Source organism: Sciurus vulgaris, assembly GCF_902686455.1.
Source record: "Sciurus vulgaris genome assembly, chromosome: 2".
Taxonomy (NCBI): domain Eukaryota; kingdom Metazoa; phylum Chordata; class Mammalia; order Rodentia; family Sciuridae; genus Sciurus; species Sciurus vulgaris.
Window position 1 is genome coordinate 90,380,059 of NC_136462.1, and position 54,886 is coordinate 90,434,944.

A 54,886-nucleotide genomic window follows, 5' to 3' on the forward strand; every position below is an offset into this window, starting at 1 on the left:
GGCTCTGGGGCCAAGGCTTCCTCTTTCATTCAGAATCTCAGCCCTATGATGGTGGCAGAGGGGGAGGATGAAGGCGGGCTCAACCTCTAACTCCCCTCCCCCCTCACTGACAGCTGTAATCTGCTTGGGAAAATCTCTCTCTCTTTTTTTTTTTTTCCGCACAGGAAAAAATATTAGTTGTCCCGATAACAAGGAAAACAAAATCCAGTGCAGGGCATCAGAGACTTCCTGAGGCGGGAAACAATGTCCAGAGAGCTTAGTGGAGAAGGTCCTAACTGGGAGACTGAGGGGGAGCTGAGAGAGGACACTGGTCCAGTCCTATCCGGCCAGTGGGGGAGGGGGATGACAGATCGAGGAACTTGGAAAAAAGATTTCCCCCCCAAAACCTTGAAGTCTGAACTGTTGAGCTACATCCGGGAAATGATTCAGGACAGGATCACGTCCCCACATGGGCCAGGCCCCTTTGCTCAGGTGCTCTGAGCCCACCTCTCCTTCCTCCCAGTCCCTAGGTCCTGGGGTCTGGGGTAAGATAGGAGGGTCCTTCCCAGGGACTGCCTGGCTGAGACCAAGGGCAACCATTAGGCACCCCTCGCCCAGGCTTCTTGCCTTGTCTGCCACTGCTGCTTCCCTGGGTAACTTTCCACTGGGGCCAGGGGAGTCGGTCAAGGAGGGAGGACTTCTCCAAAGACCTCATCCCTGGGCCAAGAGATTCTGTTGCCCTTTCCCTCTGGGACACTGAGCTGCTCCTTCCAGTGGGTGAGTGGGTGTGCCTTCTGAGCACCAAGAACCTGGTGAGAGGAGGGCAGGGAAAGAGGAAGGGAAGCCCCACTGATGGCCCTGTACTTTCAATTAGTGCTACCTCTCAACCCTGGCTACTCACTGCATCACCTGGAAGTTTTTAGAACATACCAGTGCCTCATTCAAACCAATTACATCAGGAAACTCCAGAGAACTGCTCCGGTGATTCTTGTGTTTGGCCAGAGCTAAGAAGTCCTGCTCCGTGGCTCTGAAACACTTCAGTCGCTTTCTAGCCCTCAGTTTCAGTTGGGAGCCCCTCACAAGTGATCGCCTAAGCCGTTGACTTCCTGAGGTGCCTGCAGAATTCCCCACCTAACAAAAAAACAACAACAAAAATCCAGCGGCCCAACCTAACAGCAGGTTCTATGTTACCTCTCCCTGTGCTCCCTCTCCTTCCCCAGGTAATGCTGCCTGGGGCCTTTGTTCTCAGCCAACTGGGAGTGTGACCTGAGACCTATCCACAGTGTAATTACATCCCCATAGGCTGGCCACTGTCTCACTCAACTTGCTCAGTTCTGCGGCTCAGCATCTACCCACAGACTATAGCCCAGCCCAGTGCAGTTCCCTCTGCATTCCAGGGTCACATTGCTTTGTTTCAAAAGGATCTGGGGTACCTTCCCTATAGCACCCTCAGCCGACCCTTGTCTCTATATAAGACACAGTGCCCTTGGGGACTTGGGGAGCTCTGGGTTCTAGCACAGCAGTGATAACTTCCCTAAGCATCCAGGACTCCGCCAGGGTGCTGCTGCTATGTATGCCAGATCCTGAGCTTCTATGGTAAACTCAAAGTCAGAGATGATTTCTGGTTCTTTTTTTAGTTACTGCAGGGGATTGAGCCCAGGGGAGCTCTACCACTGAGCCACATCCCCAGACATTTTTTAATTTTTATTTCAAGACAGGATCTCATTAAGTTGCCTAGGCTGATCTGGAACTTAAGATCCTCCTGCCTCAGCTTCCACATTAACCATTACAGGCATGTACCGCTGTGTCCAGCTCTGGTTCATTTATTTTTAATTTCTTTTTTAGTTGTAGATCAACACAATACCTTTATTTATTTATTTTTATGTTGTGCTGATGATCGAACCCAGTGCCTCACATGTGCTAGGTGAGCACTCTACCACTGAGCCACAACTCCAGCCCTCTGGTTCATTTTCGATTGTTCATAACATGCACCAGTCATTGGTGGGTGCTATGATCACCTGCTAAGTTTGTGAGAGATAAGCACATGAAGAAAGTCACAGTTCCTGCTCTCAAAGGCCTTCTCAGAAGAAAAGGAAAGGACACAAGGTAGTGTTATTTGCATTCCCCAAAACCTTCCCAGGAACTCCACACCAGCATGGTGTAGGAATGTAGGAATATTGCAACTACTCCATAAATGTTTTTTGAATGAATATTTGCAGAAGTGCAGCATAGAATGTTCCTTCCCTGGTATTACAGATAAAAAGCAACATCTCAGGAGTCAGAGAGAGAAAGTTTCCAATTGTAGCAAATGTTGGAGGGCAAGGAGGATAAAACTATCCAGGGTCAACAGCCAGGCCAAGGAGAACTCATTAAGGTCCCTTTTGGCTCTCAGTCAGGCTTTTGGCTTCTGAGGGGGCCTGCAAGTGCCCAGGGTTTGTCCAGAGGGCCTGCAGGTTACTGCACCCTCTGCCCACCTGGAGGATAACTGGACAGCCAGAGAGGCAGGACCACAGAGCAGCTTTTTTGTTTTCTCCCTAGAGGGCCTGCATGGCCTGGGATTACCAGGGGTCTCCCCTGTCTCTCTGGAGGAGCCTAACCCAGACCCAGACCCCATCACAGTATTTTCCAAACAGGTGAAAGATGCTCTGGACAAGTGGCCACCTGGCTGTGGGAGAGGGGAAGCCCCAGTGCATGTCTCTGGGGCTTCTGTGTCCCCAGGGAGATATGACTGGTGGAAAAGGCACAGCCTGCTCCCCATAAGCTTGAGCTCTGACCCTTGGCCTGGACAGTGGGGAACAAGCCTCAGGAGCTTGGAGAAGGGGGCCTTTGAGGGAGGGGGCCCAATCCCAGCTGCCTAGCAGTAGGTACTAACAGGCCACGCCGGGGGGGCAGCAGAGATTGGGGGGGGGCACCACCACCTGCTTTTCCTTGTTTTGTTTTCAGGGCACTAATTACTGTGCTGAGCTCCGAGCTGCCTAATGAGGCCGTTTGGATTTCCTGTTGTTCTGGCTTCCCAAGACCCTTAAAGGGCCAGCATCACTCTGGGAGCATGCCCTGAGTGGGACACCAACCGCTCTGGCAGGGATGAGCACAGAGATGCTATCCCTGGGCTCGGCCTGCCGACCTGGGGCAGTGAGTGAAGGAGGGGCTGGTCCAGTTCACGACTCCCACACCCTCACGAATGCCCACTCAGAAGTGCCCACTCCGGAAGCAGGAACTTCAGAACCCGGTGGCCTGGCCAGAGTGCAGGGTGGGGAGGAGGAGGCAAGGAGGCCAGGGTTAAGGAGGAAAGGCTGGTGATGTCACCAGTGCCCAGACTGTGAGAACCACTGCAGCACCAGGCAGGAGGGAAACGCTGTGACGTCCTGTCCCACCCCCTGCTGGAAAATAAACACTTGTTGTCTGAGTAGCCAGCGCCATTTCCGAAGGGGCAGGCTGGCATGGAAAGAGGCCCAGATACAGGTCTGACCCTGGTAAAGTCTTATGGGTCAGCCTGCCCCTAATTCAGCCCTTCTATTGCATACTACCCAACAAGGCTGGTAGGATGCATGCGCTCTTGCTACACCTTCTTAGCTCATATATTTGCTGAGCATGACTGGGGATGCCAGGGAGCCTGCTTCCATGCTTGCTGCAGGCTGCAGATGAACTGGCAGGGCAGGTGAGGAGGGCACCATATGCCTGCCTATGATTTGAGGCACAGCCTCAGCCCCAGGACCTATCCCAAGTACCTCTCAGGCTATAAACACCCAGGCTGTGGTTCTCTTGGATCCCTAGGAGGTCTGGCTTGCAGTGCCCTCCCCCACAGACAGGGTGACGACATTGTTGTTCTTATACGGGGCCTTCCGCCTGGAGTTCCGGCTCCACTAAATGGTGGGAATGAGGGTCCACAGGACAAAGCCAGCCTGGTTCCCGCAGCCACCTCAGAATGGACGGAATCCCCATTGTGTGCGGGCGCCCCGTGCCCGCCCTCCCTTACCCTCTCCGGACATGCCAACAAACAGCTCATTGAGCCTGGGGAGGGGCCCGAGGGACAACAATGTCCCCCAGCAGGCCAGGGCAGTGAGCTCAGCTGGGGGCGGGGGCTGCCATGGAAGCTGGAGGGCGATGATCTCAGCCTGGGAGGGTTGGTCCATGAGACGGGCTGACCTGAGCCTGGCCTTCCCCATGAGGCTAAGAAGGGCTGACCTGGGCAGCCTCACCTTGGCTGCCCCACACCAACCAAGCTGGAAATGGATCAGCATTTCTCACGCTTACACTGCCCGGACCCTGGGCACCAGGCAGGTGCAGCAGCAGGCCCAAGAGGCTGGTGAATCCTTCTTCTGAATGTGCTATTCCAGAAGCCCTCAATGATGTCCACACTGACCACAACAGGACTCAAAATAAGAGGATGCATTTTCTATGACCAGAACCATCTAAAGCTCATGGGGCAGCCTGGGGAGAAGGTGAGAAATTCTATACCTGGAAGAGTTTAAGTCCTTAGTTACAGTGTAGAGAATTGATTTACATGCCCCTGAGAGTTTGCTCACCTTGAGCTTGTATCTAGAAGCTTCTAGATATTGGGCCCCAGGTCATTCCCCCAAGATACCTCTGGACTCCCTTTGTGAATTCCTGGCCTGATCCAAGTCTGGGCTGCCAGGCAGGACCTCAGGCCCCTGAGAGCAGGAGGAGGAAGTGGGGCGGGCTGGCCAGGAGAGTGACATGGTCTAAGCTGCCCCCACTCACACAGTACCGGAGCTAGGGAAGTCTGATGCCAATCTCATGTTCACAAGGGTCTATCTGGAAAGTAGGTGGTTAAAGGAGGAGCAGCTGCTGACAAGGAAAGTATGGGACCTGTCCCAGCAGGTTGTCAAGACTTTGGCATTCTCAGGTACCCAGCCATCCACTTGTGGAAGCTGCCAACTCAGAGCCAAGACCTGGGCATCAGTGCAAACTTGGACACCAGCCACGAATGCAGAAAGACTCTTCACTGCCCCTGGCCTTCTCTCTGTGCCTCCCCAATCCAGACCCTGTGTGCCACTGCCAGATGGTTGCTATACACCCTCCCCTAACGCCTTGGTCAAAACCAAATTCACCTGCTGAATTCATGGTGGGCTTCCATACCCTCGTTACCTAAACTCACATCCAACCCTCTGCATGTGAAGACTCTGCCCTAGTTATACCTACTTCATTTGTACGTTGATCCTAGGGCTCTCTCCATGCTCCTTGCCAGGAATGTTCTCCTCTTTATGGCAGTTCTGCTCTTTTCCCCTCCTCTCCCATGAAGCCTCCTATGACCCTTGGGGCTCCAGTCCCTCTCGGAGTCTTGATTCTGCATATTGTCACACTCCTTTCCATGTGCTCAATCTTAATCTTTACAGCCCACAGGCAATAGGAACTAAAACATATGTCCTTCTGTGACCTCACTAACCAGAGCCCAGTGCAAGGTTCATGGTAGACCTCATCTGAAACCATATGGCTATTGGATCCAAACTCTTGAGTGCACCTGTGTTGCACATGAATGTGTGTGCATACATACACAGGCCCCAGCAAAACTAACCATGGGACCTACAGCTCCATGCCCCAGGTGCAACATGAACTTTGCTTGCCTTCTTTTCTATTGTAGCAGTTTTTGTTTTTTTGTATGTGGGGGGTGAGTTTGGTTTTGTGGGCTAGGGATCTAAGCTAAGGCCTTGTACACGCTAAGCACATATTCTGCCACTGAGCTTCAACCCTAGCCCTTGGCAAAAGGGCTTTTTGTTTTGTTTTTTGTTTTTGTTTTGTTTTGTTTTGGTACCAAGGATTGAACCCAGAGGCACTTACCCATTGAGCCACATCTCCAGCCCTTTAACCCATTTTATTTTTTATCTTGAGACGACTCTCAAAAAATTGTCCATGGGAGGGGGCGGGGGAAAATAAAGATAATAGAATGAGATAAACATCATTACCCCTATGTATATGTATGATTACGCAAATGGTGTGACTCTACTTCATGTACAACCAGAGAAACAATAGTTGTTCCCCATTTGTGTACAATGAATCAAAATTAAAAAAAAATAAAAATTTTTTAAAAAGTTGTCCAGGCTGTCCTCCAACCTTTGATCCTCCTGCCTCAGCCTCCCTGGCAGCTGGTATTACAGGTGTACAGCACCACACCTGGCTGAAGCTTGTCTGCTTCTAAATGTACAGATTTTTCTCAAGCTGTTAATGAAATCTCGATGCTGTAGATCCTATTTACTATTACCCTGGAATTGCCAATGAGTTCCCAGACCTCACACTCAGTCTGTCCCTTTGTTGCAAAGTTCATGTGCCTGGACAGCTCCATCAGGCTTTGTTTTCTAAGAATGGCACTCAGAGATCTAGATGCCAGAGAGACAATGTTGGACTGGCTCATAGTGGCCTAACTCTTTGGGACAAAGAGGGAACCCAGTTCTTGGTGTCTCCAGACCTCTCTGGATTTCTTTCTGTGGACAGTCTAGACACCAGGAGAATTCTCTGGGCTGGAGGTTCTCTGCTTATCAGAAGCAAGGCTAGTTATTCATTAGCAAGCATCGGCATGCAATTCTCATCAACTCCAGGGGAGAGTTCAACCTGGACTAACAACTCAGACACACAGCATAGACACTCTGTCACAGGAAGTTCTCCCATATGTCTAACCTAAATCCTTCCTGCCACCATTGAAGCCAGTTTCCTCTCATTCTGACCATGGTAGGAGAAGGAGATGGTCAGTCACTATTCTCAGCTTAAGACCCATTACCTACTTGACCATGGCAGTCAGATTCCTCCTTTGCCTTCTCAGTGACCTGTGTGCTCAAGTAGCTGTTCAGAATTGGCACCTGTCCCCAGTTCCTTTCCCCCAGTTTCTTTCTCTGTGTATGAGAGTATTTGAAACACTACTTCTTAGTTCAGACCTAACCTTCCTTCCAGGGAGACTACTGGGGACTAAGGCCAGTCTGAGTAAGCCCCACTCCCAGGTTCCTGTTGCTGGAGAGAGTCAGAGGTATGGTCCCATCCCCCCTCTCTTTGAGGCTTCCTTCAAGGGCCTGGGTGGCAGCTAGGATCAGAGATCAGAGATCAGAGGTTGTGTGGGCAAATGAGGAAAGGTCAGAGTTGCTTCCAGGAGATAAGTTGTCCCTCAGTGAGGGAAGGGAAAGGACACACAAGGATCAGGGACTCCAAGCGATGGGACAACAATGGGTTTGCACTCATGGAAGGCCAATGGCAGAAGAGGGGAGCGAGGGTTGAGGGCAAGGTAGGAAGGCTTCCCACCTGGTAAAGGTCACAAAGAAGTTACAGTGATGGGTGATCTGTATGCTGAGGAAGGGGCAGGGGAAAAGACCATGAAGGTTGGCCAGGCCAGGGCAGGGAATGGGCCGGTAGGAAGGCCTCTCTAGGTTAGAAAAACCTCAGGATAGGGAAATTGGTCCAAGAAGTGGCTGAGCCTTTGCTTCAAACTCAGATTCTGCTCCCCCAGCCTACTGTGTTCTTTGGCACAGGTTCTCTTGGCCCAATGACCCCAGCAGCACCTTTTCCCTGTGCCCTCTGTTCTCCCACCCTGTAAGACCCTTCTGAGTCCTCTGAGCCCTTAGGGACCCGTCAGGAGGCAAGGGCAGAATGGGGCAAGCCTCTAGCCTAGGGGTCTCTACACAGAGGTCTAAACCTTCTCTTCCTCCCCCTGAGCCTCCCTGCTCACTGGCTAGGGTGGGGACAGGAAGGAGCTAGGGAAGGGGAAGCCAGGGACTCTGGGAAAGTTGCCGTGGAGGCTGCCCTAAACCCCAGCCTCCTCCATGGCTGGAAATACCCGCTCATGGCTCCTGGCCCTAGCTTTCCAGGCATCCCCTGAGTTTGGCAGATGAAGCTGGGGCAGCTGCTGGGTCACCATCAAGTGAGCCCTTGCAGCCAGACCTATCTCAGCCTCTGCAGCTGCCAAGTCTTTACACTGCCCCGCCTCTCTCCCCTTCTCTCATCCAGACCAGTGCCCAGGAGACCTGGGGAGAGCTTCCTATCCACCATGAGTCACAGGAAAAAAGAAGCTTTCAGGACCCTCAGCTTCTCTCTTGGGCCTACTGTCTCTGCAGGCCAAAGCTGTTCTTATTAAGGAGAGGGCAGGTCTGCACCAGTTACCGAGTTTCAGATACCACACACTGGGTCTTTAGAGAAGGTCCAGGAGACAGGATGAAACTAGCCCTAGCCCTCACGCTCCTGGGACTCTGGGAGAGATTAGGTGGGAGGCACTCCTGGTCTCATAAGAAGCCAGAGCACCACTCCGACTCATGTCCAGTGGTCCCACTTACTTGGACATCCTTTATTTGGCACATCCAGGTCATTGGTCATGAGCCATCAGCCAGTGGACAGTCTAGCCCAGTTGGTGTCCCCTCTTGGTGACATGGGGAGGACTAGGCCTCCCTAAGCAGCCAGTAGCCTCTTCTCTCCTGTGGCTACTGCTCTGAAATACCACCCTGCTAGAGAAGGGGTATCAACTTGAGATTTATACTTGACCTTGGTGGGAGGGTCATCTCTAGAAGGCTAAGGGAATGGGCAATTGGTTTACCTTTCACATCTTCTCCAGTCCATTCTCAAAACTCCAGTCTCCTCCCTCCAGTGAAGAACTTTGCCACACCCTCTTCCCACCAAAGGTTCTCCAATGGTTGACCTTTTCACACTTTCCACCCCCACCCTTTGTTCCTTGTGTCTCATCCCTTATGAAAGTTTGTCTTTGGCTCTTCTTTCTTCCCTTTCTCCTGGAACTCATTTGCTGTCAGAGATTACCCCTCTAATCCAAGACTGCCCCTGGCTAGCTACATGTCACCTGAGGGAAAGGAAGTAAATTATTGTTTGTTAGGTCTTACAAATGGGTAATCTGATATAGTCACTTGGTCACCCACACAGATCACTATTATTATTATCCCCATTGCACAGAAGAGAAAACTGAGGTGTGGAGTTGAGGTAAAATTACAAAGCCAAGAACACATGGCTAGGAAATGCTGGTGACCAGGTTGCTATCATGTTTATTTACCAGATTGACAAGAGAGGGAGGGCAGAACCCTCATCCCACCTCAGAGCGCTACCCAGCTCAGCCCTCATGGAAATTCTTCAGAACTCAGTGTCCCTCAGTGCCATGCCCCTTCCCTTCCTTCTCACAGGAGCCCTCACATTTTATCTTCAGTCACTGCATCCTGTTCCTTCTTTAAACAGCACCCCCCCCCGCCCCCTTCCCAAGAGAATCCTCAAGGCCACAGCCAAGTCATTATCTTGGTCTCCTTGGCCAGCTTCAGGCCTGACCTATGGGGGAACCCACTCTGTTCGCGGGAAAATCCCGGAGCGGGCAGTTCCTTGCAGAGGTTCCCGAGAGAGGTGCACTAGGCCCAACAGGGCGCCGCCAGCTGAGCGGGAATCCAGTCTCTAACCGCTGGCGCCCCTCTAGGGGAGGGGCGAGGGCGGAGGTGGTTCTGCGGCGGCATCTGTCCCAGGCGGGCGGGAAGCTGCTGCATTAAATTGTAAAATCGATTTATTGACCGGCAGGTGCGAGCAGCGGCAGATGGAGAGTAGCGCTGTCTGGGCGCATCTGCGGGGAGCGGCGGCATCGATCCTGGCCCCCTTCTGAAACCGTCGGTCCTGGTCCTTTCTGCCCGCTGAATCGCAATTGCAGGGGCAAGGTCCGAGAAACTGCGGCGCCTGAGTGGCTAGCTCGACGCCCTTCCCCTACCCCCTCCTGGCTGCAGGGCCTGGGCTGCGCCCCCACGGCTGGCAGGCTTTGCCAGCCCCACTGCCCCAGTTGGCACGCGGCGGGGTCGGGCTGACGCGTGGCAGCGCCCTGTGGCAGATGAGGCACGCGCCGGCCTCATTTCAATGTGAATGGATCGAATGGAGCAGCCATGTGGCAGCAACAGTTTGCAAATCTCCCCGCCTTCTGTGCAGCTCTCCGGCCGCCGCTCCCTGCACGTGGCCCCTTCTCCGCAACGACCGCAGCAGCGCCCCTCAAGGCTTAAGCGCCCCGCCCCAGCCAGGCCTGCTTCCCCGCCCCCAACCTGCCCAGCGGGCTTTGTGGCCCGGACCCCACTGTGTTTCTACCCTTTTGCAGTGTGCCAGGTCGAGAGCGCTGTCCCCTGGGAAGGATGGCGGGGGAGAGGAGGGGTAAAATAGGTGAGCTGCGCCCACGACGACTCTGCGCAAGGCACGTAGGCCACACCGCCGGGAAGAAGTGCAGAGGCTCTATATGGCTCCTGTCGCACCCCAGTCACCTGGGGTCAGTCTGAGTGCACTGTGGAAAGCAATCTTGGTGTTTCCTGGCCCCAGGTGCTAGTTCTGCCTGTTGCAAGAATGATGTGTAGTGGTAGCCCAGTAGCAAACTGAGAGGACCCCGCAGAGTAGAAGACCTCTGGGGGCTTAGGTGTGGGCCTCGTGTGAAGCCAAGCCTCTACCCTACTCTGGCTTCCACCACTGGGCAGTGTTGAGGGAACAGTCGAATTGAGAAACTGTGGATCCAAGAAAGACTCGCAGTCAGTGGGAGCCCAGATTGGTTCCCACGATGTCTATGTCCACTCTCCAGTGTGTGATCAAGCATCTACACCAGCCATAGGATCAATAGACTCTGACAGAGTCCCCAGACCAAGTGATCTTCTCACCTCCTTCTCGCCTCACTGCCTCATTCTCATTTTTTGAGCCCCAAGGATACATATTTGTCCTTATGCCTGCATGTGGAAGTGAGGCATCCCAGATGCAGGTGTCTGTCCAGAAACATTAAGGCCCTTTTACTTGGATTCCCTGTCTGCAGCCCGACCCTCTCAGGCTCAGCAAATGTGAGCAAAAATCTACTCCAGCAGAATGGAGCAATAGTAGGTACCCAGGGATAAAGATGGGGTCCAGCCAGGTAGTGAGTTTTTGGACAGCGCCCCAAGCAAATAGGTACATCCGGTAAGGAGGAGAATTTATTGTTTTCCTCCTGGTTCAGAGACTTATCTAGAACTCTAGAATCCCTTGCATTGCCTGTTTCTGAGGATAACAATGATCCCAACTTTTGTTTGGTCCTTGACCATTTGCAAAGCATTTTGGGGGACCTTAGTCCATGTGCATATGAGGGTAGAGAATGTTCCAGACCTGCCAGTATTGATAGACATGTCTCCTGTGAGGGTCAGGGAAGTGCCAGCTCCAGAAAAAAATGATCATGTTTTTATGAACTCCCAGGCCAGGATTTAGGAATGGAAGCGAACAGAGCTAGATGGGGCTGGATGCCAGCTCGGAGAAGAGCGAAGAGCACCTTCTGGCATCCTAGGCAGGTCTAGAGATCCATAGAGTACTGGCGGAGAGGGGATCTGGAAGCTCACTTGCCAGGATTGCCGGGAGGCACACTCCGGGCTCCCCCTCCCTCGGGCCTGGGACTCCGCCTGCCCATAACCTACATTAACTCTCCGAGCAGCCTGGGCCCATCTGCCGGCCCCCGCCCCACCTCGGTTCCCCACGCCAACCCGCTCGCGCCAGATGGTGGCTGGGAGGGGTGGCCGTGCGTGGGGGACCCCGGAGCCCGTCGCCTCACCTCACCCCTCCCCCAACCCACGCTCCAAACCTCTTGTATCTCATCCTCCCGCCCCCCAATCCTCCACCACCACCACCCGAGTCAAAAAATCAGACCATGCTTGGCATTGGCAGCTGTTGGGCTCCGCGGCGCGCCCCCTCCCCGCCCGCGGCCTCCCCCGGGCCCGCGACGCGTCCCCGCTCCCCCCGCACTGATCTTATCGTCGGGCGACAGCCATCACTGCGCGGGCGGGCTGACAGCTGAAGCCACAGGGCCCCCGCTGCCTTCAGCGTCGCAGAGAGAGAGAGACCTCCCCGGCACCCTCGAGACTGGAAGAAGCCGGCCCTCGCGGTCTGCGGCCTCCAGGGATCACGCCGGGTTCCGGGAAAGCAGCTGCGCCGCTGCCTCTCGGAGAAGTGAGGCCACCCGGGAGAGTCGCGCGGGCGAGACGAGTGAAGCCGCCCCAAACTCAAACAACTGGTGCGACTCCAGTTCCACCTCACATCCTGCCCTATGAGGAGAGTACTCGGGCCTGCCTGGTCTCAGTCCCTCACCTTGACTCTTCAGTGGCCCGAGTCAACTCTGGAGTCAGGAGAGTTCCTCCCTGCCCCAGCGGAGCTACAGGACGCGGGCGGGGGCTTGGAGCTGCTGGGGTGGGGGGACAGGGTGGGCAGTAGGCGATGGAGCTGAAGTTGGACCCAGGTGAGAGAGGCACTGAAGGAGGAGCCAGAACTTCATTAGCATACAGCTGAGGACGCGCCCCCTCCTACCTCGGGGACCACGCCCCACCTTCCCCCACCTCCGGGACCTAGCGTCTGGGCATTGGCACGAGCCAAGCCCAGGCTGGGGTCAGAAGTGAGTAGGCACGCGCTGGGCACACCCCCGCAGATAGAGAGGGAGACGCCCACCAGGTGTACGATGGAGGACCAGAATAATCTTAGACACTTGGTCCCCTCGCCGTGCTCCAAGTGGCCACTGAGAGGTTAATACGTCTGCTGGCTTCTCTGCTGAGTTGGGGACGCTAGGTGGGTGGGCGCTGATAGGTTGGAGGCCGATGAGGCGAGGATTCCCGAAGCTCCGGGAAAGCAAAGGAGGAAATAGGGGTTCTCCGATTCTGGTTTTCGCTTTCTGGGCTTAAGTTCTTTTTACCTGCTGCAAGACTGCAGGTAAAGAGCGCCCGCTGCCGATGTACCGCCTGCGGGGACTCCCTAGTGTCTCCGCCTCCTGGACCATCCGGGAACCACCCGCTGACCTCCCTTCGTATCCCTCGGCCATCCTCTTGTCCTCCCGCAGCAAGGGTCTCAGCCCTTAGCCGGGCGATGGTCTCCGCACTCGCAGAGCTGGGGGTTGGGGGGTCCAGGGTTTCGGAGAGGAACCGAGGGGCGGGGACCTGAGCGCGACTGGTTAGCTGGGGGGAGGGGGTAGCGGGGGCGGAGGCCCCCTCCGGTCGGCTCTGGGACTGTAGCAACTAGAGGCTCGAAGGGGAGGGGAGAGTGACCATGAGTCTGTCTTGAGTGACAGGCGGTGAGCAGAGGAGCCAATATATATAAGGAAGGCTCCGGAGCTCGCAGGTTTCAGTAGCGGCGCTGTGCGCAGGCCAGGAACACGAGGCCAAGAGCCGAAGCTCAAGCCGCTTCGGTGCAGTGTACCCCGGCACCAGCCCGCTTGCAGCCTTAGGATTAGCCCGAGGACACGTCCTTAGCGCGGCCGCCGCCCAGTCGCCCTCACCTGGATTACCTATCGAAGCAGCTGCAGCGGAGCTAGGGAGAGGGCGACGGGGGAGCAGCGTCCCGAGAGAAGCCAGTTTTTCAGGAACCCCACTGGCTGGAGGACGCGCGGGAAAGCGGCATCCCCAACAGAACCAGGTTCAGGGCCAGCGAGTGGAGAAAGCGACGCCCCAGGGGATGGAAGCCGCGTCCCGGAGCGCCTCTGGCTGGGCGCTACTGCTGCTGGTGGCACTTTGGCAGCAGGTAACGTCCCGCGCCCTCTTCGCCCCCTCCCGCCACGCTCCGGGCCTGAGCCCCGGCGCTCGCTGAGCTGACCGCTCCCCTTCCTCCTTCCCTCGGTCCCTGTGCAATAGCGCGCGGCGGGCTCAGGCGTCTTCCAGCTGCAGCTGCAGGAGTTCGCCAACGAGCGCGGCTTATTGGCCAGTGGGCGGCCGTGTGAGGCCGGTTGCCGGACTTTCTTCCGCGTCTGCCTTAAGCATTACCAAGCTGTCGTCTCGCCCGGGCCCTGCACCTTCGGCAGCGTCTCCACGCCGGTATTGGGCACCAACTCCTTTGCGGTCAAGGATGACAGTAGCGGCGGGGGCCGAAACCCTCTCCAACTGCCCTTCAATTTCACCTGGCCGGTGAGCACAGCCTGGGCGCACTGGGAGGTCACAGAAGCCGAAAGGAGGGACCGCCCTAGGACCAAAACCCTCTCCCTAGATTTCCTCTCCGCTTCCTCAAAAAACGCTCAGGGACGCATTCTCTCCTGGTCCTTTCTTTTCGATTCTCTCCTGGGACCTCATCCTTGGAGAAGGCTTTCACCAGTCTCCGTCTTTCCAGTTTTACGCCCTCCCTTTCCCCAGCTTTTGGGACACGATTTGCATTATCTGCCACCCTGGCTCAGCACGTCACCGCCTACATACCATGGCTTTCACTTACACTCACCTAACCTTCATCCCTTCCCCTACTCTTGGGTTCTCTTCTCGTTTTCCCAGCTTCCGCGCTACGCTATGGGCAGACCCGTTATGTTGACCCGGGCGCAGTAACTGTATCCTGCAATTAGATTAATTAAATCGGCTGCTGCAAGGCATCCCCTTCTCTCCCTCCCTACTCATCTCTCTCTCCGTCTCTTATCCACTTTCGCTTCCCAGGGTACCTTCTCACTCATCATAGAAGCTTGGCACGCGCCAGGAGACGACCTGCGTCCAGGTGAGTAGCTCTTCCTCAGCCACAGGGGGGCGACACCGCTCAGCGCCGAAAGAGTTAACATGTTATAGGCGGGGGAAGTGCGGGGTTGGGAGTGGGGGGCAGGACGCTTAGCTTGGCCTGGAGCTACGCGCCGCGCTGGACGCTCGGATTCCGCTTGCTGCCTGGACTCAGAGCACAATTGCGTTTCCTGAGGGTTATTTTTGGCGTGGGAACGCGGGGAGCACGGCGGTGAGAAAGGCTGAAGCTGCCAGCACCGCTGACGGGCCCCTTCCTGTATTTTACACCTTTCGTGAATTCCGCTCCTTTGGAAAGGGAATAATGGCTTTGGGATGTTGTTCTGACACAGAGGAAAAGGATATTTCAGCAGCACAACAATTCTCACTTTGAAAAGGAAAAAGAAAACCATTACCTACCTCTGGGGGCAGAACCCCTGAATGGACACCAAAGGACCCCCTGCTCCCAGCCCTCCTTACCCTGGAAAGCTTTTCTTCCCCCCACCCCCACCCCGTTTTTTCCATTCTGTCTGCTTTCCTCTTTCTCTTCCCTATCTGCCTCCAGAACACTGGGATAACTTAACATCCTTCTATTGTCCCCTTTTTGAATGATATCAGGTTCCCTGCACATGCATACACATAGGGCAGCTGAACAGTGGGACCTGGGTCTCTGGGTCCCTCTGGCCTTGCTTGCTGGCAAGTGGGGGTCATGTCGTCAACTAGGTTGATTCGTTGACTGACCATTAAATTACAGCAGGGTTCGGGTATTAGCCAGTAAGTTACCTGCCCTCTTGAGAACAGGCTGCCTTTCCTTGACCTGATCCTCTGTCCTTTCAGAGGCCTTGCCACCAAATGCGCTTATCAGCAATATTGCCATCCATGGTTCCCTAGCTGTGGGTCAGAACTGGTTACCGGATGAGCAAACCAGCAACCTGACAAGGCTGCACTACTCCTACCGGGTTATCTGCAGTGACAACTACTATGGAGAAAGCTGCTCTCGCCTATGCAAGAAGCGCAATGATCACTTCGGCCACTACGTGTGCCAGCCAGATGGCAGCCTATCCTGCCTGCCCGGTTGGACTGGGGAGTACTGTGAACAGCGTAAGCAGCCAAAGCCCCACTGGTGCAGAGAGGAGGTCCCCCAGGAAGCATGGTGAACTCTTCTTGGGTTCTGTGTGCCTCCCTCACAGAGCAAGGCTGGGCTGCCTACTACTGGGCCTCAGGGCCACCTAGAGATGCTGAGCAGAGCTTGTGCTCAGACCTCCCCTCTCTTCCTAATCCTCCTCCCCATCATGCCATGGCACACAAAGGACCCCCACATTGAATTCCATCCAGCATGGATTCTTCTTTCCTGTGTCATTGTTTCCCTTTAAGAAGCCATGGCTTCTTTGGGAGGTTGAGAGTAGGAAGTGTGCCCAGGACAGCAGGGACACCCCCAGGCCTGGAAGGGAGAGTAGAGTTTCAGAGTCCTTGGTACCCCATCCTCATCCAGCTCTGTCTTCTTTCCTTAGCTATCTGTCTTTCTGGCTGCCATGAACAGAATGGTTACTGTAGCAAGCCAGCAGAGTGCCTGTGAGTAAGGGACAGGAAGTGGGGCAGGGAACCCTGCCTTTGCCAGGTCTCTCACTCATTCTCAGCCTCCTTTTGTCCCACAGCTGTCGCCCAGGTTGGCAGGGTCGTCTGTGCAATGAATGTATCCCCCACAATGGCTGTCGCCACGGCACCTGCAGCATCCCTTGGCAGTGTACCTGTGATGAAGGTTGGGGAGGCCTGTTCTGTGACCAAGGTGAGTCTGGGAGGGAGCGATGGGGCAAGGGCTGGAAATGAGACACAGTGACTGGACCCTTCATTCTTGGCAGCTGCTAACTTGGCTTTGCCATTGTCCTTCAAGAACTTTGGGACTTTTTAAAGAATATTTACAACTGGTCTTGAATGATTTGGTGGGTCCTTCCCTAGTGCTGGGGAACCAGGGTGGTTAAAGAAGCCAGGAGGATGACAGATTGGCAGCCTGGAAGTTGCACTCATAAATTCAAGCAAAGCCAAAGGGAAAGGATGCCAGGCTAGTTCCTCTTTCTGCCTTGTAGTTACCTATTAACCCCCTGAGTGTTTGCTTACCTTGCAAGGCTGTTTGAGCAGCTCTCCCCTAAACAGCTGTCTGGTGGGGTGTGCCCACCAGCCGCTCAGGGCTGTGGCTGAGGTGGGCCTCTGGGTGGAGGGAGCCTCATCCAACCGACTTTTCAGTGTGGGCACAAACAACTTTCTCTTCTCCAGTGGCACCTGCCAGGCAGCTGCCTAGGTCCATATCGCCTCCACCTGGCATTTGGGGCTAGTCATTCTTCTGGTTGCACATGAATCTTTAGCCTCGACTTTGGGGAAGGGCCTTTCTTTCTGCATTCTAGGCCAACTATAGCATGTGCCTTCCATTTTCAGGGTCCTGTGGTGTGTCTGCTGCCTCAGAGATACTACACAAGCCTGGTTAGAGTAGGGAGGGATTTGCCAGACGTAAAGAACTTGCCTAGGCCCTGACTTGCTATTGACAAGGGAGTGAAATTCAGTCCCTGTACTGTGTGTGTGTGTGTATTCCTCTCCTCTGTCTCCCCCGACGCCAACACACATACACCTGGTTTCTACTCATTCTCTCTCCTCTGTCCACATTTGATCCCAGGTGACACATTCATCCTATGCAAACACAGCCCTCACAGTTTCTATATTTGCTCTGTCTGGTTCTCCCTCCCTGTCCTTCCCCGATGAGAAAACAAATGCTTACACTTCAAAATACCCTTTTAACACCTTCTCCTTTAAAAAATGCTTGGTCTCTGGGGTTGAGCTGTTGCTCAGTGGCAGAGTGCTTACCTAGCATGTGTAAGGCATTGAGTTCAATCCTTAGCACCACATAAAAATAAACATATAAGTGGGCTGGGTTTGTAGCTCAGTGGTAGAACACTAGCCTCGCATATGTGAGGAACTGGGTTTGATTCTCAGCATTGTATATAAGTAAATAAATAGTATTTTAAAAATAAATAAGTAAACACATAAAATCATGCAATCCATCTACAGCTACAAAAAAAATTTTTTTATTGAAAAAAAAATGCTTGGTCACCACCTACCTATGGTAGCTCTCATCTCCCCTCTACCATTTCTAGCTGTTGAAATTTTACCCCTTTCCAGGTTTCTCTCGCTTCTCTTTCTCCGTGGAGATTTTTCTGGCTTCTTCCCTGACCCATGGCCTTGCTCTCCCTTCCTCCTTCTCTTTCTAGCACCATCATCCTCTGGCTGGAAGTGTTTGTGAGCTTACCTGGCAGGAAGTTATCCAATTGTTTTATCAACCTTGATTGATTGCATTAGTCATATTTGTTCCAGATGCTTCAACATACATGATTTCATTGAAAGGGAAGGAAGGATAATTGTGCCTGGAAGACTGAGTTGAAGCCTCTTTGGGTCAAACATGGGGATGAACTTTCACTATAAAGAGCCTGGAGGTGAGACTTACTCAGCTGGTTGGTTTTTATCTCCACAGATCTCAACTACTGTACCCACCATTCCCCGTGCAAGAATGGGGCAACATGCTCCAACAGTGGGCAGAGGAGCTACACCTGCACATGTCGCCCAGGTTACACTGGTGTGGACTGTGAGCTGGAACTCAAGGAATGTGATAGCAACCCCTGTCGTAATGGAGGCAGCTGTAAGGTGAGGCCCAGGCCACAGCAAGAAACAGAAGTCTAGCCAGGCATCCCCAGTCTAGGCAACCAATTGATGCATAGTCATGGATAGGCACTCTCGGCAACGGGAGCCCAGCACCACCACCATGCATCCCTACCCCCCAGGGTGTGACTTTTGCTTTTTTATGGTTTCTCTCCAGGACCAAGAAGATGGCTACCATTGCCTATGTCACCCTGGCTACTACGGGCTACACTGTGAACATAGCACTTTGACCTGTGCTGACTCCCCCTGCTTCAATGGCGGCTCCTGCCGGGAGCGCAATCAAGGGGCCAGCTATGCTTGTGAATGTCCCCCTAATTTCACTGGCTCCAACTGTGAGAAGAAAGTGGATAGATGCACCAGTAATCCATGTGCCAATGGTAAGTTCACTTGCATTGCTGAGAATCTTCTGGTGAGAAAGTGCTGAACAGCCAGGCACAAAGATGTATGCCTTAATCCCAGCAACTTGTAGGGAAGAGGCAGGAAGATTGCAGGTTTGAGGTCAGCCTCACCAACTTAACAAAGCCCTCAGCAACTTAATGAGACCCTGTCTCAAAATAAATAAATAAATAGGGCTGGGGGTGGAGTTCACTGGTAAAGTGTCCCTGGATTTAATCCCTAGTACATAAAAATGTACTGAACATTCTAGATGCCTTGTGTCATACTATGTCCTATGTGGGCACCAAGAAAGATGAGGTCTCCAGGGCTGACTGCATCACCGACCTCCTTTGAGGATAGACATGAAGACTCCAACATCCCTTTCTGCAGCTCAGAACTTCCTAGAGCCACAATTTCTTCATCACTGAATAGGAAAATATGATATCTATTCTCTGTCTTTGATACTGTGAAGATGAAGTGAAACCATGATAATTAAATTTATTTAAGCAGTTTCTACTTACATCACAAGTTCTTGTCTTTATGTACCTTCCTCCCTAGCCCTCAGAGGTATTCTATGAGGGGATAGCTGAGGCTTAGGGATAAGGTAAATTGACAGGCACCAGATCCCCAGCTCAAGAGAGCCAGCTGAGATTCAAACCCAAGCATATATGTCTGATTCTAAGGTTCTACAAAATGATGGTAAATTTTATACATGAGTCTACTGAGGCATAAAGAACTAGGATGACCCCAAACGCTAGGTCTCTTGAGTCTTTGCACAGTTCTTTTTGTTGTAGATTCTGTCCATGTTGGCTGTGTGCATGGAGATGGAAGGGCCCCAACTCACTCCTGGGATGGAGCCCCACCCCCTGCATCAGGGAATTCCCAGACTTTTGCTGACTTGTGCCCTGTATCTTCTCACAGGGGGCCAGTGCCTAAGCAGAGGCCCAAGCCGCATGTGCCGTTGCCGTCCTGGATTCACAGGCACCCACTGTGAAATTCACATCAGTGACTGTGCCCGCAGCCCTTGTGCCCATGGTGGCACTTGCCATGACCTGGAGAATGGGTTCATGTGCACCTGCCCTACTGGCTTCTCTGGCAGGCGTTGTGAGATGCGGATACCCAGTGATGCCTGTGCCTCAGGGCCCTGCTTCAATGGGGCCACCTGCTACACTGGCCTCTCCTCGGACAACTTCGTCTGCAACTGCCCTTATGGCTTTGTGGGCAGCCGTTGCGAGTTCCCTGTGGGGCTGCCACCCAGCTTCCCCTGGGTGGCTGTCTCCCTGGGTGTGGGGCTGGTTGTGGTGCTGGTGTTGCTGGGCATGGTGGCAGTGGCTGTGCGACAGCTGCGTCTTCGGCGACCAGAGGATGGCAGCAGGGAGGCCATGAACAACTTGTCAGACTTCCAGAAGGACAACCTGATCCCTGCTGCCCAGCTCAAGAACACAAACCAGAAGAAGGAATTGGAGGTGGACTGTGGCCTGGATAAGTCCAACTGTGGCAAACAACAGAACCACACATTGGACTATAATCTGACCCCAGGGCCCCTGGGGTGGGGGACCTTGCCTGGAAAGTATCCCCACAGTGACAAAAGCTTAGGAGAGAAAGTGCCACTGCGGTTACACAGGTGAGCTGTACTTGAAGGCCACAGCCTGGTTATGGGCCCCTAAGTGGTCTAGGCTTCTAGGTAGCAGGGGAGGCGGGCACCAGGCCCTGACTGCTTTTAAACAAATGGGTTTTGTTACTGACTGGACGATCGTTCAACAAGATTTCTGCTAGGGGACCAGTGGTGTAATGATATAATCACAGCTACTTGGGAGGCCAAGACAGAAGGATCACAAGTTTGAGCCCAGACTTAGCAAGAAAAAAAAAAAATTCTATGGGGGTCCTTTGCTAGGGAAGACCCTCTCATTCATTCATTTATTCATTCATTCACAAAATCGAGGGTCCATAGTATTTCTCTTACAACTTCCACGTTCCATGGTATTGCTCTAGTAGCAAGGCTGATTTTCTAGATGTTAGTGGTATGGCTGGGGCCTGTGGCTCTCTTAGGAGTCTGTTGCTAACTGCCCTCCTTAAAAGACCAGCAGTAGGCACCTCCAACCCATTTCTTCCCCATGAACCATCTGTGCAAATGCTCTTCAGCTTTATGGGATCTAGATTAGTGCCCCTGCCCTCCCCCCATCTTTCCCTCCTCTTCCTCACACTCACCTGGTCTTATGTTCCCTTAGTGAAAAGCCAGAGTGTCGAATATCAGCGATATGCTCCCCCAGGGACTCCATGTACCAGTCTGTGTGTTTGATATCAGAAGAGAGGAACGAATGTGTCATTGCCACGGAGGTGAGTGTTGGGCTTGCCTTCCCTGCCAGCTTGTCTCCCCCTGCTTTGTGTGGATGGGAAAGTGGTCTGGTCACTCTTGACCCCATGAGCCATTCTCCTTGGCAGACCACATTCCGTGGTTTTTGGTCTCTACTGACCTTGTTGCCAAAGAGGGTATGAAACAGGCATTAGGTGGCACACCTGGCCTGGTCTCTCTTGCTGTGTTGGTGCTGGGCAAGGAAACCATGGTACCTGGCCATCTCCCAGGTGCTGTTTCCCAGGTGCTGTTGGGTGAGGATGGTTGCCTTGTGCCTTCCTGCCACTTCCCACTGGATTCCTCCATTGGACTACATGAGTGCAGCTCCCAGGCATTTGTGTGTGTTGGAGCAGAAGCCTGGGGGGACTGTCTCCCCTTCCTTTCTTCCCTGCTCCATTGGCTTCTCTCAGGGAGACCCAGGGAAGTTCCAGATGGAATGCTTGTGCCCAAGATAACACACTTCCCCATTTTCACCTTCTGCAGGTATAAGGCATAAGCCTACCCAGAACACCCTAGCTTTGGCCCAGCAGCTGGACCTTCCTTCTGCATTGTTTACATTGCATCCTGGATGGGACGTCTTTAATATGCACCGTGCTGCTCTCAGGAGGAGGAGGGAATGGCATGAACTGGACAGACTGTGAACTTGCCAAGAGATGCACCACCCCTGCACACCTTTGAGTGTCTGTCTGGCATCAGATTGGCAGCTGTGCCAGCCAGGGGAACAGAGGAGAGGAGAGGTGCCACTTGGAACTGCTCTGCCAGTAGTGGCCTTCAGAGGGCTCCTTCTGGGGCTCTGGCCTGTTTTCCAGAGAGTGGCAGTGGCCCCATGGGGCTTGGAGCTGCCGCAGCCTCCACTGGCATCTGTGTTTCCCAAAGTGCCTTTGGCCCAGGCTCCATAGTGACAGCTGGGCCCAAATCAGAAAGGAGAAAGGGGGCCAGGAAGGGCAGGGCTTCCTGTGGGCAGGAAAACCACTGGGTATAGCTCTTCTCAGGGGTTGCCCTACAGGCAAGGTGAGCACAGGAGGAAAGAGGAGCACTTTCTACCCCATGCCTCTAACCACTGCATGTGGGTCTTGCCTGGAAACGTCACCCAGCCTCTTGCTGGCCTAGGCCCACTGGGCAAGAACATTGATAAATCTTACCCAGGTTCTACCACCTTCTGGCCCTGGGAGAAGATGGGGTGAGGGCCCGACCCTTCTGCCAGCCAGGGGTGCCACTGGGGCGCTCAGGGCAGTTATGTTGGAAATGCCAACAAGGGAGAAATCAGATGCTGTCACCTGAGCATCTTCCTCCCTCAAACCCATTCTTACAACCTTGAGCCTGCGCTCTGCTCATGCCCATTACTGCCCCCAGATCACCCTCGAAGCCCATCTTCAGAAATCAATAATATGAGTTTTATTTTGTTTGTTTTTTTTGTAGTTTATTTTGGAATCTAGTATTTCGATAATTTAAGAATCAGAAGCACTGGCCTTTCTACATTTTATAACATTATTTTGTATATAATGTGTATTTATAATATGGAACAGATGTGTATAGGAATTTATTACTTCTTGGGTCCTGTCTTTGTGATGGTAAGAATGGGAATCCTCCAGCCTTCTCACCGCAAAGAATTCTTATATACCTTTCTCACACTGCTGCCAAGTGTCCCACTGGAACCCTGGGATCCGTGCATGCACTTGAGTTTGGCGTGTTATATGAAGAGCCCTTGTTCCCATCCAGCCTTTGGGGACCCCAGCCTCACCCATCTTTTTTTTTTTTTTTGTGCCCAGGATTGAACACAGGGGTACTCAACCACTGAGCCATATCCCCAGCCCTATTTTGTATTTTATTCAGAGACAGGGTCTCACTGAGTTGCTTAGTGCCTTTCTTTTGCTGAGGCTGGCTTTGAACTCATGATCCTCCAGTATCAGGCTCCCGAGTCACTGGGATTACAAGCATGCACCACCACACCTGGCCAGTCTCACCCATCTTACTCCCATTCTAGGCCAGTCTTCCTTGCTGATGGCTTTGAGGCTGGTTGCTACTCCCCACTGCCTCCTTTATGCTTCTAGTACTCCTTGGGGAATATTCCCCCCTGGCTAGAATCTCTCTCCCTCTTTCCTGAGGCCTGAAAAAGCTTATGTGGAGATCCCTACTCCAGTCCTGCCTGTTTCCCTCTTTCTCTTTTTCTTTCTTTTTGGGATTTGGGATTGAACACAGGGGCACTCTACTGAGTCATATTCCCAGTCCCTTTTATTTTAAGACAAATTCTCACTAAGTTGCCAAGGCTGGCCTCAAATTTATGATCCTCCTGCTTCAGCCTCCCAAGTAGGCTTGTGCTACCATACACTGCCTGCTTTTCTTTTATCTAACAAGATTCTCTTGTCAGAGAATGGGGCTTCTGAGCCATGAAAATATCTGGGTCCTTCCTCCTGCTGTTGCAGTGTTTCATATAGGTTGTACCTGCTCTACTCTTTGTCCCAGTGGCCTTCGGGGGGTTGTGATGAGGGTTTTGCCTTCAGTTTGTCCTTCCTGCAGGTGGACAGAGAACTGAGGGTCTGGTTTCCTTGTTAGCCCAGAGCTGCTAGAGTGTATTGGACACTGCAAAAGGGGGAGGAGTTGAAGCCTGGTTTTCTCTGACTGAGGCACTAATGAGGGAGTTTCCAGTCTACTCCATGCTCAGCTTCCTCTAAGGCACAGGATAGTCCCTAGGGTGCCACAGTCCTCTCTTTACAGCCACAAACATACCCCACGGAGGGCAAATGATGACAAAATGAGCCATTGATAAAAAGCTGAGCAGATGCTCCCAGCTCTCAGCTTGTCCACAGTAAAGCAAAATAGATCCACCAGATGCCTCACTCCTAGTGGAGTCCAAGTATACACAGAGAACTTGCCTCCCTTTTTCTCTGACACACACAGCATGCTAACCCTGGACGTTGGTGCTAACGCCAGAGTTACAGAAGCACGCGCACAAGTTCCATGCCTTGCTCATCGCTCCCTGTTCCCTTCACTGCACACACAGGGTATCAAACAGGAAAGCGTTCAGGGAACTGTTCCCACAGCCTGAGCCGGCAGCAGGGGGAAGAACAACACGACCTCACTCTTCCTGCCCAAAATGAAACAGGAAAGCAGCTCCTGGGCCCTGGGGGGTGGGGGAAACTGGGCTGGGACAGAAGGCAAGATGACGAGGCTCCCATGTGGGGGACAGGTAGGATACCCGCAAGACTGCACGTCCACATCACCAGGCTCTACTGGGCTGCACGAGAAGAGCCCTGGAGTGCTGGCTGCTGGCTAAACTCCCTCACCAGCTTTCATACCTTCCATAGGGAGTCAGGAGAACCTCCCACCATGTTAGCTGTCTGAGCAGAGTGAGGACCACGGATGTGGTGTGGGCTGCAGTTTGGAGCCCAGGCTCCACCACTAGCAACTCAGAAGCTAGGCCAGGCACTTGGGGTGCAAACAAGTCACAGCCTGCCTGTCCTAGGGACTTCCTGAAGGTTACTCCCTCAGGGTCCAGTCCCTTCCCATAAGAAAGGTACCCAAAGCTTTCCTGACCACTTGAGTGTCCAGGTGTACAGATGTCCCAGACTCAGCAGAAGCAAGGCTAGACCATAACTCTAGGTTAACCATTCTTTCCATGGGTTAGCAAATGCTGATGTTTAGTGTGCATGCGTATTTCACAAGAGAATTCAGAGCTTAGTATCAGTTTGGAGCCAGTACCCTGCCTAGAAAATCAATCTGACCCCACTGTGATCTCCAGCCCTGAGGACAGCGGCTTTTTGAAGATTTCTTCATGTCCATCTGATGATCACTAAAGAACGGTTAGGGAGGGGCTGTGAAGAAGGCTTGTGCAGACAGGGTCTGTCTCCTGCCTCAGGGTCGAACTGGTAAGGGGGCAAAAGAAATAGGGACTCTGGCTCCTACCTACCCCAACCCATGCTAGATGAGGACACTTGATTCAATCAAGGTATAAGGGGTGCCCATCTCTGACTTGGTCCCACATCGCCCGCCCTCAGTAGGCTATTTCCCTTCAGTTCCCCCACAGCATCAGCGGATCCACGTGGCCTGCTACATTCCGGGAAGGGGATGGAAGTGATTCACTCAGGGAACTGTGACTGTCCCTTCCCCGGGAGGTGATACGCCTGGGAGGTTCCAGTGGCCTTCCCCGAGAGGCCGCGCCCTCCCTCGTGCCCAGGGCGCGCTGCCCCGCCCTGTGGCCCGGATGGATCCCGGTAGGCCTGGCGCGGCAGCGGAAGAAACAGGTGCGCCCTTTTGCCCGGGTCAGCCCTCCACCTGCCGCCGCGCGCCCCGGAGCTCAGCGACTCCCTGCCCCCCGCGCTCTTTGTTACAGCCCGACTTCCTGTTTGCGGCCGCCGACCCCGGCTCACTTCCCGGGCCGGGAAAACGTCGAAGGCCGCGAGTTTCTCGGAGACTCGTCGGCCCACTGGGCTCCTCCTCCTGCCTTCCCAAATCCCGCCCCGACTTGGGCGTCCGCGCGGAACTGCAGCTGCGAGAAGCTGCAGCTGCGAGTGGAACCGCGTTCCGAAGTCTGACACCAGAGGGCGCTGTGCGGCCTTTGGGCAGGTGAGGGCTGCTGTCCCGGGAGCCCACGTACCAGCCAGAGAAGAGCAATATCCAAGCCGACGAAAGCTTGAATCATTTGCGTTTGTGTGCTTTAGAGCTCTGTCAGGCTCGGCGCCCCTAAGCCGAGGGGGTAAACTGGAGGGAGTCTAGTGCGATACTTTCCCCCCAAATATCCTCAAGGAGTCCAGAGGAGCAGGGCCCCTGTACCTGCTCCAGCCATCGCAACAACTGCCTCTTGGGCTCTGCCATTAAGCTCCCCTCCCCACCCCACAGTTCTGCCACTTTCATCCAATGGGCAGTCAGAATGGAAGGGAATGGGGTCTGGACAGAAACTGAGTTAGAGGGCTGAAGCTCCCTTCTAGCACCACCCCTCATTGCCAGGTGATCTGCTGGGACAAGTCCATTCATTTTCTTTCTTCCTTCAGCACTGATTGTACACCTGTTATATGTTAGGCATTGATGGCAAAACACATTCTCCCACCCGGGGAAATTAACTATCTTTGACCTCTCTTAAGACAATACCTCTTGTACATTTCTGAGGTTGAAATGAGTTAATATATGTGAACACTTGTGAGCACTGTTTTAGCCCCTTACTGGTTAATCCTCAAGTGAATGTAGGTATACTACTTTCTGGATCTGCTACTCCCCTTGCCCACAGCACCGAGGTGGACTCTAGTGGGGTTGGAGTCTGCTAAATAACCCAGCAGTAGACTCGGGAGCATACTAGGCAGCTGTGACCACTTTTGCTTCCATTTGTGCTATCTTTGAGGATCCCCACTAGGCTGGATCATCCTTCTCTGATGTAGGTGGTTGTGAAAGGAAGGTCTTTGCTGTGGGAAGGAGCAGCAGGGCTCCAAGAAGAGTCATTTTCCTGCACCTGTAATGCTAAGAACTCATGAGGCTAAAGTGGGACGATGTGAGTTTTTGAGGCCAAGCTGGGCAAGTTAGTGAGACCTTGTTTCAAAATAAAAAAATAAAAAAACCTGTGGATGTAGCTTAGTGGTAGAGCACTGCTGAATTCAATTCCTAGTACCTGGGAGAAAAAAAAAAAATCACCATCCTCTTGGAGATCTGCTACAAGTGACTTTTATCACCTTTTCTCTGGCCTCTACATTCCTTAACACCCTGGCCAAGAGTGGGTTCAGCCTGTTGCTTCCATCTCCAAAGGTCCTCTGAGGCTAGGACACAGGGGCCAAAAAGCCAGCCAAGGCTACAACCAGGCACAAGATCTGAGAGGAAACAAAGATTTTTTTTTTTTTTTTTTTTCCAACTCCACCCTCACAACACAATAAACAGAACACGTCTGTGACCTCTGGTCACCGAGATGCAGATGGGGATTTCTCCCCACGAGGAACCAATCAATCTTTTTCTGCAGCAGATAGCTGTGTCCCTTAGTTCAATTCAATTCTTACACATCTACCTGGAAATATTATTGAATCCTACAGGTTAAGGGCTCAGCTGCACAAGACTGCCCCCCATTTCCAATGCCAATCACAAGTCCAAGGTTGGTTTACTTGTGCTACCACTAACCAGTTATGAATCAGGGTTCCCATAACCCCTTCCTCTTGTTTGACTAATTTGTTAGAGTGGCTCATGGAGCTCAGGGGAACACTTTACTTACATGTACTGTTTTATTATAAAGGATACAGATGAAGACATGCATTGGGTAAGATATGAAGGATGGGATGCAGAGCTGCCATGCTCTGTCTGGGTGCTCCATCTTCCATATAATTATCATTCTGGAAGCTCACCCAATCCTACGCTTTTAGGGTTTTCTGGAGGTCTCACTATGTAGGCATGATTAATTAAATCATTGGTCATGGTGATCAACTCAACCTTTAGCCCTTCTCCCTTCTCTAAGGTTAGAGGTTGGGACTGAAAGTGTCAATTCTCTAATCAGACTTTGGTACATCATCATGTGACCATCCCTCATCCTGAAACTATGGGGCTGGTAGCCATCAGTCAACTCATTAGCATGCAAAAACACATTTATTACTTTGGAGATTTCAAAGGTTTTAGGAGTTGTATGCCAGGAAACTGAAGGAAGACAAAATACATATTATATAGTGTTGCCAAGCACAGTGGCATGTGCCTTTAATTCCAGTGACTTGGGAGGCTGAGGCAGGAAGATCACAGGCTCAAGGCCAACCTCAGCAACTTGGCAAGACCCTTTCTCAATATTAAAAAAAAAAAAAAAAAAAATAGAAGGACTGGGGATATAGTTCAATGGTAAAACTTCCCTAGTACCCCAAACCAAAAACCAAACCAAAATAAAAAACACCTCTTGGTGTCACAGAAGGTAACCAGCTGAGATCTCAGGAATCTTGATTAGGGACAGGTTGGATCAGGTCCCAGGCCTGCCCTTTGTCATGACACGTTCTGCAGGGCAGAGCCATAGCCCCAACAGACATGGCCAGCCTGTCTCTCCAGTGGTTCCTCTGCCTGGCTCAAATTGGGGGTTTGCTTGTCTGAAGATTGCTGTCCCCTTCCCTCAGAGACAGACATGTGGGTCACACACATCTTCTTAGGTCCAGTTCAGTTTCACACGTCCATCGATGAGTTTTTTTCCCTCAGTGCTCCTCTCTATTTTGCAGGTTAATAAAAAAGATCTGAAAGATTCTGGGATCTTCTCCTTCTTAGCAGTGGGCCCAGAGGCAATGATGTCCCAACTATTCTCATTTAAGGGGCTTTCTTGGCTGTCCATGGGTCTCAGAATCTGTATCCCTCTCAGGAGGTATTGAACAAATTGGATGTTCAACAGTCTCACTTCGCCAGAGTCTGTTTTTTTAGTGTTCTCTTCTAAAGCCACAGCCTATCACACTGCAGTGTTTATTTCCACAAGGTCTAACACTCAACTCTGGGCCCATGGGTCCCCTCTCTATGCAGCCCTATCACTCTATCACCTGAGGGATTTATGGAGAGAGAGACCTTAACTCAGGATAAGTAGGGTCCTTGGCATATGTGACATAAAAAGAACTTCAGCATACACCAGGCAGATTTGTTTAGGAAAGCAGGTCTACTTTCAAGGGAGAATGCAGAGTATTGATATCTCTTGGGGTAAAGTAAGAAATAAACATTCAAGGAATAATGTGAGCCACCTCCAGAGGGAGAGACAGCAAACCCTTGGTCTGTGGTTGTTATTTATAGAGGGATAGTAACTAAGGGCTGAAAATAGAGGTGGAGTCAGGGCAGAATTACAAAACTTCACAACGGTTTTCCTAGCACTTGTGCAGTGCTTCTGTATTGTTTTGTAGGCAAGGACATGGGTCAGGGTGTGGGCCAAAGTCGAGGGTCAAGGGCCAGTTTACTCAGAAATTATTTTTGCATTTCAGAGGTTCATGGGCTTTTCCTGCATTCTAACAGTTTATCTACCCTTCTCTTTTGAGTCTCAATCTTCTTTTTCTGTATCACCAAGTTCCTATTCAACTCCACTAAAATGCTCCCCACGGCAGCTTCTCCCTAGTCCCTCAGTTGTTGCTTCCTGCTCATATAAATTCTACCTTTCTCTCTCCTTGGAATTGGGAGTGCAACCCACTAACCCAGCCCTCTGTTAGAACCCTGAACCCTCCCCTTCCAGGTAGATTGGGACTGAGTTCTGAATAACTAAAACACTGGTCCCCAAAGGTGCCCTGCCAACTGGGTCTCTCCCCTGCTTTGGAGCTAGACAATGGAAAGGGAGCCAGGTTTTTCCACCATCCCATGCACCCTTCTGTAGGCTATGAGTAAACCCTTACAATCCCTGCTTTTGTGGGCAGAGGTTCAAGCACTTTTCCCTGGGCCCTAGATGCAGCTGCACAAGCATTAGAACCACCACCTCCAATTCTCTTGTGAGGTGGACCGGTCCAAACTCAGCATGCTGCTCTAAACTGAGGACACTTGGATAACAGCAAATGCAGGCAGGGGTTTTCATTGACTTCCCTTATCTGCCTAAAAACAGATCCTCCAAAAGGAGCTCAGTTGTCATGAGCCCTCTCTGGAACTTTATCAACCAGGGAGGATTAAGTTTGAATAACAGGAGAGGATGCTGGAGGCCAGTTCTGCATCCAGGCAGATTTTTCTTTCCTTTTTTCTTTGCAGTGCTGGGAATGGAACCCAGGGCCTCATCCATGTTAGATAAGTACTCTACTACTACTGAGCCACAACCCAGTCCAGTCAGAGTTTAACAAAGACTGTCGCCTATTCTTCTGATGGTCCATTCATCTTTCTGCAAAATCATTTACTCTTCCCTAATTGCTTACTTTCCTCCTTCCCTCTATCCTGGACTTTGGAGTATTCACTTTTCCTTCATAAGATGGCTCTGAGCAGGTAATAAATTTGTATGCCTTTTCTCTATTAATCTGCTTACTGTCTATTTCAGAATCAATTATTGAACCCTCAAAAGGTAGAAGCAAAGTCTTACATCCCCTATACACTGAGTGGAGGGACTCTATTACTCCATCTTCCCCTCCTTTTGCCAGAATGTTAGTGGGAGCTATGTCCTCCTCGCACGTGGACAAAGAACCTGAGGACACGCTTATCTCTCAGAGGTCTATGGGAAGTGTGGTACATCATTTATTTTGTTAACTTATTTTAGCAACCCCAATCCCCCCCCACACAGAAAATCTCTCTTTGCTCAAGCAACTGTTCTATTAATAGCACACTTGCGACACACTATTACCCACTGCATTTGAAAAATATTGTTTCAGTCCAGCATGGTGGTGCACACTTATATTCCCAGTAACTCAGGAGGTTGAGACAGGAGGATCACAAATTCAAGGCCAGCCTTGGGAACTTAGCAAAACCTTGTCTCATAATAAAAGATAAAAAGGCCTGGGGGTGAGGGGGTAGCTTAGTGGTAAAGTGTCCCAAGATTCTATGCCCAGTACTAGAAAAAAAAAAAAAAAAAAATACTCCTTAAGGGCTGGGAGTATAACTCAGTGGTAGAGAGTTCATCTAGCTTATATAAAGCCCCAGATTCAATCCCCAGAACTGCAAAATAAACCAAAATAAAATAAAATAAAATAAATAAAAACATTTCTTTAGTACCTTATTTGCTATAACAATCAGTGAATTGCATGGCGAGAATGGAGGGGAAAATGGTAGACATTCTCTCTGCTGAATCTAAAATGCTTATCCTGATCACTTTCCTGATCCACTCAATTCTTCAGAGCTGTGTCAGATTGAGGGATAGACTATGACTCTGCCCTGAAAAACGGCATATGAACGTCTGGAGTAAAATGAATAAAGAGCTAATATTTACTGATCATGCCCATGTACCAGGTTTTGGCTAAGGAATTATTTCTTTCAATCCTTTTCAGACCCTACAAGGTACATACTATTATTATTATTACTCATTTCACAGATGAGAAAATTGAGGACCAGTGACAATATGGTTAGGGTTACCCAACTGGTATGTGATGCTTTAGGACTCAAATCTAAGCAAACTGAATTTAGAGTCTGTGTCTGGGCAGGCTTTGTATACTTATGGAATCAGCACCTTTATAAAACAACTTCATGCAGAAAATTAAATTTGCCTAATTCCATAACTCCCAGAATACACCCTTACCTTGTTTCAGATAATCATGCTTGCTAACACCAGAAGTTAATCACAGTGTCAGGAATGTGAAGTAAGAAGGAACAGATCATAAGGAAATGAGAAGTGACCACCTGTGAGGGAAAAATAAGGAAAAATCAATTTGGGAAAGGTCCAAAAGAGGAAGCCATCATGCATATATCATATGCTAGTCACGTGGAACTTTGCAAGGTGAAGCAATGCCTGGGCCCATCACCTCTCCTGAGATGGCATCTGTGTGGGCATGACATCAGCAGCATTCTCCTGAAGGAATTTTAGAAGAAAAAATGGGATGGGTTTGTTACAGAAAGAAACTAGCTAAGTGGGTGGTTTGTCACCTGTATGTCCCACAGGGGAGAGAAGGAAACAGATGTTGTTGGAAAGGAGAAGGAAGGAATAGGAACAAGCAAGCCATGTTCACAGGAAGGTGCTAAAGATCCCCTTGGCCAGCTTTTGTGGAGATCCTAGTTTGAGAAGGTCAAGGCTGAACGTGTGACATGTAGTACATGAGATATTGCCATGGCCTTTATTCTAACTGTTTGTGAACCTACATGACAATTCTGTGTTGACTCCCCTGGTCCTTCAAAGATGAACCCTGCTCTCCAAGAGCTTTCAGGTTCATGGAAGGCAGGATTTCCAGTGATTATCAGTGAGGAGATTCAGAACTGGACCATCTGCCTTCAGACCCAGATTCTATTATTTACACTACCAGAGTGAGTAGGTTACTTAACTTTCCTTTTGGTTTATCTGTGAACTGATTATTTACTTCACAAAGTAGGGGAGAAGTTTATAATTAGAATGGATGTAAAAGTGTTTAGCAAACTGCCCTGGCACAAGGTAAGCACTCATGTTTGTTATGAACAAGAGGTTGTTAAGAACACAAGGTGAAAGGATCAGATAAATAAATAAATGGTCCTAAGACATTGTGGGAGCCTACAGGGGAGAGTACCTAACTCTGCCTGGAGCAAGATGGGGTTACTGAGGACAGGGATAAAGAAGTCATGTTTGGTTGGGGTGGGAAGAGACCAATGACCATTAGGTGTAACTCAGTGGTAGGGCACCCTGGGTTTAATCACCAGTATTGGGAAAAAAAATGAATATTATTAAAATGTTCCTCAGGTGATTCAGATAAGCTGACAGGCTGTCTACTCCTTAACTCGTCAGAAAAGCATTTAATTGCTCTTTAAAGGTAGCTTTTCATTATTTAAAAATTACATTTTGCTGGGCATGGTGGTATACACCTGTAATCTGAGGGACTTGGGAGGCTTAGGCAGGAGGATTGCAAGTCTGAGACCACCCTGGGCAACTTAATGAGAATCTGTTTCAAAATAAAAAATGAAAATAAAAAGGGTTGAGGATATAGCTTAGCAGTAAAGCACCCATAAGTTCAGTTTCAGCACCCCCCACACACAAAATAATGATAAAGTTACATTTCATAAAGCTAGGAAAATAGAGAAAAGATTCATGATACCAACCCTCTAACACTACTATTTGATGCCCCCATCTTTATTCCTCATACATCTTGTTGTTTTTAAGTTTTAATCATAGTATATGTGATAGTTCATATTTTACATGTTTTAACTATGCATCATAGGCATTTTACTACATTGTTTTCATAATGGAATTTTGATTAAATGAAATAGAAATAGCCTTCTTTTTAAATATAGAAATAATTCATGTTTTTTTGAGATTCTTTTTTTATTTTTATTTTTTATTTTTAATTAGTTCATGTTCTTTTTATAAAGTCCCATTCAGAATTAGTAACCAAAAGAAAATGCAAATCTTGTGTAGTCCTTTTACTCAATCACTTTGAGCATTTTTATGTGTTCTTCCAGAAATGTTCTATGAAAAGAAGCACATTTGGTCTCTCCTTCTCCCAGAGCTGGGGATTGAACCCAGGACCCCAAACATTCTAGGCAAGTGCTTCACTATTGAGTCACATCCCAGCCCCAGCCTTTTTTTTTCTTTGGTGGTACTGGGGATTGAACCCTGGGGAACTTTACCACTGAGCTGTATGTCCAGCCCTTTTTATTTTTTGAGACAGGGTCTAGTTAAATTAACCAGTTCAGGCTGTCCTCAAACTTGTGATCCTCCTGCCTCAATCTCTGGAGTCAGTGGGATTACAAGGGTGTTGCACCACACCCATTGCAAGCCCCAGACTTTTAAGTTTAAAAAGTCATAGTAGGTTATTTTATAACCTGTCTTTTCACTTAATTATACATCATAGATATATTTCCATGTCAATAAGTATAGGCATATACAATTATTTTGTAGTGGCTTCACAGATTTAATGGGCTATCTCAAATTTATGTAAACATCTATTGCTGGATATTTTAGTTGTCCCTTTGCCTGCACATGTGCTGGCACTTGTGTGTGTATGTTCTCCATCATGTGAATTGACCATAATTTACTTAAACATTTAGCTATTTTGGGATATTTAAGTAGTTTTTCTTCTTTTGTTTTTACTATAATAAATAACAATGCATTGAAAATCTTCAGGCATATGGCTTTTCTCATATTTTGAATAATTTCCTGAAGTGGAAGTATTGGGTCAGAGGGCAGGGACATTTTATGGTTCTTGATTGTATCACTAAGCTACTTTCTCAAAGGGTTGTTTGTGCCTATTCAGACTTCCAGCAACCAGTATTGGTACTAGCTTTCCAACTTTCCATTCACTTGCAAAGACAGTGAGAAGAAAAGAGGGTATTTCCCCTAAGCAAAGGAGAGATGCTTAGGTGGACTAACAGGAACAGGATAGGGAGAAAAGGACAGAGTGAATCTGGGGAACAGGCAAAGAGAAAGGAGTGACTAGAAAAGAACATTTTTTGTTTGTTTTTTGGGGGTACTGGGGATTTAACTCAGGGGTATTCAACCACTGAGCCACATCCCCAGCCCTATTTTGTATTTTATTCAGAGACAGGGTCTCACTGATTTGCTTAGTACCTCGATTTTGCTGAGGCTGGCTTTGAACTCATGATCCTCCTACCTTAGCTTCCCAAGCCACTGGGATTACAGGCATGTGATACTGCACCCATCCAAAAGATCATTTTGTTTGAATTATTTTCCTCATGTTCATTGTAAAGGACCCAGACTTTTTCATAAATTATAATTTACTACAGAAAATCCTCCTTTGAGTCAGGCCTGGTGATGCTTGCCAGTAATCCCCAGCAACTCATGAGGCTGAGGCAGGAGGATTGCAAGTCAAAGCTAGCCTCAGCAACTTAGTGAAGTCCTAAGCAATTTAGGGAGCCCCTGTCTCAAAATAAAACAGGGCTGGGATGTGGCCCAGTGCTTAAGCCCCTCTGAGTTAAATCCTTGAGAACAAAAACAAAAACAAACAAACAAAAAACAACCAACCAAACAAAAAACCCAGCCCTCCTTTGGTATCAGCTTACAGTTTAGGTACATCTTTAGTTTTTTGTTTTTTTTTTAATCCATGACCTTGAATTTGCTGTGTAAGTACTGTACCACTGAGCTATACCCCCAGTCTCATCTTCAGATTCTTATACAAATACTACTAAAAAACTTGTGAGTTTTTTGTTCGTTTTCCTGGCTGGGGATTGAACCCAGGGCCTCCTGCATACTTGGGAAGTAAGTGCTCTACTACTGAGCTACCCAAGGCTCCCAGCCTCCACCAGACCAATAATTTTTTTTTTTTTCTTTCTTTCTTTCTTTTTTTTTTTTTTTTTTTTTTTTTTTTTGGTATCAGGAATTGAACTGAGGGGTTAAGTAGCCAATGAACCATATTCCCAGTCCCTCCCTTTTTTTCCCTTTCATTTTTAATTTTGGGACGGGGTCTTGCGATGTTGCTCAGGGCCTCACTGAGTTGCTGATGCTGATCTGGAACTTGCAATCCTCCTGCCTCAGTCTCCCCAGTTGCTGGGATTACAGGACTCTGCCACCACACCTGGCCCAATAACTTACTTTTAAAGGTATAGCTTCCTACTACACACTCGCCTTTGGAATGAAAACACTCATCTAGTGTGTAGATGTTTAATTTAAATACTTAGAATTGAACTAATATTGTCCATTTCCCCCGCCAGAGTGCTTACCCAGGCCTCAACAACAATCTCTGCGACCCCAGATGGCCTGTGGGACTCTTCACTGGATGGTCAGCAGCCAAAGGAGAGAGCCTGTAGCTGCTCACGGTGCACCACACTCTCAGAACCTCGGGCGCCTAAGGATGAACCAGTACCACAAATTCTCGTGAGGAGGTAAACCCATGGCCTTGGGGCAAAACTGGTCTGGAGTTCTCTTTATGGCCTTTCACCACAGACGCCCTGAAGCTGCCAAAGTGAGTGCTCTCCCAATTGCTCTGGCGGGCTCTTCCTCAAACCTGCCTGGGCTCAGGACGTTGCACACCCGGCCAGGGATGTAGACCTCACGTGAGGCCTGAAAAACCCTGGCCGCCTGACTTGACTCAACCGCAGCCTCTGCAGAACCCCTTGTCGCCCCCGTGACTCAGTTTCTCCATTTGCTCACGCGAGCCAACGGCGTGAGGCACCTGAGTGGAATGCGGATGGTCTTCCAACAGCTTCCTCGCTGTCGGCGGTGCGTGCTCTCAGGAGTTTACGCCGCCCAGAGTGCTCCGTCTGGACATGTCCTGCTCTGTTCCCAGGACAGTCTTGGGATGGCAGTGACTCAGCCACATGCACCCACAGGACTGCTGAGGAGACATCGCCTGAAACCCACCCGCAATGGCTCCGGCAGGGGCCCGGCCAAGAGGGGCTGCCAGGGAGAGGCCCGCTGTCCGCGTCCACGCGCGGCCCATGCCCACTACCCGCCGCCTGACGCAATCCGAGGCGCCCTTGCTGCATGCGGGCGCTGGGGAAACCTTCCCTGCCGTTGCATCACTTCTGCCAGGTTTGCTATGAGGCGGAGCCGAACCAATCAGCGAGCGCACTGGGCCCGGGGCCCGCCGCTCAGCCACCCACTCGAAGGGCAGCGCGGTTAACCGAGAAGCAAAGGCCGAAGATGATTGGCCCATAGAGGGTTTGCCCCGCCCCAATCACCGCGGCAGCTGGCCGCGGTGGGCGGGGGGGTCCCTCCGCCGGAGGGTTTAAAGGGCACCTCCGTGGGGGCCACTCAACGGGAGCTACCGACCGGTGCCAGGCCAGGTGTGCGCGTCCGTCGGTCCTTCCGTGCCCGCGCCGGAGACCAGCCCCGGAGGCCGCCCGGGCCCGTCCCTGTGCCCGGCACCATGAAGCAGGAGTCCGCAGCCCAGAACACCCCGCCCCCCTCACCGTCCCCGGCCCCATCCGCGCAGTACCCCGGGGAGGATGGCGACCCTCCAGCACTTTGGATTTTCGGGTATGGCTCCCTGGTGTGGAGGCCCGACTTCGCTTACAGTGACAGCCGTGTGGGTTTCGTGCGCGGTTACAGCCGCCGTTTCTGGCAGGGAGACACCTTCCATCGGGGCAGCGACAAGATGGTGAGAATCCTACTGTGCCTAGGGGAGTGAGGACGGTGGGTAGGATAGTGGGCGCTGGTGCCCTGGAATGGCCCAGGCTCTCCGGGCCAAGGTGTAAAACTGTGTCTGGCTTTGTGGCTTAAATTTGTGTCCCCAAGTGATCACTATGTGATGCCTGGAGTTGGTAAACCTGTGGATCCCTGTGCTGATTACCAATCTGGGCCACTGCCATCTATCTGTCTTACTATTTCTCCTGGCATTGGTACATCACTCCCTGCTCATCCCTCTGTATGAGTGGGGCTCTCTGAGGCCTAGCTGGCAGAATGATAAGGCTTTGTCTGCACTGATGGCAGAGCTGATTTCTAACTTGTCTTTCAAAATCTTCTTTCCCTCCCTAGCCTGGTCGTGTGGTGACCCTCCTTGAAGATCATGAGGTAAGTGCTGCAGTCAACAGGGGGGAACCCTAGGACCCAATGTGGAAGGGTGCTATAAACAGCTTTTTGGGCCTGTGTCGGCAGGCTATAGTTGTTGCCTGTCTGGCAAAGTGGAAGTGTGGTTTGACTCACTGTTTCTCAGAGTTACCTGAGGATCTGCAGAATTTAATTTAGTAGAATTGAAATGGGGTCTGAGATGCACCACTTCTAGCATGCTTACTAGTGATTCCATTAAATGTTTCTGGGTCATACTACAAATAGAAATTCTGTCCTCCCTGGGATTAGACCACCTTTTAAGAAAGGGGGCATAAGCCAGACCTTGTGGTGCACACCTGTTATCCCAGGGAATTGGTAGGCTGATGCAGGAGAATCCCAAATTTGAAGTCAGCCCGGGCAACTTAGCAGGGACCCTGTCTCAAAAAATAAATAAATAAGCAAGCAAAAAGACAAATAAATAGGGTGGGGGTGTAGTTTGGTGGTAGAGCACCCTTGGTCTCCCTAGTACCCCCCAACACACACACAAAGGCACAATCCTTGGGTCGGTGAGGGTGGGGGAATAGCATTCTAGAATGAGGAGGGACCAACAAACAGCTCCTATGACTGACCAGAAATACCCTTGCTTCCTCCTAGGGCTGCACTTGGGGCGTGGCATACCAGGTTCAAGGTGAGCAGGTGAGTGAGGCCCTGAAGTACCTGAATGTGCGGGAGGCAGTACTTGGCGGCTATGACACCAAGGAAGTCACTTTCTATCCTCAAGATGCACCCGATCAACCACTCAAGGCATTGGCTTATGTGGCCACCCCACAGAACCCTGGCTACCTGGGCCCTGCTCCAGAAGAGGCCATTGCTACACAGATCCTGGCCTGCCGAGGCTTCTCTGGTCACAACCTTGAGTACTTGCTGCGTCTTGCAGACTTCATGCAGCTGTGTGGGCCTCAGGCACAGGATGAACATCTGGAAGCCATTGTGGATGCTGTGGGCAACATGCTGCCCTGCTTCTGTCCCACTGAGCAGGCTCTGGCACTAGTCTGAGAGGCTGAGCCCCTGCAGGGAGTGCCCATGTGGACATCAGGGCCAGGTGCCCACCACAGTGCTTGAGACAGACTTGATAACAGCCAGAACCCCTGAGAGGACACGGTGGACAACTGGGGGCTTCTCTTCCTGAGCCCCTGTCAGTCTGCCAACTTCCAGCTCTCCTGCTTGACACTGACTTACTACTTGACACTTTATTTATTGCACCATGTTGGTGTGGTGGCAGGGTGGGTCGGGGGCCTGCCCTGGACATGGGCCCTGCTGTGCGGTGGCTCCACCTCAGGTCCTGGTGCCTGATCAGATTCCCCCCATTGCTGCTGCTAACCCCACACTACCCAGGCCTCCACCTCCCCAGGGAGCTTCCAAGAGCCTTGATCTTCTGTCTATCCAGATCAACCACCTCTCAGCCTTGGAAATATTACCTGCCCAAGTTTCCAGCCAGCAGGAGGGGCAGTGGGGAGTGAGGAGAGGGAGCCCTACAAGGACTGAGGCCCTTGCAAGTCCCACTCACCTACTAGACTCCCAGGGCAGAGCTGGATCTGATGCCTAGACAAAACTGCTGAGACTGGGCCTGCGACTCTTACCTTTTTGGTTTTGTTTCCCTAACCCTCTGTCTGTCTGTCTGTCTGTCTATCTGGACCACTTTTGTGTATCTGTTGGTCTCTTCCTAAGAAGTTTATCACTACAGGTCCTGGCTCCTTCCCTCTCTGTCTCATACTGTTATCCATAAATTGATCTCTTATTATCTCTGCTGTGCTGGATTGTGGTTCTTTCTTTACATGAGGTTTGGGGTAAGCAAGAGGTAAACTCTGGAAGTTTCCTAAGGAGGGAAAAGTCTTGGACCCTACACCAGGTCCTCCTCTAGCTGCAGGAACAACTGCTGGCTCTTCCTGATGGCTAGGCCAGAACTCTCTGGCTTATTGCTAAAGGATCATGGGGGTTTAGGGCATGGTGATGACAACTTCTGGGGCAACATTGACAGTGGGATTCTGTGGCCTAAGGACCTGACGTTCCTTTTACTTTCAGAGTCCAAGTGCTCACTGCTACCTCCTGGGGCTACAGTTATTGGCTGTCCCTTCTCCTGACCCAAGCTGCCAGGACTTGCACATAATGGGATGAGTTGCCAGGTTGCCCTCTTGCTGCTGCTTATTTACCCACTGCCTCTCCCTGTATCCTCTTCCTCATGTTCCTGGCCCCTGGGGATCTCAACCTGGTCTGCTCCGCCTCAACAGTGAATGAGTGGCTCCTACTAGGAACTCCTGGACCTGCAGGATGGGCGTGGGGCCAAGATGACAGGTTTTAGCAGAAGAGTCTCTGTCCAAACCACCCCTTTCCTCACTGCCCAGAGACCTCAAGAGAAGTACTCAGTTCTCTAAGCACTTCACCCTATGAGGGGACAGTCCCCATTAAATGATGGATGGGGACAGGCTGTGTGTTATGTGCTGCTGTTGTGGCCAGTGCCCTGGATTGGTCTGGGTGTCCCCAGCAGGGTCAGTTTTGATCAAGTTGGGCAAGTGTTGTGCCTGGGGAGGGTGCCATGCTGAGTTGTGTGCCCAGGTTTTGGCAGCCTTGTAATCTTGGCCATTGATGGGAAAAGGGTGGAGTTCAGCCAGGTTCTTCTGGGAACCTGGTCAGGACAACAGAACAAGAGGAGACAGGTGGCAGGGATCCCTGGGCAGCTACCTCTGGGGCCACTTGTGCCAGAGAAGAGCCCTGCTCTAGACTGGAGGTTGAATGGGGTAAGGAGGGCAGCTTGCCAGCTACACAAGGATTCTCATTTCTCAAGTCATTGTGTCAAGCACTGTTCTAGGCACTGAGGATACAACAATAAAAGGGTGTTTTTTTGTTTGGTTGTTTATTTTTTATGGTGCTGGAGGCCTCACACATACTAAGCAAGTGCTCTATGACTGGGCTATAGCCCCAGCCTGGGATCCTCCTCCTTAAGGAACCCGGAGTCTAGAACTAATGGTGACCATTCCACATGAGATGAGAGCAAGTAGAAAGGACCACTGACCTGAGTGAATAGGCAGTCAGGGAAGGCTTTCTGGAGGAGGAAGCTTGAAATGGGACCTCTGGGAACTGGGCGTCAGAGAACAGGATGTGCTTGAGGGTGACATAAGGTCAGACAGACTGGCCCAGCAGCATGGGGAGGGGACATGAGACTGGACAGAGGGTGGGATTGGGGCTGGCTGCCATAGTGAGCTGTGTTGGGCTATGGAGGTGGCATACCTCCTGGGTCAGTGGGGGACTTCCAGTGGATTCTGACGTGCTAATGAGGAAACTCTGGCTGCTGTGTCACATTGGAGGAGGAAGGCCATGAGAGGCCAGCAGGAGGTGAAGACACCGAACCATGGCAATGAGCATGGGTGGGGGTATGGACTTGAGAGTAGTTTAGGTGTGAGATCTTCAGGATTTGGTGACAGATTGGTTGAGCAGAGTGAGGGTCTGAAGATACAGCAGGGGGAAAAGCAGCTCAAACTCAGGCTCAGTTTCTTCTACTAAATTCACAGTACTGACCACTTCAGAGCCCAGAAGTATGTGTGGATTTTCCCTATATACCAAGTAAGCAAGCAATTATACAGCAGGAACCAGCAGGGTGTCCTTGAATCCAGTTTGATTCTGATACTCCTAGAGATCCTACAGGCTGAGGACTCAGTCCCCCAAGCTAAACCCCTCACTTCTGATGCAAACACCAATATTTGGAGCAAACACCAAATTTTTGTTTCTGTTTTTCTTTTTGTTTTGTTTGTTTGTTTTTGGTACTGTGCATTGAACCCAGGGGCTCATTACCACTGAGCTACATCCCCAGTCCTTTTTATTTTTCATGTTGAGACAGGGTTTTTCTAAGTTGCTGAGGCTATTTTTTGTTTTTTGCTTTTTTAAAATTTTATTAGTTCTAGATGGACACAATACCTTTATTTTACTTATTTATTTTTATGTGGTGTGGAGGATTGAACCCAGGGCCTCACATGTGCAGGTAGGCAAGCACTCTGCCACTGAGCCACAGCCCCAAACACTGAGGCTGGTTCTGAACTTCTGATCCTTTGCCTCAAACTCCTGAGCTTCTGGAATTACAAGCACATGCTGCTATCCCAGCATGTTCAGATTCTTCAGCACTCCTTCCTTGCAGGAATGGGTCAGGACCCCTACTGAATGGGGGTCTTATCATCTACTATCAGACATGTCAGAGAATGTAAGATTAGAGTTTCTATGACCTGCCTTGGAGAGGGAGTTATGAGCCAGGAACTATGGATGAAAACCAAAGGGTGAAGGTAGATTCATCCTTGGAGCTGGAAAGGGAAGGGTGAAGATCTACCGTGGGCTTAAGTTCAGGTTGCCTGTGGGAGAGAGGCCATGCCATCCACATGGATGTTGGGGGCAGCTAGGTGTGTTGGTGTAAAACTCAGGAGAGAAATCTGGGCTAGAGTTGGAGATCAGACACATGCACATGGTGCTAAAGGCCATAAGGGGAGAGAAAAAGAGGATGGGGCAGGCTTAGTGTTGGGGTCCCCAGTGCTGGGGGTCTGAGTAAAGCAAGAGGAATTGGGAACACAACTGGAGGATAGGAGGAGAACCAGGAAAGGGATGGGTGTTTCTAGGAGGTGTGAAACATTGTCATGCAGCCAGGATGTGGAGGGAAATGACAGGGGACTGTTCACTGGATGAAATGCCAGAGGGTCCTTGAGGGTCTCCGTGTGAGGAACTGCAGGAGCAGGGGTGGGAAGCCACAAGGCCAGGCCCTCCTAGGCCAGTGGGGGAAAGCAGACGGGGTTTCAGGAGATTTGGCCACCAAGAGGAGAGAGAAGCAAAGCACCAAGTGAGGATGTGGGAAGGTGTTGGGGTCTCAGGACCCCTCTACCAAGATTGTTGAGGACCCTGAGAGCCTTTCTTTATGTGCAATACAGTCATCCATATTTACTATACTAGAAGTAGAAATTGAGAAGTTTAAAACATACTCATTACTTAAATTAAAAATAAAAACAAGGCTGGGGGTGGAGTTCAGTAGCAGAGTAAATGTTTACCATGCATCAAGCCCTGGGTTCAATCCCCAGCATTGAAAACAAACAATAAATCAGCTACATTTTTTTTTTTTTTTTTTCTCTCTCTCTCTTTTGAGATAGGGGTCTCACCATATTGCCCAGGCTGGCCTCGAACTCCTGGGCTCAAGCAATTCTTCTGCCTCTCCTTTGTGCCAAGACTATAGGCATGTACCACCATGCCTAGCACATGTTGACATTTTTAGAAAAAAAGTGATGGTACTTTTCAAAGCGAAGTTAGTGAAAAAAGTAGCATTATTTTTTATTTTTAATGTCTGGCTTAATAGAACCTGCAGGGCTCTTATCTGCTTCTGCATTCACTCTGTTGCAATTTCACATGTATCTTCTGGAAATCTCCACCATGTACTGCTGAGGAAATGAGACAGAAGAAAATAACCCCTTGGGTGTTATTATAGACATAGTTTTTTGAGTTTACAGTCACCCTGAGAGGTGTTTGGAGACCCTTGGAGGTCCCTGAGTCAACTTTAAACTTCTTGTGCCCTTTTTTAGTTGGGAAAATCTTGAGAGCGGTGAAGGGTGGGTGCCCAACTTTGGACATAAGCATTAAAGAATTCCAGAGTTAACAGAGACCTCAGAAATCATCCTGTCCATCCTGCCAGGGTGTCTTCCTGGACAGCCAGGAGTTAGTGGGAAGGATAAGCCAATTCAATTGCCATTTGTTGAGTCTATAACAGGCAGGAGGGCCGTTGACCTCCAGCTGTGGGAGACAGACAAACAGCCCCACCCTCACATCTGGAACTCTGAGGATGGGGCAAAGCTGCTTTGCTTTGCTCTGTGGAGGGCCTTAAAGAAGCAGCAGGAGCCCAACAGCTGGAGAGATCCTCTAGGAAAGGAGGTGCAGCACTGACAGAATTTGGCATTTGTCAGAGTGGTGGAAGTTTTGGGGTGTTAGGGAGGAGGCCAGAAGCCACCTTGGGGTCAGATGTAGAGGAAATGTTAGGCGTTTTCTTGCAGAAAAGTCAGTTCTGTGGTGATGTTTTTGTTTTTTCATGTTTTTCCTCCCACAGAAGGATCTTTTGTTTGTTTTCATTTTTGTTTGTTTGTTTTGTCTTCTTTAAAGTAGGCGGGCATGAGCCAGCACTGTGGTGCTCGCCTGTAATCCCAGCGGCTCAGAAGGCTGAGTTCAAAGCCAGCCTCAGCAAAAGCGAGGTGCTAAGCAACTCAGTGACACCCTGATTCTAAATAAAATACAAAATAGGGCTGGGGATATGACTCAATGGTCGAGTGCTCCTAAATTCAATCCCCGGTTGCCCCCCCCCAAAAAAAAATTAAGTAGGGAGGCTTGAGTATTGTGTTGGGGCTGTGATGAAGCTTATGCTTATAGTGGGGAAAGATGAGTTGCAGCCACTAGAGCTGAGGAGCCTGTTGTGACTCCTGTTCCAGGCAAGGATTGGCGAGGGCTGGAGGAAAGCCAAGGACCTGAGGGCATTGGAGGTGCCTGCCTCTTGGCAGCCAGCTGCAAATGTAAGGCACACAGGAGGGAGGAGAGTGGGGCACCACAGCTTTGCAGAGAGGATGGGGACACCAGCCAATAGGGGCTGTGGACAGACAAGAGGATGTGGGAAACACATCTGGCTTCTGTGTACCTTTCTAGGACTGGCAAGCTCTGAGGGGCTTCTGGTTGACCCCATTGGGCCACAGGAAGGATCATATTCCTCAGGGGCTGTGGTCCCCCAGCCTTGGAAATGACTCTTCTGAATGTAATGTCATACATCACCTTGGAGGGAAAGACTCCATAAAATTCAACAATAACCAAGGGTGAAAGCTGTGCCCATGTTAGTTGTCAGAGAAGCAGAGGTTGGTGGGGAGAAGGATCACAACTGGGGGAGATCCTCCTTTTCTCAAGCCTGCCTCTGAGGTGGGTCCAGTTGTTCCAGGCTATAAGCCCCGCTTCAGTACCCAAGATCAGGCAAGGAGCTCAGGGGTTATAGGAAGAGTCTCTGAGGGCCAAGAGTGGGAGCTCAAGGCCGGCCTCCTGCCCATGGCTAAAGTGACTACATATCCCAGCCTGCCTAGGGCGGGTCTAGTTTACTCAGCCTCCTGGAGTAATTATTACTTTAACTCTCAAAAGTATTCCAGTTTGGATAATAAATTACATGGTGACCATGGAGAACTGGGGCCAAACAGGGTGGCTTTCATTATTAGTGGAGTCAATGGCTATCAGAGGGACTTGGCCAAAGCCTGCATGGCTTTGCTTGTCCTCTGCCCTCCTTTCTATAGGCCTGGACCCTTCACCTGCCAGCTCAGTGGCAGAGGCTCAGCTCAAGGCACAAAGCCTGAAGTGGCAACCTGGGAAGATCATTCTCTTCTGTCTTTCCTCTTGCTGCCTGTGGAGAGTCCCTACCAGGCCTTCCCTTCCTTGCTCTTCCTTGATTCAGGCCACCTCAGGCCTCAGCCCTACTCCAGGCATTTCCTTGGGTATGAGAGCTTGACACACTGAAGGTTCAGTGAAATGGTTAATTTGAATTGCCAACTTGATTGGATTAAGAGATGCTAATGATTAAGAGGCCTCTGGGTGTGTCAGTGAGGACGTGTCTAGGAATGATTGGAATGTGGGATAGTGAACTGAAGTGGAGACCCTCCCTAAGCGTGGGCAGCACTGCCCAATAGGATGGAATAAAAGCTGAAAGAACAAGGAAGCAGATGCAAGCTCGGCTCTTGAACCGGTTGTTGATTGCTGCTTCTATCATCTGAGGATATCGGACTCTTCTTCACTCTTCCAAAGCAGACTCTGCCAGTGATTCTCCAGGTAGTTTCCAGAAGCCATGGTCCAAGACTAGGTTAGCACTGTTGATTCTACTTATTCTGGGGCTTCTGTGTCTAGGAATGCGCAGCTGCTGGTTCTCCCAGCTCTCCAGCTACAGATGGACATTTTGGACTATCCAGCTTCTGGTTGTGTAAGCCAATCTAATAAATCCCCTTTTATAATAGTACTTCCTATTGACTCTGTTCCTCTAGAGAACTCTGACTAATACATTCAGCCAGGTTATCAATCCTTCTTGGTGGTACCTTCTTTACCCTGGGCCTCTCTCTTCCTAACCTCTCCTCCTTCAGCTGGGGACTGTGTGCATACTCCTGACTCTCACCCTCCTCTGACTAGCACTTTAGTCCCTGTTCTTGGCTCTGTTTTGGATCCTGCCTATTGACCTGACCTCTCCTTGGTGGATTCATTTTCCACATAATTCAAAATGCAAATCTGGTCACACACAACCTCCCACACAGATGGCCTTCAACACTGACTCCTAGCCCTCAGCACAAGTGCCACAGCAGCCTGGACCCTGCTTTCCCTGCAGTAATGCCCACCCCTGACCCTTCCACCATCACCCCCATAAACCAAGCTGCCTGTCATCTCCTGCCTTGCTCCATTTCCAGCCACTCGGACTCTGCTCCCATTGCCATCTCCACCCAGGTACCCTTCTAACATCTTCCCACACTCTTGTACCTTTCATCACCTAAACTGGCACCTTGCTTCTGCTGTGTCCAGTGGGCTGGTGCCCCTCCTCAGTGCAGTCCTGCTGCCTCTGTCCACCTGTTTTGTGCCTAATATATTGTGTGGACAAGATCTGCTTGCCGTTCTGTCTCTACAAAATCAAACACCCCCCAACGCAGGAACTGCGTACCCCAGCAGAAAGCACAGCACTAGTCCCTAAGGGGGAGTGAGAGCACAGGGGACCTATGGGAAATGACCCTTCTACTCTTAATGTTTTGTTTGGTTCTGTGGTGATGGGAATTGAAGCCAGGGCTTCACACATGCTAAGCAAGCGCTCTACCACTGAGCTACTCCTCAGCCTTGGAAATGACTCTTCTGAATGTAATGTCATACGTCACCTTGGAGGGAAAGACTCCATAAAAAGTTCAACAGTAACCAAGCGTGAAAGCCAAGCCACCTCCCCAGGCTAATATTCAATTTGAACATTCATGTGCAAAGCCCAGGAATGTGAACATGATGTCACTGGGGCAAGGGCAGACCAGCCAGGAATGGGCAGTGCCAACCCACAGTACTGCCATCCTGGGTAGATCCCTTTCTACCTCCATCTGTCAAGGCAAGGACCTTAAACACAGACCAGGGGAAAGGGGATGCCCTTTACTAGTCTCCCCAACTCAGGGTGCTAAACTGGAGGGGTGTTTGCCTCTCAGTCACGGCGTGGTGCTTCCCCCTTCCCACCATCCATTTCCTGTCCCTGTAGGAAGAGCTGGCCTTCCTGGGCACAGCCTGATAGTAATGGAGATGTGGAGGAAGGGAATCGGGTCAGTAATGTAACCACAAGTGGCTCCTCCTCACCAGTTCAAGCCTCCAGCCTGGCATAGCCCCTCATGGGCCCAGTCCTGCCTGGTCCAGACCAGGAGCAGCAGAGGAGGGGGAGGGCTACTGGATGGAAGGGATGGTGAGGCCATGTAGTGTAAGCGAATGACAGCTGCTTAATGGGGTGCCTGCCTCACCTGTCCTCAAGAGTAGGCTCTCACCCATGGGGTTTCACAGAGGAAAGATCTGGATTCTGCTCACAGGCCACTCAGCCTGAACAGATGGTAGCAGATGGGCAGAAACCTGCCACATCCTTGCCATGTGCCGGGTGCCTTTATACCTTGGGTCTTGTGCTTCTGCTTTCTCACCCTGAAAGTCTCTTCCCCATCAGCTCTGGCTTGGCTGATTTTTCTCTCAGATTTCAGGGCTCGGTTTAGAAATTGCTTACAGGAGGTGAACCACTGGAACCACTTCTAACCACAACCACTAAGTTCTGGTTTGGAGATCCTGCACTGTGTCTCTGACACCTATGCCCTTTCTCTTGCATGTTAATCCATTGATTGTACCGCATCTTTGTCAGATCTTCCCTATTCTTGTTGGCTCAGCAGGAGATAGTGAGCCCTTGAGGGCAGGGACCAAATCTGTCTTGAGATATCCCAGCAGGGCCTGCATATAGATGCTTACATCACTCTTGTTGACCAAAAGCCCACTCAAGAGCCCAACAAGAGGCTCTGGTGAGGGCAGGGTAGGAGTTGGGAGGGGTGCTTTGAGCTGTTACCTAGATGAGGGACTATGCAACATGTGGGGTGGTCTGGGACCACCTCATGGTCGTGAGACCATGACCACTTCCCACCTCAAAGATGCCTGGCCTCACCCTGGGCAAGGACACTGGATTGTAACTCAGATGCAAAGCAAGCGTACTGGGCCAGAAGTTCGTAAGTTCTTGTCCCTGTTCTATGCAGTGTATCGTAGGCAAGGCACCTTTAATTTATTTAGACATCTCCTCAAATACAAAATGAAGAGCTGGACCAGAAATTAGTTCATGTCTAGTCCTAATGGCTCCTTCTTTTCAGGGTGGATGTGAGCTTAGAGTTAGTTCAAGAACCAGAGCTCCAGTCAGGTTGGTTGGTGCCTCTATTTCCAGCTACTTGGCACTAGAGACAGCAGGGCACAGGGGTACACACCTATAATCCCACTGACTCTGGAGGATGAGGCAGGATCACAAGTTTGAGATCAGCCTGGGCAACTTAGCAAGGCCCTTAGCAACTTAGAAAAAACCCTGTCCCAAAATAAAAAATTAAAAAAAAAAAAAAAGAGAGAGATGGAATGTAATTCAGTGGTAGAGGGCCCCTGGGTTCAATCCCCAGAACCAAAACAAAATAAAACAAAAACCATCAAACCAGAGCTCCACTTGCCTGCTGCAAAGTCCTTGGCCAGGTTATTTAATATCTCCAAACTGGAATTTCCTTGTCTGGAGTGCAGGACTGATAATTACAACTACTTCTCATTAGATAAGGGGAAACATTCCATATACTTTAAAGCACCATGTGAGTGTTTGTCATTACTGTTCTTGTCACTGTTGTTTTTCATCAATACTTAATGAGTTATTGGATTATCTCTCATCTCATTAGGGTGAAGCACCATGAGGACAGGAGATGGAGCTCCCGTGTTCCACACTGCTCAGCTCACAGCCTGACTTATCTCAGGCCCTCAAAAATTTTTCTGAACAGGCCAGGTTCTCTGGTGCAGCTCAGGAGGCAAAGGCAGGAGGATGGCAAGTTCAAGAGCACCTTAGGAATTTAGAACTTAGCAGGATGCTATCTCAAAATAAAGAATAAGAAGAACTGGGGATGTAGCTAGTGGTAAGAAGTCCCTGAGTTTAATCTCTAGTGCTAAATATTTTTTAAGTGAACAAATAAATGGATAAATGAGTTCCACAGAATGAATGAATACATGAATGAATTAACTAGCAGGACAAATAGGATTGCCTGGGATAGAGGGAAAAAGGGAAGAGTAGGAACCAAGGTCATTGCCTCTTGGGCAGTCCAGGTTATGCCATGTGGGGGAGGGTAGGTGACAAGCCACAGGAGATCCCTATTTATGAGCCTCTTGGCTCTCTGCCACTCTCCAGTAAGGCTGGGGGGTGGAGGCTGACTTCAGCCAGGCCCTTCTGATTTGTTTACCAATACTACAGTTCTAGGTCATGACAGCCAGTAGCATCTGATCCAGCTAAATATATCTCTTCTGTGACTTGGACCACACAGCTGGCCCCTGAAGGTCACACAGACCAGGGACCACCCCGCTCATCCCTTGGGGTTGGGCTCTGGGTCTTGTCCTGACCCCAGGACCCTGTGTCCCCAGGGTACATATGATCAACTGAGGTCTAAACAAAGCTGCAATTGCTGGATGATTCCATGTGGATAGTTTCATCCAGGACAGAATCAGAGGATTTCATGGAGAAAACCCTAACTGTCCAACTGTAGAACAACAAAATGGCTCATCTCTCTTTGTGTGCATATTTGCATTATTTATGAATGTCAAGAAAATATTTTACTCTTGGTCAATGTTATTACTGTATAATATCAAGAGAAGAAAGCACACAAAATTAGGTATAGTGTGAGTGCTATCATGTCCTTTAAAAAGTCTGGAAATATATGTGGAAGGAATCTCTAAAAACACAGTTTATCTCCTTGGAGGGGAACTGGGGACCAGGGGATGGGATAGTTAGAGATTTTCTCCTCTCATGCCCTTTTGCATGTTTTTGATTTTTTTTTTTTTTCCCTTGGCACTGGGGATTGAACCCAGGGGCACTTTACCGCTGAGCTACATTCCCAACATTTTTCATTTTTTTAAGACAGGGTTTTCTAAATTATTAAGGCTGATCTCAAACTTGCCTTCCCCTGCGTCAGCTTCCCAAATTGCTGGGATTACAGGCATGCGTCACCATGCTCAGCTGTTTTTACTTTTGAACTGTGCAAGTGTGTTGCTTGTTCATAAGTCAATAAGTAAAAAATATGGGCTGGGGTTGTGGCTCAGTGGTAGAGCATTTTCCTCGCATGTGTGAGGCACGGGGTTTGATCCTCAGCAGCATATAAAATATGTATATCATTATCTATCTATCTATCTATCTATCTATCTATCTATCTATCTATCTATCTATCTATCTATCTATCTATCTATCATCTATCTATCTGCCAGGTGTAGTGGCCCATGCCTGCAATCCTAGCAACTCAGGAGGAAAAGACAGAATTATAAGTTTGAGGATAGCCTCAGAAACTTACCAAGACTGTCTTAAAATAAAATAAAAAGGGTTGGCGATATAGCTCGATGGTGGAGTGCCCCTGGGGTCAATCCCCATACCATGTGACACTCCCCGCCCCTCCCCCCCCAGCCAAAAAGACAAGAAGGGCAGATCTGAAAAAGAAAAAAACTTTTGCACAAAGAGGAACTACATGGAAATAACCCACCTAAATTAAGAATACTAATTTTGGTGGTGGGTTGCTCCCTTGTCTATCCAGTGGTGGTGGTGGGGAAGCTGGTAAATCAAAACATCAGACTTGTGAACATGGGAGATGTTACAAAGACGTAAACTGCCTTAAAATATACCCCCAAGATCTGAAATTGTAGCCTCTGGAGTCACTCTGCAGCCTCTTTCACATCCCCTTGAAAACCTGCAGGGTCAGGCAGCATTTCTAGGTTACCATTTTATCACGTGGACTGAAGTGAAATAGATACACCCAGAGCCCCTGCCCCCACCTAGTACCGGGATTGAACCCAAAGCCTCAGATGTGCTAGGTCAGTGCAGGACCACAGAGCTACATTCCTAACCCTTCTTATTTTGAGGCAGGGTCTTGCTAAATAGTCCGGGGTGGATTCAAACTCTCAATTTTACTGCCTCAGCCTCCTGAGTCAATGGAATTATAGGCACGTGCCAACACACATGGCTTAAAGAGAGTTTTGATTGAGGATTATTTTTGCTTATTTATTTACTAATTTATTTTTGGTACTTGGAATTGAATCCAGGGGCACTTTACCATTGAGTTACATCCTCAGCTCTTTTTATTCTTCATTTTCAGACAAGGTCTTCCTAAATCGCTTAGTGCCTTGCTAAATTGCTGGGGCTGGCTTTAAACCTGAGATCCTCAATCCTCAGCCTTCAGAGCCACTGGGATCACAGGCATGTGCCACCACGCCCAGGGATTATTTTTGCTTTTGATTTTATTCTGAATTTCTCTTAAAAACATAAACTTTTTACAAATAGTATTTGTAAAATAGCACATGATCATTGTAGCAAATTTGGAAAATACAGAATGGAAATATAAACAGTTTTTAAAGCATTCATGATTGCATCATCCAGGAGTTTACCTCCTTCTAGTCCCTTTCTTATTATGTATTGAAAACCTTCATATACTTGGGAGACTGAGGCAGGAGTATCAAAGACGGCCTCAGCAATTTAGCAAGGCCCTAAGCAACTTAGTGAGACCCTGTCTCAAAATAAAAAGGACTGGAAATGACAATGTAGCTGGGTGGTAGAACATCCCTGAGTTCAATCCCAGTACTGGAAAAAAAAAAATTTACAAATATGAATACTTAGAAAAACAACACAAAATTGATGACTACATCCAAAACTTATTAAATAACATTAATCATCAATAGATTGAAACATAAAACTTCATTTGTTAATATAAAACGGTTACAAATGGTCAAAGAGTAATTTTAGGTTGTTCACCCTGTCTTTCGCCTACATTTTTGACTGCATATTCTTTTTCTTTCCTTAAAAACTTTACATCAAGCTGGGTGTGCTATAATGCCAGCAGCTTGGGAGGCTGAGGCAGGAGGATCCTGAGTTCAAAGCCAGTTTCAGCAATTTGTTAAGGCCCTAAGCAACTCAGTGAGACCCTGTCTGAAAATAAAAATAAAAAGGGTTGGGGATGTGTGGCTCAGTGGTAAAGTCCCCCTGGGTTCAGTTCCTGGTACCAAAAACAACAAAACTTTATTACAATTCACATACTATACAACTCATCCCACAAAGTGTACAATTCAATAGTTTTTACTATATATTCAGAGAAATGCATCTATTACCACAATAAATTTTTGAAATTTTTTATTAGATCAAAGAGAAACCCAATTAGTTTACACTGGAAATCCCCACATCCCTCCGCAATCATGACACTATTTTGGTTTTTATCAATTTGCTTTTTGGTGGGGAGAGTGAGGGATACTGGGGATTGAATCCAGCCAGGGTCCTTCTAACTACACTGAGCTACATCCCTAGCCCTTTTTTATTTTAAGTTGCTGAGGCTTGCCTGAAACTTGGGATCCTCCTGCCTCAGCCTCCTGAGGTACTGGGATTATAGGCATGTGCCATTTCTCCTGTCAATCTGCCTATTCTGTACATTTTGTTATTTATTTATTTATTTTCTAGTGCCAGGGATTGAGCCCATGACTTTACACATGCTAGGCAAGTGCTCTATCACTGAACTACATCTCTAACACTTTTTATTTTGAGACAGTTTTGATAAATAGCCCAGGCTGGCTTTGAACTTGTGATCTACCTGCCTCGGTTTCCAGAGTAGCTGAGATTACTGGTGTGCACAAAATGCTGGCTATCTCGGACAATTTATAATCATACAGCACGTGGCCTTTTTCTTTTGAGTCTGACTTCTTTCACTTAATGTTTTCAAGCTCCATCTATATTGTAGCACCTACAATACTTCATTCCTTTTTATTTTTATTTATTTATTTTTGTGGTGCTGGGGATTGAACCCAGGGTCTCATGCATGCTAGGCAAGTGCTCTACCACTGAACAACATCCTCAAATCTTTCTTATTGTTGAATATTGCATTATACAGACATATATTTTATTCATTCATTTGCCAGTTAATGAATATTTGAGTTGCTTCCACTTTTTGGCTGTTCTGAATAATGCTGCTATGAACATTCATCTGCAGGTTTTTGTGTAGACATGTTTTCATTTCTCTTGGGTGTGTACCTAGGAGTGGAATTCTTGGGTTACATGGTAACTATGCCAGGGTTCTTCAAAGAAACAAAATCAAGAGGATATATATATATAAAGTCTTTTCTTTTTTCTTTTTTTCTTTTCTTTTCTTTTTTTTTTTTTTTTTTTTTTTTGGTACCAGGGATTGATTGAATCCATTGAACCACATCCCCAGCTCTTTTTATATTTTATTTTGAGACAGGGTCTTGATAAGTTGGTGAGGCTGGCCTCAAACTTTTGTTCCTCCTGCCTCAGTCTCCCAAATTGCAGGTCTTACTGGCATATGCCACTGTGCGTGGTGTCAATTGATTTAAATGTTAATCTCATTCACAGAAATAACCAGAATTTTTGACCAAATATCTGACCACCCCATGCCCAGTCAAGTTGACACATAAAATTAAAACATCACAAGAGGTATATTTTTAACTTTCAGAGGAACTGCCAAACTATTTCCCAAAGTACTACCCATTTTACATTACTACCACAGTGAATGATTTTAATTTCTCTATGTCCTCAACACTTGGGAGTGTAATTTTTTTCTTTTTTCTTTTTTTTTTTTTGGTACTGGGTATTGAACCCAGGGGCTTGTAACCCATGAGCCACATCTCCAGCACCCCTCCTTTTTTATTAAATATATATTATGTTGAGACAGGGTCTTGCTGAGTTGCTTAGGGACTTGATAAGTTGCTGAGGCTGGCTTTGAATCCTCCTGCCTCAGCCTCCGGAGCAGCTAGGATTACAGGAGTGTCACTGTGCTTGTGATTGTATCTTGATTGGACCCATCTTAGTGATATGAAAGGGCTGTAGAGTCTTTGTTTTCAAGCAATAATGATATTGCAATATCACTTTCTAAAAAAGAACAAGAAGAAACTATAGTCCTCTTATTTTTTAGAATACAGAATTATTATTTTTTGATACAAAATTTTTATTATTGACAATTCTGGAAATTTTCTCATTGCCGTCCCTTAAATTGTTCCCAGATGCATGTTTACACTTGTTCATTTATCTTGCAGGTATCGCCCCTCAGGCGGATGTTCTAGACAGCCAGGTCCTCACCGCTCTTGTTTCCACCCCCGCACTATGCCAGTCCTTGCGGGGCTCACTGGCCATGAAATTGGGATCATGGTGGAGTAGTGTCTTGTTCAGATCATTCTTTTTGAGGTCAACAATGGGGTCTGGATGCTGGATGAGGGCAACCAAGGGCCTATTGTCAATGGAAGTAGGGTGTAATCCCAGGACCACCTCTTCCAAGGCACAAAACCGATTCCCAGGCTGGAGCCAGGGACAAAGGCCCCTTTCAATGAGGAGTCCTGAAGCTTAAACTACAATATTTCATAGTAAATCAGCCTCTTGAGTAGCTGGGATTACAGGCGTGGGCCACTGAGCCTGGCACATTTTCTATTTGTATAAGTGTATGACGCACAGAAGGTGCTTAAAAAATAAATCTTGAATAAATATTTTTGCCAATTTTCTATTGAGGTGTTGTGTCTAAGACTAACAGCTGCCCATTTAAATTTGTTGTCTTCTTCCATAAGTATATGGTAACCTTCTTTGCAGTTACACGGGTAGTTGGTCTGAAGTTCTCTCTAATAGAATGTAAGCCAACTTAAGAGTCTAAGTCTGAAGATAGCAGGAAAATCTCTCCAGTCTTTCATTTTTCCTACAAGATGTTTCGGCACACCAGTACTTACCATGAAGATGAGAACAAAGCTTGCAAATGGCAGAGAAATAAGATGGAAGAAAACTGGGACCTTGAATGACTGTCAAGAGTGGATGAAGGGCTGGGGATATAGCTCAGTTGGTAAAGTGCTTGCCTCATCAAGCACAAGGCCCCGAGTTCAATCCCCAGCACCGCCAAAAAAAAAAAAAAAAAAAAGCAGATGCAAATTCAAACTTTTTTTTTTTTTTTTTGCAGTCGCAGGGATCAAACCCAGGGCCTCACATCTTTTCTACCACTGAGCTACATCCCCAGTTGCAAATTCAAACTCTTACCTGAGAGGGAAATACATTTTTTATCTGAACCATTTTGGGGTCTCTGTTAAAGCAAAGTGTGCTATCCTAATCAATACAAACAATATTACTTGGTAAGAGGATATTTATGGCCCAAAGAGTGGGCCAACAGCAATTACTTTCTAGGCCATTATATTTTCTTGCCCCCACTGAATTCTGATGATAGACTACATTTGCTTACATTGACTTCAGACTGAATTCTAAAAATCGGCATGCAAAAGCCTATCATTTAGACCTTTTGGTAGAGGTGTTTCTAGGTGTTTAATTGATCAATACAGTTTTTGTTATATTTAGGAATTAAAAGAAAAAAAAGCTGGATGCAGTGGTGCACACCTGTAATCACAGAAGGTGGGAAGGCTGAGGCAGGAATTGCAATTTCAAAACCAGCCTCGGCAACTTAGCAAGATCTTGAGCAACTTAGGGAGACCCCATCTTAAAATAAAAAGTAAATAGGGCTGGAGATGGGGCTCAGTGTTAAAGCACCCCTCGGCTCAATCCCTGGTACTCCCTCCTCCCTCCAAAAAATATAGTAATTCACTGAAGCTCAATTACTTGATTCCTAGTTCACCCCTAGAAATGTTCTTTTCTGAATTTTTCTCATTTGTTCAGAAGTTTTAAATTTGGCAAAATGGTTCCCAAGCTCCCAAGAGTTTAGAAAAGATAAATTAGAACTGGGAGACATTGTCTTGTATAGATCCAAAAACACTGAAGTGTTTTTGGCTCTCAAAGCCAACTACAGAATTGTGCCAGGGTAGGTACTGGCATAATTCAGTGTTGGG

General features: G+C 49.3%; 3 protein-coding genes across 5 annotated transcripts; 2 read left to right on the forward strand and 1 right to left on the reverse strand.

The window, feature by feature from the left end:
* The first annotated feature begins 13,050 nt into the window (after positions 1–13,050).
* On the forward strand, positions 13,051–22,213 carry DLL4 (delta like canonical Notch ligand 4). The gene is made up of 11 exons (XM_079129016.1): positions 13,051–13,437; positions 13,548–13,817; positions 14,328–14,385; positions 15,216–15,479; positions 15,890–15,950; positions 16,034–16,164; positions 17,896–18,065; positions 18,238–18,457; positions 19,377–20,079; positions 20,684–20,792; positions 21,292–22,213. The coding sequence occupies exons 1-11, from the start codon at positions 13,372–13,374 to the stop codon at positions 21,295–21,297; spliced, it is 2,058 nt and encodes a 685-aa protein (XP_078985142.1). The 5' UTR covers positions 13,051–13,371; the 3' UTR covers positions 21,298–22,213.
* Positions 21,810–35,909, reverse strand: LOC306654964 (uncharacterized protein; the record flags this gene model as incomplete). Of its 3 annotated transcripts, none has more annotated exons than XM_079129036.1 (3): positions 21,810–31,017; positions 34,975–35,099; positions 35,615–35,909. In XM_079129036.1, 2 exons carry the CDS (start codon positions 35,907–35,909, stop codon positions 35,035–35,037), a joined length of 360 nt encoding a protein of 119 aa, XP_078985162.1. In that variant the 3' UTR covers positions 21,810–31,017; positions 34,975–35,034. The 3 variants fall into 3 exon arrangements, with proteins under 3 accessions (XP_078985162.1, XP_078985164.1, XP_078985163.1); XM_079129037.1 differs by lacking the exon at positions 21,810–31,017 and adding an exon at positions 32,226–32,240; XM_079129038.1 differs by lacking the exon at positions 34,975–35,099.
* Positions 35,910–36,001: 92 nt separating this feature from the next.
* On the forward strand, positions 36,002–38,543 carry CHAC1 (ChaC glutathione specific gamma-glutamylcyclotransferase 1). Its single transcript, XM_079129029.1, has 3 exons — positions 36,002–36,353; positions 36,731–36,766; positions 37,397–38,543. Exons 1-3 carry the CDS (start codon positions 36,123–36,125, stop codon positions 37,796–37,798), a joined length of 669 nt encoding a protein of 222 aa, XP_078985155.1. The 5' UTR covers positions 36,002–36,122; the 3' UTR covers positions 37,799–38,543.
* The last annotated feature ends 16,343 nt before the right edge of the window (positions 38,544–54,886 follow it).

Excerpts from the sequence above, each read along its gene's own strand:
- CHAC1 (XM_079129029.1), top strand. The coding sequence starts at position 36,123 with ATGAAGCAGGAGTCCGCAGCCCAGAACACCCCGCCCCCCTCACCGTCC. Across the intron at positions 36,354-36,730 it reads ATCGGGGCAGCGACAAGATG|CCTGGTCGTGTGGTGACCCT; the intron begins GTGAGAATCCTA and ends TTCCCTCCCTAG. Across the intron at positions 36,767-37,396 it reads CCCTCCTTGAAGATCATGAG|GGCTGCACTTGGGGCGTGGC; the intron begins GTAAGTGCTGCA and ends GCTTCCTCCTAG.
- DLL4 (XM_079129016.1), top strand. The coding sequence starts at position 13,372 with ATGGAAGCCGCGTCCCGGAGCGCCTCTGGCTGGGCGCTACTGCTGCTG. Across the intron at positions 13,438-13,547 it reads TGGTGGCACTTTGGCAGCAG|CGCGCGGCGGGCTCAGGCGT; the intron begins GTAACGTCCCGC and ends CCTGTGCAATAG. Across the intron at positions 14,386-15,215 it reads AGGAGACGACCTGCGTCCAG|AGGCCTTGCCACCAAATGCG; the intron begins GTGAGTAGCTCT and ends CTGTCCTTTCAG.